General features: G+C 35.4%; 3 protein-coding genes across 3 annotated transcripts in view; 2 read left to right on the top strand and 1 right to left on the bottom strand.

Moving 5' to 3' along the window:
- The window catches only part of LOC142351711 (neuropeptides B/W receptor type 2-like), a 9,625-nt gene extending 7,839 nt beyond the window's left edge, over positions 1 to 1,786 (bottom strand). The window contains exons 1-2 of the mRNA XM_075403855.1: positions 759 to 1,786; positions 83 to 371 (exon numbers count right to left, since the gene is read on the bottom strand). Coding sequence (XP_075259970.1) covers positions 83 to 371; positions 759 to 1,200 — 731 coding nt within the window. The 5' untranslated portion in view covers positions 1,201 to 1,786. The remainder of the gene's footprint in view (positions 1 to 82; positions 372 to 758) is intronic.
- A 12,685-nt stretch (positions 1,787 to 14,471) lies between these two features.
- On the top strand, positions 14,472 to 39,010 carry LOC142351812 (CREB-binding protein-like). The gene is made up of 17 exons (XM_075404013.1): positions 14,472 to 15,001; positions 15,351 to 15,562; positions 15,957 to 16,358; positions 18,252 to 18,524; positions 19,045 to 20,698; positions 21,114 to 21,232; positions 21,860 to 22,294; positions 22,590 to 22,937; positions 23,164 to 23,321; positions 26,302 to 26,421; positions 26,642 to 26,841; positions 27,600 to 27,747; positions 28,181 to 28,318; positions 33,880 to 34,159; positions 34,672 to 34,887; positions 35,296 to 37,060; positions 37,396 to 39,010. Exons 1-17 carry the CDS (start codon positions 14,668 to 14,670, stop codon positions 37,986 to 37,988), a joined length of 7,395 nt encoding a protein of 2,464 aa, XP_075260128.1. The 5' UTR covers positions 14,472 to 14,667; the 3' UTR covers positions 37,989 to 39,010.
- A 27,114-nt stretch (positions 39,011 to 66,124) lies between these two features.
- Positions 66,125 to 70,443, top strand: LOC142352145 (uncharacterized). The gene is made up of 4 exons (XM_075404536.1): positions 66,125 to 67,059; positions 67,591 to 67,791; positions 68,216 to 68,545; positions 69,805 to 70,443. Exons 1-4 carry the CDS (start codon positions 66,399 to 66,401, stop codon positions 70,080 to 70,082), a joined length of 1,470 nt encoding a protein of 489 aa, XP_075260651.1. The 5' UTR covers positions 66,125 to 66,398; the 3' UTR covers positions 70,083 to 70,443.
- The last annotated feature ends 1,646 nt before the right edge of the window (positions 70,444 to 72,089 follow it).

The raw sequence follows: 72,089 nt of genomic DNA, 5'->3' as shown, positions 1-72,089 counted from the left end.
ATTTGAAGATTTATGACCTGTTGCTTCTTCTGAAGGATCGGCAATGAAGTAAACGTACATAAGGAAAAGATAAAGTGGAAACCAACAAATAGCGAATATAATTGTACATATGATGACAATAATGCATGTTCGTTTTCGCTTTTCGAGATCAGTTGTTGCGTTTTTGCGATGCACACGTGGCTGATATTGGTCGGTGGTGTTTTTGTTTCGGTTTATGTGACCAAGTATAGAGTAATTTGCAGCTGATATGATGAGTAGTGGAATTACGAATCCAAGTAGGAACGCGTACACTGTGAACAGTTTGTAATTCACGGCAGATTCGGCATCTTCGCTTTCGAGGAAGTAGCACTGTTCGCCTTCTGATTCGAGATCTGAAAAAGCATGAATCAGAAATTTTTTGTCCAGGCAAAGAAAACACGCTGATTTAATTTCAGAGCCTAAATTTTACAGAATCAAAGCGAACAACATAGAATAGTAAATCAAAGCTGAATAACGCAACCTTTTTAAATTTAGTTATCAGAAACCAACAAAAAAAATTCATTCTTCCATTGATTGATACTGATGAAAACTGTTCGTCGCGAGAAGTAACTTTCATTTTTTTCTCGATGCTGGGCCAAATTAATAAATTCGGTTAGAAAATGAAAAGTAGAAAAAGAATGCATACATACGGGCATCTTCAAGAATGATAAAGCCTATTTTACTGGAATTTGTGCTTGCTAAAGTCCCTTCCGAAAAAGTTCTTTCGTCTCCCGCCTTACCTTCATTACCGAATGATTGACTGAAGAACCAAAGAGGACAACAAAGTAAACATGCCAGCATCCAAGTTGCAGCCGAGAGCATCCAGGCGTACCTTTTTGTACGAAACTGGATTCGACTCAAAGGCCTCGACAAACTTAGATAACGGTCAACTGACATTACAGTTAAAAGAAAAACACTTGAAAATTGGTTCATAGAATCGAGTGTTATCAGTGATTGACATGCGATTTCACCGAAAGGCCAATTTTGTAGGTAATACTCGATAATGATAAAAGGTAGCAAGGATAAAAAGAGAACGTCGGCAAGAGCTTGATTGAAAAAGAAGATATTCGCGATTTTTCTAAGTTGGCTTTTCCGTAGAAGGCTGAGTAAAATCGCGGCGTTTAGCGTGATGCCAATTAACGGTACAGAAAGTACGGCCGGAGCCAGAGCTGGTGATGGCATTTTGATTTTGTAATTGTTCAATGATGCTATTTTTTAATTCTAAATGGGCAAAACTCAGACGCTGCTGTTTATTACTTTTCCATTCGCCCTTAATGGATAGACTTATGGTAACGCTAAATTCAAATGTACAAGGAGCAGGAATCAAAATTTAAATGGAAAAATGTGATTGGTTAAATATTGCTTGGCTGGTGTATAGATCTTTTAGCTAAGCTTGTCTGTAGCCATAGGAAATGGAAGTATTGCTCAATGACAATTATTTTTCTCCTCAGAGCAATAAATTTTGTACCAAATGTGAACTTGAAACTATCCTGTGTTCTCTCTCGAAAAGAGGCCAAAATTAGAATTAATATGTCTGATTCAATTATTCGACCATACAATACAAATTGATTGTTGGTAGAGTTTGTGTTGGTACAGTCTAGAATTGAAAATGGGTCTGAAAAGAAATGCCGAATATGTCTCAAATTCTGTTTATATTATAAGACGGCGGGAGGAATTTGCATAAATCAGTTCGGAACTGCCAGATAAGATGTAAAATTGTGGTTATCGATTTGTAATTTGATCTGAGGCTGTAGCTAAACATGACGTAAGCTGGCATAACTTAAAGCATGCCTTACAGCGAGAGTAACGGCGGCTTTTACGGTCCGCAATTTCGATTGATGTCTGCTTGCGAATAGGAAGAGAGAGTTATAGCACTCATGTTTTTTTTTTTTTTGGGGGGGGGGGGTGTTGATATCGTAATGTAGTGACTGACTTATTGATTATTACTAATTAATTATGCCTGGATATATAATAGCAACTGAAGCTCGTTTCGCTCTGAAAAAAATCCAAATCAATTGTTCTCAATTTCAATTCTGTTCTTGATTTTTGGTTTTCAAAATTTAATTTTTGGGGGGTAGAGTCCGCTTAACTATTTTTTTTCGAGCTATGCCTTGGAAGTTCAAAAGAGCGCCTTTTTTCAGTTCTGGTTTTTACTCTTGTTTGTAAATAATTTTGTTTCTACTTCTTACTGGACATTTTGTATGATATCCACGAGCTATTTTTTTTGTCATGGGTCTTGGTTTCTGCGTGATCTAATTTGCCCGGGTTCTTGCTACTATCAAAAGCCAACGCAGAACTTCGCCAAAATAGTTTTATACTCATTTTGCGGTCTTGCCCCCAGCTTAAAAAGGAAATATTTTCTAGGCTACGTCAAGTGAAGGATTGGTCATACGTTAGTTATGCTCATTCTGGTGAATGATTTGGGTTTGTGGTTTTGTTACGTTTGATTAGATTCCTCAGCACACACTAAAACGTCCATTCTCAAACAACTAATTCTGCAGTAGGAAATAATTTGTGGGAACTGTTTGCTTTATTATACCGATTCGCAAGCGGAGATCTTTGCAAAAATTTGGTGACGTTATGTCTTGAATTTTTGATGAAGCTGATTTTTAACTCAAATTATTCTCAATAATTGTCTTATAATTTCTCTGATAATTGTCAAAAAGAAGGCTCGCTTGTTCTGTGCGTGGCACAGAATGTTCCCACATTCGCATTTCAAAGCATAACATATATGAAATGAATACACTGAAATTGACAATTCAGAAACGGTTGTTTTAGCACCAGACATTGTTTTTATCAAGCTGCTATGAAAAATAGCTGGTTAAACGCAATCTTCATGAGTATAAATGAAACTGAGTGCTCAAAAACTGTCTCTTTTCAATACGATTTGTTATCATTAATAGGACTATGAATAGGAGAACTAGAATTAAACAATATCAACTATTTATTTTCAAAACAATTAATTTCAAAGTCAAAAAGGTTATCAGAATCATAAAAAGTGATCGTCAATTGAAGCTTAGCACTAATAGAATAAACTTTTTAATTACAGTCGTTACTTTTTAATAATATTCGTGAAGAAATCTGATATTAAAAGGGGATAACACTAAAAGCAGCAGTAAAGGCACGGTTAGTCAACAGAAAATCGCGAAAATGTGATTTCTCTTTCGTTTCAGAAATAGTTGTTCGCGCCCTGAAGCTTAGTTTTTTTCCCGTGCCGCCCCCTTGTGATTACCCGTTCTAGTGCTCTCGAAAAAACTGCTAAGTGTAAAGAATGAAATTTTGACCAAAGTTTTGGCTAATTTGCTTGATCAAAAATTGCCTATTAAAAAATTAGGCTGAATTGCCTGAAATTGTGGGTAGAGAATAGTGAAAAAAATTTCCCGAAAAAGCAAAATTCCTAAAACTTCTGTGTTGAAATTCTAGACGCAGAGAATTTAAAATTAATACCACATATGTTAGCCCCAGATGCCCTCGAATTTAAAAAGTTAAAAATTGTCAGAAAGAATGTTGAGCTAGCATAATGTTCTCACATTTTTTCAATAAATGAGAACATTAAATTACTTTGACCTTGATTTTTTTCCGTGAAGATCAACTTTGCTCTCATCATAATTGAAAAAGAATGGTTAAATTTCAAGGTAGGTTTAGCTTTTTTTCACAACACCTTGAGGCTGCTAAGCACTCTGGGTAGAAATTTTAACAAATCATTAATAGAGAGATCTCAAGAAATTTTTTCACTGTTTATCAAGACTTGAACTAAGATCTAAAACGAATTGAACATTTAATGAAAAATTAAGTTAACCTAGGTGAACTTGTTTTTGATACCACTTAAGTTGTAGCAATTATTCAGGTCTTGTTGCAATTTTCCGTGTTCCTAATGTAACTTCAATAAGATACTGGATAAACCCAAATAATTGCATTCAAAAGCGGACCTTTTGTGGAATCCTTTTTCAGATTGCTAAATGTAACAACGTACCAAATAATTCTTCGAATGCAAAAGCTAATAAACTTTTTGAGTGCTCTTCAATTTATTTGATTCAAATGAAGGTGAAATTAGCCTTACTGACGATTTGTAGTCGACACTAAGTAAGGATCAATTCAGTGTTTTTTCGAGTACGATTTATACGGTGCGAAAAAAAAGGTGATGCATAAGATTTTGGTCAAGTGCTTTCGTTCTCGTGGTTCACACTAGAATGAAAGTGTGGTTCTCTGAACAATATATGTGGCTCTCGTTCGATGAGGCATAAACTTGTTTTGGCTAATAGCGGAATGAGTTTGGCGTGGCTGATTTTTTAAGGCTCTTTGTGGACCTGTGTCTATATAACACGGAGGTTCAAGGCGCTAAGATCCGAAGGCCAAAACTGCAACCTGCTGGAAATCACAATGTAGAAATTTTTCTATGCATAGCTAGAAGTTAAAGCGCCAAAACAGTTTCGGCTTTTTGAAATGCGTATTTCAACCAGGGTTAAGTGACTTGTGAGACTGTATTCACAATACTGGCTAAAATATTGAACTGCTAAACTTTTTCACTAACGCTGCAGTTCTCAGTGACTTCAATCTCAGTAACTTAACCTATTCTTTAAAAGATGGACAGAAAGCGTGCTTGCATATGGTTGACTATATGGTTGCATATGGAGGTTAAGGCAATCGCCTTGTCCTTTTTCTGTTTGTAAGCACTTTCACAAGTTTTTTGAAGCCCATTGATGACCTGTCATATCTTAGTTGTGTGTTTGTGTTGAGTGGATAACATGTTCTTAGATTCTGAAGTTTAATTTAATTTAATTTCCGCTGTTCTCATTTTTCATTTTAGCGATAATTACATTGGCGGCAAAAAGTCGCGTATTGTTTTGCTGTGTATGTTGTTCATATATGTGAAAAAGCGTAAATAGCCAAGTTTCTTGATTTTCTTATAAGAGTGAAGCTTGAACTTGTTTTAGTTTTCAATCTATCAATTGACATTTGCGGTAAAAATTTGTACTGACAAGAGGGAACAATAAGCAGACACAAATAGTCTTGTTTTAGACAATAGAGAACTTGTTAATTAAGGCAGGCTCTACCAACACAATTGGTAGCTGTCGAGTCTATTTTGCAGACTACCGACGGTTCTTTTGTCTTGTGGCTTAACTTAAAAATAAGCTTAGTGATGTCTGTGCTGTCGGAAATTAAGTAATGTACAGTTTGACAAAGCGCTAGCTGAGATGTGAGAGAAGGAAAATTGACATTGGCTTTTCTTATCTGCTTAGCCCCGGGCAGAAACCCCCGTTGACAATAGGATAACTGGGAACAGGGATAGGGAGAGATATTCTGTGTTGTTAAGACAGAATTAGGCAATTAGTAGGTGACCTTGAGCATTAATTGTTTCCTTTTCTGTTTCGGACTCAGCTGAACGAATAAGACTGAATATAGGATATATGTTAGGGTGATTTAGGATATATTTTAGTGTGTGGCATAGAGGGTTGTTTTATATACCCCTTCATTATATAGAGGGTTGATAAAGAACTCGGGTGGCTTACTAAGGATATTTGAATTATTTCAAAGTGCCTCATGGCATTCTTTATGCATTTGTAATTCCATCAATATTTTTGACGACGTTGGCCGCTTTGACAGCTTTGATAGTGAATTATAGATGAAAAGTTACTCGTTTTAAATTTTTAATTTGATTCTGTTTGTGAACTGTTTTTTTGGTGCTTAGATTTACGGTAGTTTCTATGTGAAATCATTTTCAAAGATACGTTGAAAGAAGTACTCAGCTGACTTCTGTGTCATAGTAATTATGTCGGTGATTTTGTGATTTGCGAGGGTATTTTGTTCTTATTTTCCCCCTCAAATGACGCAACCATTAAAATCATAAATGACAATAGATTTACAAGGATGGTCAATCTGCGTGAGAGCCGTTTTTGTAATCATTATTTTGGTTTAAGCACTTCCATAGCTTTGTGCTTTTATGACTTTCACTGTGTTAGACCTTTTTTCCTATTTTGTTTCCGCTTAAACATCCTTCTGTAATGAGAATAGTGGTTTTATTTTGTATTTTCTTCGATATCACTTAAATTGTCTTAAATGTCAATGGAAGTTGCTCTGCAGTTTTATTAGGTTTAGATTTGGGTCGAAAGCTATTTGCCTTCTTTGTAGTCTAAGTTTTCAGGGCTCTTTACTTTTTCAAGAAATAGCCCCTGTTATTTAAAAAATTGATAAATAACAAACTGCGATAATTTGTTATTTTTTAATTGCTCTCGAACAAAGTTTGAAGCAATTGTTGTAAAAGTGTGCTTATTTTTTATGCAAAATTGTCGCCTGACCATGTTTGTGCTTTTCTGGAACATTCTCCGCTTTCAAATGACTCAATAACGTTCGAATTCTTAATTTTTGCGTGATCTCAATTACTCTCATTCCGCAATATAGTTTGTTGCTAAGAGAAAACCGATTGTGAGCGACGGAGTATCTAAGCCGTTATAGCTTAAGATTAAAAGCTAAATTCAGACTGCCATCATGGACATTGTGGATTCCAATACTATGGGGTTGCATTTTGCTCATATAAAAGTTTGAGCTACACTCTCTCTAGTTCAAATTGCCTCCGGCCTTTCGTTTGAGAGCAGTTTATCTGACATTAGTCAGTTTGTTTTATTTTATCGTTTTAAGTTTTGTTTTTCATTTGCTCTGTATTCATTTATAATTGATCTCAAAAGTCCTGTGCTTGACAGGTTTTTGGTCTTAAGCATTCGACTTTTCGTCCTTAGAAACGTGATAAACAACTAGCGACCGGGCATTAAGTGGACGAGCAGCTATCTTACTAGTCTCTAAGTATGTGATTGACTGAAACTTTTTTAAAGACAAATTTAATGGGGTGAAGGGCGGTGTGAGCAATTCACACGACGTTACTCGGTTATATCATTAATTACTCTGGTAAAAATTGGAAACAAGTCTTGTAGTCGTGTCTTGGTTCATACAAAATATTTACGTAGCGATTTTTTTCTAGAGCGTTCTTTCGCTAGCTGAAGTTATCTGAAGCTTCTTTTTACACTTGAATCATTGAAGCTTGCTTTCTTCATGACTTTAAGCAACTGCACTAAATTGTTAATTTGTGTTTATAGTTTGTGTGAACCTATGCAAACGAGAGCCGATTGTTTCGGTGTTTATATCGCCTTTCGCTTTAATTTTCGTTGTGAAACCTACTTATTTTGGTGATAACTCAGAGCCGAGCGAAGCTTACAGCTAATAGATTAGTGGTTTTACAGCGCAATTGGCTGCCTTTTTGTATTCATAAATTCAGTTTGTGATTTTCGTCATTTTTGCACTTGACAATTTGCTATTTTAATTTTGACATTTTTGATATGCTAAATATTATTGAAACTACGGCCTGATTAGTCCGAAGAGTGAGGAAATTAAGTTCTCGCTAGTTTTTTTAAACAATTTCTGCAGTTATGGGGAAATTTCTTTATATCAGTAAACTCGTTTAATTTTTGGAGATAATTTTTGCTATTATATCCTTTGATGTCAGTAAGATCTGTTTAAGTGACTATTGGAAAATGTGTAGCAATTGACCATTAACACCCTTGTTTTCCGAAACTCCAACAATAACGACTTGATTTTGATGTTATTACGCTCTATATATTCTTTTTGCTGTCTGTGTTTTGTCATTAGATGGTAGATCAGTTTTCAAGAAGCAGTCCGATAGAATTTCTGAAAATAAAACCCTGTAGTTTTATGTTGCTTCAAATTTGGATTTCTCAGCAGATGCTTTAGCGTTTCAAGTGATGTTACAGTGCTTTACTTTACGAGTTTTTTTTTTGCTAAACTACTGTCTTGTGTTTTTCATATTTAAAAAAAATTAAATACAAATACATCTATAATTTGTTGCTGACTTTCGAGACTTTTCTCAATATGGCGTCGTTACTTAGAGTAATGGCTGCAAAATGTTTGCAGAATTACAACTTTTCTCAGTTCATTTTTTTTGTTCTGTGGGTTCTATTAATACCGTTTTTCAGATTCTTTATTCTGCATGGCGCCATCTGTTGCACTCATTGACACAAGTTTTGTGGTCAATTGCGTGATAAATAGCAGCAGAACGATAGCCTTCTCTTGGCCTTCTCTTAATTATTGGCCTTCTCTTAATTATTGGCCTTCTTGTTTTTGCAAATCAAAGAGATTGAATTGTATCAGGGCGCTAAGATGTTTACAAATTTTCAAGAATTTTGAATTCAAATTGAAGCGATGAATTTGGTCACATCGAAACAGGAAGTGGAGCGAAAAAGGGAGTGGTTTTTCGGCGTGAAATTTTTTTGCTCTGATTTTTAGGTAGAGTGAGATAACGGTATATGAACAAAAATTGGCTTTCTTGCTGGTGGTTTTTTTTTGTTCACATGAGGCATTTTCGCTTCGATTTTTGCAGTTTTGCAATTTTTTTGGATAGAATTTTATCTAAATGATTTTCCCAATCCAATCATAGTCCATTCTAGGTCTAGTGTTTTGTTTGGTCAATGAGAATTCTTTGAATTGTAGGCCAGAACTTGTGCTTTTTTTTATCGTCGCCAAGATTTTTGTTACGACCATGACATCACAATCACTTCAAATTTGCTTTTTGAATTGCGTTCGTGATGTCATTGTTCACTTTTATTTTTAAGTTTTTGGGTCATACGTGTCTTACCTCACTCTGACAAATGTCTTCCTCACTCTTAAATTGACTTTACTTCACTTTAATTCAAGGTGATAATATCAAGTGAGTGCGTTTCACTCTAATTGAAGGGTATATGAGAGAAGCTGATAGAAGCAGCAATAAATTAAATAGATTCTTAATCAAGATATAACTTCTCATCAATTAAAAAATGAAGTTTCCTTATTAGTCCGTTTCCTTTACTATCTTTTTGAAACTGCAAATCTACGAAGCTATTGCGGCTATATTCTGGCAATCTGCCAGCTGTTTATTTTCCTTCGATCACGCATGACCTACACCTCGCTCACAGCATGAGCTGTTGACACGCTCTACACCTTTAAGGTCGAAGCGGAATAAAATCAAATTAAAATTTTCATTGAGAGTACAATTTGTTGAGACACGTTAATAGGCACAGTTTCCTTACAGTTCTGTTTAATATGATGTCTGCTTATTTTAAGGCACCTAATAAATTTTTATGAATATTGATTGATCACGTGCTCTGCAGAGTATTGGATTTGACGCCGCTGGCCGCTTCGTACCTTCCTCAAATTAATCGCGTAAATTGACTTTTTTGAACCATGGCATTTTTCTCAATTTGCATATTGAAGCATTTCTTAGAAGGTGCTCTAAATAATTGTTCCATAATTCCCTCGGCATGACATTTAAGGATGAGCGAGTTCAAGTGTGGCGATTTTTAAAGGTTTCTTTTGTTTAATTTGACGAATGAGAAATACATTTTTCATTAGGTCTGGTCTGGTGTGACACGTTAAAACCAAACAGCAAATGCGAGATATTTGTTGTGAATATTGCTTTCTGAAAAATGTATTATTTCCTTAGGGTAGAATTTAATTAATATAAACTGCCTTTTGATAAAAGCTAGATAGATTGCGTCAAGTTTTATGCTAAAGCTCCGCCTGAAATAATTCTTGAAAATGACAAAAGTTGAATGTAATCAGGAAAGAAAGAGTAGACATAATGATTGGTTTTTGATTGCCATCTGGGAGTTCTATCCGGTAGTAATTTCAACATCTGATGTAATTAAATTTCTTCTCAAACATTCAGTTGTCACCATCTTGAATCGGAAAAGAAGAAAGCCTCAATTGACGGTTTGAACCTTTCTCGAAACTCCCCCTTAAACTTGAACTCGCCTGTTAAGTTGCAAGATCCTCCTATATGATTTGGGTTATTAAATTTGGCGCTGGTAGAAACGGCCAAAATTACACAAACGCGTCAGTAAGAATGAATTTTATATTAAAAAGTCAGACAATACGCGAGTGTTTTAGGAAAGGCTGTTTGAAATTCCATCTGTTCATTATTCTTTTGAAATTTGGCCTTGTACCTTTCCAGTTTTGTCTAAGTTTACACCTTCTCATTGTCATGCTATGAATATTCCAATTATGGAAATGGTAGCTTTTGCATTTAAGGTGTTGTTCTAGTGTCATGGTGTAAGATCAAAGCTAAAAAGACGAGCCTATGCATTGCCCAGACTAGTTTTCTGAGCAGTTTTGTGTTGATTACTGTCTCCAAAAGACATCAAATTGATTAATAACCGACTGAAAATGTGTAAAAATTCGCCTCCAGACTCCCTTGTTAGGGTCGGTTGAGCAATCTTAATTTAGACTGTTTTATAGCAAAATTGTGCTTTGAAATTTTCATTTTTCACGGCTTGATTTCTTCAGATCTGTCGGGAAATTAGATCAGACAATAAGTTAAATTTTGTTTTTACCTCAATGAGTGGTAAACCTTACCCAAATGTACGATTGATCAGTCATTTATGATCTCAATATAAGCACCATTAACTAGCGACCCCTGCTCTCTCTATGGGGGATATTTCCTCTAGTCTGTACAATTAATTAATTTGAGTATCGAATTCTCTTAACTCCATGGATTATAATATTTGGTATCTAGTCAAAATAGCCTTGCAAAATATTGTTTTAGTATGCCTTTATGGTATCAATGTCCCTGTTTTTAATAAGAAAGGAGTGTCGAATGTCTGTGACTGTTTAGATTTTCTCGAGAAATCCTTTAATCGCATAGTGCGCGCAAAAGACTGGGGGAAATTCTTTGACTACGCTAGAGCTTTGTAAAACAGAAACGAGACACCTTTTAGAATGTCAGAGCGAATGCGAAATTTTTTAGCTAATAATAAAAAACGAGGATTGGATATGTGCGTGTGCCCATAATATCCAACTGGTCAGACAAAAACTAAAAATTTGATAAAACTTTTTATACCCATTTCCAACCTCAGTTGAACATACCTTTGCCTCTGGTTGAATAAATGCTTACCACTGAAGTCAGACTAGTTGTTGCATTCAGTTTTCCAAAAACTAGATTTGCAAAATAATTTTCTGCTTTGTAAATAGATTTCTGACTCTGCTAACGTCTTATAAGTTTAGAATTTGCAATAATTGTTTTAGAACACGCTAAATGAATTGAAGCTCAAATTACTTGAAATGTAACAAGTTGACTAACCAAAATCTTGCTAGTACAAAAAATTTTTACGAACTGTCATTGATAAGTTTTTAATTCTTTGTTCATTTCTCCTTTACATTTTCTTTACGAACCAAGCAATCAGAGCTAGAAACTGTGCCGTTAATTGATAGTAGCAAAACAAGAGATAAGGATCATACATCAGTAAAATGCAATGTCAAACACTTGCATAGAAAGTGACAGAACATCATCCGGACAATAGTTTCTATTTTACTTTCCTAAAAAGCCATAAAATTTTTAATTGCTCTCGAATGAAGTTTGAAGCAATTGTTGTAAACATGGGTCACTTTTTATACAACAATTTTGATTGACTGTTTTGACCTCTTTGACTTCTTCAATGAATTTTTTACGCTTTAGTTCTGCTTCATTTTGGGTGATCTAAATCGTTCTTGTTTTGAAATAAAGTTCGTTGCTGATATACAGGCGATTGTAGGTGAAAGGAAATCAAATCATACAATCAGTTAAGATTTCGACTATCAGCCTGGAGTTGCGGCCCTATCGGGGCGTTTTTTTTCGCACCCATGCAACATCTCTCAGATACGTCCCCTCTAAACTAAATTGCCCCATTTGTTGTTCGAGAGAAATTCACGCAAAGTTCGTCTGTTTATGTTTAGTTGCTCTTTTAAGTGAAATTCTCGTAAACAATTGTGTGTGTTTTTTGTATTAAAAATTTTTGTTTTCTTCTAGAACCTTCTTTTGATTTAATTTTCGAGTGAATTTTTCATGCTTGTGACTTTTTGATTTCTTGTGATTTGAATTGCGCGCATTCAGAAATTAAGTCTGTTGCTAAAAATAAAACTGATTGTGAGCTATGACCGCACATAGCCAATGAAGCGCAGAGGTTAATGTCACTCGCTCATCCGAGGGGTCGCGAGGTCAAACCCCTCGCCAGTAAGAGGTTTATGCACCATAAAAGTTTGTCTAACGTATGCCCCTTATAAATTGTTTGTCTCACCAGTAGTTCGAGAGCAATTCGTCCGTCGATTTGTTTCAACCTAATTTTTGGACTTGTTTAGGACGTGATAGTGGTATGCTAGTTATTTTTTAATAGCCGTCAAAGCGATTTATAGATTAATGACTGCAGGTTTGAAAGAACAGAATAGAGGCAAAAAAAATAGGCTTCCCAAGCTTCCAGCGTGCTAAGCATTCAAGTTTGCAAAATTTTCCGTATATAATGATTGATAACTCTGATAGGTAGCTTTATGGAAGAAACTTCTGACAGAAAGAGAGGATTTTTTATCTAATTGGTGAAACGTTGGTCGATGTTTTTCTGCGTATTATGGCGGATTGCGCTTGTTTCCTGATTTTTTGGAACATGTGTTTCTCTCAATAGTACATATCTCTTTGTTTTGCCGCAGAATTTGAATTTTGGTGCTCTGTGGTGAAGATTCAGCTTTTGTTGAGAGGTGGTTGATAGGGGTCAAAACATTTTGATTTGTTTTCAAAAAGGCGTCTTCAATGTATTGAAGAGCACAATACTTGCTGATGCGTCGACCAATACTCTTGAATAAAGAAATTTTATTTCAGAGAGGATTTCAGTTCTGCAGCTTGTTTATCCGTCAATTAAAGTTGAGTCTATAGCTGAAATGAAGTAGAAAACGGAGGCTTTAAGTACTGGTTTTTTTAAACAATAAAATGAATAACATTGGGCGTGTGTACGCACATGAGAGGATGAATATAGGGGGATAGTTTTTAAATTGGGAATGAAATGGGATGTAAGTGGGGGCAGGCGGGCACGAGAAGAGGCGGAGAGGAGTGCTATGAGATTAACGTGCATTGGGAGACAGGAGTTGAAGGGTGAGGGGCTGAGAGGGGAGATAGATTACTCCCAAGGGCATGCCAGCTTTCTTTTTATGCCAAATTGGTCCAACGTGAGAAGCTGGCGCAAAAAGTCACTGACTGCGGCAGCGGTGGCCAAAATCGATTTAGATCCACCCCAGGCTTAAATAACTCAGCCCAGCATAATTAGCACCTTAAATAAGTCTCAAGATAATCTTAACCGTTGGGTGTAGTTAGCTACCCGGGTATGAGTATGCGTGTAAGTGGAACTTAGTGTGTATTAATGCACGTGCAGTGGGGAGGGAATGTTTCTAGTCTGTGTTAAAGTGTAAAAACGCCAGGAAGGAATGAAGATTTTTGTATAATTCGTCGTCTTTGGAGCTTGCGACATTTTTTCATCTGATTTGATTTGCTAACAAGCCAGTTGCACAGTTGGTGGAAGAAATTGGATATTTTTACAAATTAACCCCCCTCTAAATCCACTATTTCAATTCGGATATGAACTACATTCGCTTCGATTGTCACCGCTTAATGCTATATTTTTGTAGAATTAATTTATGAGCGGGGACCTCACGGTGGGAGTTTTGAGCGTTGGGCTCAAGGAAACAATGCTATGTGCGTTCTAGTGTGCTTTATGACTTTCCTAAGGGGAGCATACAGAAAATAGTTGAAGCAAGGTGGAAATGCAAAGTGTAAAATTATGAAATTTCAAGTGACGTTAAAAGTGGTAGACTTTCGACTTGAAGATAGTTACTAATTGTTTCTAGAAGAATACGTACTAAACAAACTTGAGATGTTGGGCTATTTTGTAGCACTTGTTGATTTGGGTGCCATGCCAAGTCTAAATAAAATAGCAACTGTTTCCACTTAGAATTGTCGACCCTTTGAGACTGTTGGTGTTTGTAGCCCTCAATATTTACCCTTAGTCCTCTCTCAGGATCTCAGTGGTCTGTTCATAATCTATCTGGCGCAATCTGGCAGCGTTGCTCTAAATTTGTAGCTACTTCCGGATTATAGCCAGTGAGGGTTGAAAGTTGGAATGCCCCGTTTGCGGTCCACCTTCTTTTCATACCCCCATTTAAAACTAATCCCAGCCACCTGCTATTTATGTCACGTGTAGGAATTGTAAGGAATAGCTCAATGGGTTCTAATCCTTGACAGGACTTGTGCTATTTGTCTCACAGTGAAGCAGACAGTTAGGATTTTAGTTATTGTAATCGGCCTTTACTTCTCGGTTTAAAAATTCAAAACACCTTTTGATTTAAGTATTTGGCAGGACAATAAATGAAAATGTTTGCTTAAAAATGGATTTTCTATCATAAATGAGTCTGGCTTTGAGTTTAAACTTAGCCGTGAACTAATAAATTACAATTAAGTCTACCTGTGAAAATATTTTATATTGACTGTCGCTATTTGAGAATAAACCCGACGCAAATTCTCGAACAAATTGGACGCTAATTTCGTGCTCATATAGCAAGAAACAAGCAATAATTAAATTGTTCCACTTATAAGTAATCCTGTTTATCGTTTCAGGTGAATTTGAGCTCCAAATTGAGCGCAATAGTGATGATTGACGAAATCAAATAAACGTCAGAAACTGACGTATGCAGAAAGTACTACATGAAACTAAATTTCAGTGGGCAAACTTTTTCGTGTTGCCTGCTTAAATTTTGGAAGTGTTGCAGCAATATCTAATTTGTAGAAAGTAAGTTGTCCTAGAGGAGCAATCCACAATGTCAGCGTCACCCGCGACGCCGTCCAATGTCGACAACATCGGACCTCCCGCCGCCAAACGCCCCAAACCTCAAACCACCCCTCCAAGTTCAATGCAGAGATCCCAAAGCTCCCCTGCAATGAAATCATCGCCTGGTGCTGCCATGATGCAGCCGGGAGGTGTAGCGGGCGCTGGACTTCGAGGAGCGCCCGCGTCCGTAACTGGGGGTGGGGTGGTACCATCGGTTGTAGGTGGTGGGGGTGGTCATTCGGGCCAGCGTCAACCCTCACCCGTTGCCGGATTTCTCTGTGGATCTAACACTTCCCTTAACGACTTGCCAGAAACTAATTCAGGTAAACGGAATTGTTAGTTCTTAAATTGGAATTACGTTGAGTATTTGACGTATATGTAAGCTGCAACATTGCATACTTGGTCTTCACAGGGACATTATATGTACAAGGTTGCTCGTATTAAGGAATTTGAGCTCAGATTAGTTCAAAAATAAATGAAGAGACCAGATTCCAGCTAAGCTGAACTAAAGCCACAAAATGATTGCTAGTCGGCAATACGTCCAGTAATATCATTCAACTCCTTGGGCAAGTCTGAACAAGTTCAAAAAGGACGTAGTAATTTCAGTTTAAAAACCTGGACGAGATATAAACTTTTAGAGTACCTTTGTACATAGTTTACTGTTCTGATTAGATCTGATAGATGACCTGTGCAGTGCGCTTCCGCCTGATGTCTTTTCCCAAACATCTGCAAACTCCCCCGCCCAACAACAGCAGCAGCTCAGTTCCTCCGCTGGACCCGGAGGAGGGGGAAGTATGGGAGGCAGACCCAACAATGGAATCGAGACCCAACACCCCAACCTCACGGGACTTCTGACCAACTCGAATATGAATGAATCCCAACAGGTAGGTTCAAACAGAGTTTTAGAGACCAAGCTTCTCTCAAACTTAATGTATATCTGTATGTGTAAAGAATAAACGTTTTTTTGTGGGGGGACTAAATGCCTAGCCTAGCCATTTGAACACCCTAGCCTAAAATCAATTTCGACTGATTTCGGTAAATTTCACGTGTAATTTTACGACAGATATTATAGCAACGACAGTCAACACTAAAATAGGTTAATTTTAATTCTTTATTGGAGCGAAGAGTGGCGAGAAAGTAAATAAAAATACTGAAAATTGGCTGGTGTTCACAAAACTTATAAACGTCGATAACTCAAAAAAAAGAAAAGCTTGGAAAAATATTGGTCATTGAGTTAGACTTTGAACAGACATCCATTTATGCTGACTGGTTTTTCAGGATTTCAACGGATCGATGGCATTCAATGGAGCGAACCAAATGATGGCTCAGACGTCGAATAATCAACAACAGATGTTTCAACAACAGCAGCAACAGACCTACCAACAAACCCAACAGTACTCCAACTCAAATGGCCCATCACTCACTCAGAACTTGCCACAGGGACCAAACAGCTCACAGGGACACAGCGCGGGTAACAATGGGTCAGGGGGCAACAACACCAACCCCTTTGGTCATCAGATCATTATAAGTAGTCAGCAGACATCGGGTGCCAGTAATGTGATCACCATTAACCCCGGAGTCATGAGCCGGTCTAATTCGATCACTGGCAGCATACAAACTGCAGAAAACATGCACGGACAGGCGTCCACAACATTCTATCAACAACCGCATTTTGGAAAGGTACATTTACTTTATTATTTCCCGTCCATAATTATCATCATAACTGTTGACCATAAAGCTTTTCCATAATTCCTACAAATGCGTTCCAGAGCTAGGTAAGACAAAAAAACTAGCAGTTCTTCGAGAAATTAAATAATTGATTGCAGTTAATAAGATTGAGCGAAACATATGGATTAGTGATTCTCCGATGTTTCATTTACAACCAGAGAGCTAAATTATATCTTTGTCTTTGTTTTTGACTTATGAATTAATCAAAAAAATAATAAATGGCGTGATTATGGCAATTTACCCAATTCCATTTTACCCAATGCCATTTTACCCAATGCCATTTTACCCAATGCCATTTTACCCTATGATAACTTACCCAATGCTCTTTGATCTTTTCGTTCAATTATCCGGTGTTCGTTTTGACAGTTTCATTCAGTCAAGTCCCACGCGCCATTCAATTATATAGTCGGCTAAATTGTTGTTCTGGTAATTTTATCAATAGGGTAAACTAAAGTTAGCATTGGTTGAAATGGCAGGTTGGTTATAATGGAATTGGGTAAATTGGTATTGGGTATTTTGGCATTGGTTAAAATGGAATGGGATAAATTGTCCGGACACGCTACTTGATAATTATTGAGGCTGTATTTATTGATGGTGGTCTTCGCTAGTTCTACAAAACATCATAGTGGTGTGATCAACAGTTGTCATTCTTTTAACTGATCATTTGGGGGTTAAATCAATATTTAATTGATCAATTAATTTTCTGCCAAGTACTCGACTTATGTCAAGCGTAATTCTATATTGACAGGTATTCGCGAGGTAGTAAAGTTTAATAGTAAAATGGCTAGACACCTGCTCAACATGGTCGCTTGTGTTATAATGGAATAAATATTACAAATAAACATACACTTTGGATTGACTAGACGTTGTAAATTTATCCAACTGACTTCGGAAGTATTTGAAGTTGTCTCAACAAGTTTCAATGAATTAAGCCGATTGAGTGTGATTTTGCTTGCCCTTGAAATTTATTCTTAAGATTAGAAAAGTGTTAAAATCTCAAAATTAATGTCTGAAATTATAAATCTTTGTGTTGTCTCGTTTTTACAATTAGCATCGGATCATAAATGACATGCGTAAAACGAATCAATTTAGGTCAACAATGATTTTCAATCAGGTCGATTTTTTTCTGCTCAATCTCGAAAATTAGACTGCTGTTGAAAGTACGGACATCGATTTTTGCTTCTATCGACTTCTATAAATTTTATTCTACATTTTTCAAGATTCAAAAAGTATTTTAGCTGTAAATTTAGCTGACAGAATTTCAATATTTTCAAGGCTGCTGGTTATTTTTTTAGACGTTCAAGTTTTTGTTAGTTTCTAAGTAAACAACAGTAAGTAAACAATAGGGTTTTGATTGTTGAATGATGTTTGATGTTTTCTTTTCGCAAGCAAATTCATGAAATCATGTTTTATGTTGTAAGTTATGTTGCGCCACATGTTGCAACATTATGATTGTGCTATATCAACATAATAATTTTCCGTAAAAAGTCTACATAAATAATACATTTTTGAGAGCTTTCCTTCTGACCCCTTCTCTTGTTTTTTCTTGTTCCTCGAGGCTTTATCTCTACTCCTTTACCGTTATCCATTTTACCATGAACGTGAGCTCCAGTGCAAACTATGCTAAGCTTATCTTAAGCACAATCTACATTAAGTCGTACTTTCATCCTAACATACCAAATGGCAAAAGTCTGTCGGATTTTTTTTTTAAATGTAAATTCAATTTTTCTGAAAATTTGAAAGAATCATAACTAGGTGCAATTGGTTAAATAATTTTACAGTCAGCAGTAAATGTTTTACTTTTATTACAATTATCGGCGATTTAATATTTTTGGTGTGTTCTAGATCGAGCAAGGAGGAAGTGGGATTCCAGAGGTTATACATGTCCAGTCTGCCTCTGGAGCCCCGACAGCTGTCAGCTTGGCAGCCCAGAGTGGAAACAGTGGCAATGGGGGAGGAGCCATGCAGATCAACATGAACCTGACCCAGAACATAAACACTGGAACTACCATCATCAACATGACCCCACCCGCAGCTGCAACTGGAGCACCTCCCCACACCGCAGCCCCCCAACCCCAACATCACCCCAAATTACTACCGCCTGGTGTTTCTCCACAGGTTAAAATTATTTCGATGTAATTTTTGGGATGCTCTAAAATTGATCGGTTGTTTCAAAATTTTAAAAAGTGCGACAGTTCGAACCCTCTTCATTTAATAAATATACTGTCATGTAATTGTTTCATCATGTATTAAACTACCACCATTGCTTAATTTTGTGGCTTTTAGAATTCTTATAAAAGCAGTGCAAAAGATTGATATTTTTTCAAATTGGTTGATTTTTTTAGAGTAAAAATAAATCAATCTAATTTAAAATCGCAAAAGATTTTATTGCAAAATCGCTTTGGTTTTTTTTGTTCAAAACTCCCCCGTAGCAAAAGGATTTTTATATTACGAAATCTTGTGTCATAACTGCATGTTGAAAGATGAGCGTTACTTGCAAGAATCTTGCAAGATAACTGTAACATCTCATAGTGCAACACTTTTCCGCTTCTATATTGACCAGTCAAAAGCAGCGAGCTTAATAGTTCTTGGTTCTATCGAGCCAGGGTTTCATATCGTACAAATGAATATTTTTCAGAGTGTCCAGCCGCAGCCTAATCAGCAACAACCACAGCAACAGACCCAACAAATGCCACCATCACATTACGTCACTCACCAACAGTCTTCACCGAGATTGCCACAGTACGTCACAAACAGCACCAACAACCCAAACACCAACACTATGAATCCAAGCACCGCATCACCACAATTACATCAAACAACACCTTCGAACCCAATGGCCAATGCAAATGGAATGCCATCAGCCGGAAGTACCAACTCTGTTGACAACGATAAGCGAAAGCTTATTCAGCAACAGTTAATTCTGCTGTTACATGCACATAAATGTAATAAACAGGACCCTAAAACAGGTGGAGCAGACGGGCAAGTTTGCAAATTGCCTCATTGCGGAACCATGAAAAACGTGTTACAACATCTATACGTATGTCAAGATGGAAAAGCTTGCAGAGTTGCGCACTGTTCGTCTTCCAGGCAAATTATCCAGCACTGGAAAAACTGCAATCGACCCGAATGTCCAGTATGTTACCCCTTGAAATCACATGATTCCAGCCAGAACAACCCAAAGAAATCACCGGGAGGAAGTTTGATGGGACTCCCAGGAACCAGTGCGCCTGGAGAGCTCCAGGGTAATATGCTCCCGATGCCAAGTCAGTCAATGATTGGTGATAACTCTGGTCAGATGCCACCTCAGCAGCAACAAGCACAACAACAACAGCAGCAACAAATGCATAATCAAAGACATATACAGAATAACAACACGATGGTCCAAAATAACCCGCAAAATATGGGAAATGCAATGATGCCGCAAGCGGTGCCTCAAGGTCAGATCAGACCCAACAATCAAGCCATGTTTGCACCCAACGGTCCACGTGTAGTGACAGAATCCACTCAAATGGGCAATCATCAAATGATGACGTCACCGAGTGTTAATCAGAATTACACTGGTCAGAATGTGAATTCGAACAACATCAATCCCCAGAACCCAGTACCACAGCAACAGCAAAATAATATGCAATTTATGGACGGAAGACAACAAATGAAAGTACGAGCTGCTGGTAATATGGTGAACCCCGGCCAGCAGAGAGGAGGTCTGTTGGTTCCTGGTCAACCGATGGTAACGAATCCCGGACAACCTATAGCATCAAATGCTCAGGCTTTTCTGAACGTTGAAAACATGGGCAATGGAGGCGAGTCCCTGAATTCAAATCAGTTCGGCAACGTTAACCAAACCATGAATACTGGCAACAATTCTGCAATGACTGCAAGTAACGCTGGATCCGTTGTCAACGTCGGAGGAACCGGGGGTCCGGGTAACATGGCAAACGTTTCAGGTGCAGAGCACAACCAGTATTTGATGGCGGTTCTGCGAAAAGAGGGAGTTGAACGCCCCTCGGCTCATAAAGAGTGGCATGAACAAGTCAAGGAAAACGTGAGGTGTTTACTTGTTTACAAATTGGTGGAAACAATTTTCCCAAATCCAGACCAAGTTATGAAAGACAAGCGATTGGATAATTTGATCGCTTACGCTAAGAGGGTCGAAGTTGAGATGTACGATACGGCAGAAAACAAGGAAGACTACTTTCTCCGGCTGGCCCAGAAAATTTACAGAATCCAGAAAGAAATTGAGGATAAACGCCAACAGAAAAGAAACCAAATGAACCCAAATCAATTGAGTAAGTTATTGAGATAAAAATTTTACTCTACGATTTCTAATTATTGACGAATTGCTTGCTTTTTTTAAACTGAAAATCATTTCAGGCCTTAATTTCAAACATAGTTAGATTTTCTAGACAGAATTTGGTTAATTTTCAACAATAAATAGCAAGCATCAATTGGCGTATGAGCATTAAATATGAACGAAGGAATAATTAGGGCAGGTGAGCTTGGTAATAGTAGAAATACTTAAATATTAATGGGTAGTGAAGAGGGAATCGAGTTTAAATTGCCGATATTGAAATCGCGGACTAAGATTCAAAGTTTTTGGAAATTGATTGTGGATCATTTTGTGCGTTCTATTGGTTTTTGCAATGAAAATGTTCTATTGGTTTTTGCAATGAAATTCGCAATGAAAATGTTACTTATTTTCAGACACACCACAAATGCAACAGCCGCAGCAACAACAACAATCTCAGCAGCAACCTCCCCCAATGAATGGTGACCAACAACTCATGCAAGTGGCAACCAGCAATGCCAACTGGATACAAAGGGTAAGATGCTTGACGGAAACTAGTTCCACTTGCAAACCCGGTTTTGTTGCGTTAAAATGTCAGCGAATTCAGGGCGAGATTATATAATCGTCATTCACATTCAAATTTTGGCATGTTTTTTTTCGAATTACAAGGACAAACTATACTTATGGAAACTCAGATTAAAGAAGATGGAGCATATCTGTATTATTTTACAAACCTTTAAAGTGAATTGAACTGATTTTGACTAATAGCTCTCTTCAGTTATGAACACCAGATAAGGCAAATTTCTTGATGATGAGTTGATGCAATTACAATGAATATGCATATCAATTGATAGATGCAAAAAGGTGGTAACTAAATAGTGCCGAAACCAGTGCTCATCGCTGAGCTCGTACCTGATAAAGCAGGGATAACTTCAGTTGTTTAGGCTATCCAGCATAGCTGCTCAACATAAGTTAATTGCTCCAATTCAGTGTTTTTTTTCTTATCTGGCTAGTCTGGAGAACAAAAACAGATTGCAAGAAAGGTCCACTTCACGTGTGGAGAAATGAAATGGGTGTGCTGATATTTGATTAATTAAACTGTTGATTTGATTACCATAGTTATGACAACCAAGTTTATTGAAAAATTTGCTCTGTTTTGCAGAATGAACCAAGTGGACTAATCAAAACTGAACCACAAATGGGACAAATAAAGGCAGAGCCGAAGAGTGTTCAAATGATGGAAACCAACCCTGCACAAAACATGCGACAACAATTTCCCAATTCTCTCGATGATATCATGAACAGACCCACAAACACTCCTGATTCCCATGTAGATAATACTGCACTGATTCAAATGACTACCAGTAATACAATGGTGACAGCTTCACAACAACCTCAGGTTGTGAATTCTTCGTCACGTATGTCGGCGGGTCCTGGTAGTACGACGTCTTCAATTGTGGATAAGGTCAAACCGGAACCGATGTCGCCAGTCGGTGCTGGTTGCGGGGTGTCTAGCTGCGAACAAAACATCAATACTTCTACAACAGCTGTGTGTAAAACGGAGTCGCAGGCACCAACTATTAAGAAAGAAGTCAAAGTTAGTGACTCTTTATACTGAATGATAATTAACGGTAATCAATGTCTGGCAGGTACTCCATTTTTAATTTCTTGGTGGAAGATGCGCATTTAGTATGAAAGCTATAATTTTTTTTGCGAGAGTTCAACTGTTGTAGTGTGAAAAGATCAATTAAGCAGTGATTTCTTTTTCTTTGCAAAAGCACTTTTTCCTTTTGAAATGTTTTTAGCCAATACTGTTGAACAGATGGTCGATTGGTGCTATTTGAGCTTTTGAACATTTTAAGTTTTTTTTTAACTCGGTTGCTGTTTTGTAGCAGGAGGTCAAATCAGAACCGCAAGCGCCGGTGGAGCCAGGAAAACCTCGCAACCCAAAGACCTTTACCAAAGAGGAGCTTCGAAGTGCTCTGTGGCCGGCATTTCAAAAACTTTTTATGGCCGAAGACGCCTTTGCCTTCAAACAACCGGTGGATCCGATTCTCCTTGGTATCCCAGACTACTTCTCCATAATCAAACACCCCATGGACCTCTCCACCATTAGGAAACACCTGGAAGAGGGAAAGTACCAGAATCCGTGGGAGTTCATTGACGAAGTCCAGCTTATGTTCAACAATGCCTGGCTATACAACAGGAAGAACACGCGTGTTTACAAATCATGCACAAAGGTTAGTTATATGTTAAGGAATATTTTTGAAATTGTTGTACGCGTCGAACATTCGTCAGTGCTCATTTACTCATTTTAGCGCACTACTTGATGTGTCAGATTTTGTCTACGAGTAATTTTATTTAAGATTTTCTCTGAGAAAGAAAAGCTCTTGCGGAATGATTCCCAATTTCAAGCTTATTTTTTCTTATTTTAATCGGCATTAAGCGTAATGTTATGTTTTTTAGCTGAGTGAGATTTTCGACTCAAGTATAGACCACATAATGGAAGAGTTGGGCTACTGTTGTGGTCACACTTATGTCTTCCTGCCCCAGATGCTCTATTGCTACAGTAAGAACAGCTGTCCAATCCCAAGAGACGCCAAGTACTATCAATGGATTAACAGGTACGTTGTTGTTAATAGCCGCCGTCACAAAAGTTGAAGGTCTTTTGCGAGACAAAATTACTTCTTATGACCATTTTATGAGCTATATTTTTTGGTACTACAAACACAAACACGCAAAATAATGCTAATTTTTGCATTTTTCAAGTTTTGAAAATTTTGTCATTTTTCGAGTTTTTCCAGCCCTAGGGGCCAAAGAATCTCCCTTAAGGTTTGATGATGAGGCACTGCTTAGTTTCTAGTAACAATTGCATGGTTTTTATAGCTGCGAAGCTGTAAGCTGAGCGAAGCTATATTGCGGTGCTCTTGGTTTTTTTTGTTTCGTCGTCTGACGCTCTTTTTTCGTTTTACATTTGTTCACACAGCAAAGCTGAAAAAGTCAAATTTTCTGAATGACTTCTTCCTCTCACTAACGGCATTTGCGCGCGTGACGTCATTTCTCACTCGCTTTAGCAAAAAGGTTTTAATTTATTTGCGTGATTAGATTTTGATCATACGTGACTTACCTCACTCAATAAAATGACTTTTGCACTTTAAAACTTAAGTTTAATTTGAATTTGTTTAAGGTCAAAGGAACTCATTTGTGCAGTAAAGGTCCCTAATAAGAGGCTTCTGTGGAATGAATTTTAACAAGCGTTATTAATTTATCGGTGAATGTTTTTTACCTAGTTTTTTGAGCGGCGTCAATTTTTTTCAATTTAGATCTGTATCTGTTTCTATCTCTATTATATGGCACGCAGGTCTATTCTTTCGCAGCTATTCCGGTAATCTGCCGGCTATGTTAATCCATTTAATGTCTTCGAATTTTAGCATCTTTTTGATAAATTCTGAAATTTTTTTAAGTTTTCCTAAAATTTTTGTTCATTCTCAATTGTCAGAAAACCTATTCCACTGGCTGATAAAAATTTACTGCATTGTTGTTACTGAAGCAGGCTGCAATAGATTTGAGCTCCCACTAGTTGTTCGGAGCAATTCTTACGACGTTAGTCGGTATTGTTTAAGTTTATGACTTTAGGTTTAAAGCCAAAACTTTTTTTATTCCGTCTTTTCAACGAATTTCTACATTTTTCGACACTTAAAATTTATTATAAGAAATGATTCACTGCTTGATTCGGATCTTTTCCGTTTGTGCCCCGCCAGTACGTTATGCACCCCCCAGTTACAAAGCACGTGCCATTACAAAGTAAATCACCGTGTAAAAATATTGCCCGTGCGTCTGTGCTGTGCAAATAATATGCACCCACTAAGCATTAGTGCCTATTTTTCCATTGCTACACTTTTCCATTGCTACACTTTGAATCCTATTGTAAATGTAAACAACTCACGTGCAATCATATTGGTCGTATTGACGTGTAGTCATATTGATGCTATTAAAAGTGAAATATGGAATTTTTTTTGTTAATTGATTGCCAAAAGCCGTACAAAAATGGTATCAGCGTTTTTTGCATTAATTGGCACTGAGTTCTTGTGGCACTTTTTTTTCTCGAATCCAACATCGTAGTTGTTTGTCGTTTAAATTCAATTTTTTGGTAGTTGTAGACTTTTACGTACTTAACTTTCGAATTTTGCGTCATCTAATTTGGGTTCATTCTCAATTTTATGTTCCTGAACGCAGTTTACTACGAATATGTCAATTGAAAAGTGCAACAAAATCATTTTTTGAAACTTTAATTCTGAATGGTTGTTAAAATAACTTCTAATAACGTCATTTGATGCCACTTTGTTGAACTTATCCTCCCAACACTTGCCTTACAAGCCGACTCCCCGCCCCCATACAACTGCATTAGGACGCAGTACAATCCAACACGCGCCAGTCATTCGAGAGCAATTCGTCTGACGGTTTTTAAAGAATTTTGAATGCGGGTTACAGGATATATACGAATTTTGTTGCTGATTATTATGGGCTATCGCAAATCACTGTTAATATTTTTTACAGTTTTAATCAGCGAATTCGATCTCAGAACAGCTGTTTGGAGTGTGTAGAAGATAATAATTATCTGATCTTAAAGGTAACAGTGAAACTGAATAAACACTTTGATTTCTTTGAACTTGGAAGGCGGCGTCAAAATGAAGGTTATGAATGAGTGCTGCAAACGTAATACTCAACACAATACGTGATATTTAAAACATTCTGTGAAATGATAACTTGGAGGCTATAAAATTATTGCTGTTGCAGTTTCGTTGAATTATATTGATTTAGTATAGCTCTGACAGCTTTATGATTGGGCTGGAATCTTAGGGAAAGCTCTACCTCAATGTATCCATTTTATCTGATGCTAAGGTGGTGTGCGTGTGCTCAAATATGTTATCTATTATTGCTTTAATTTGTCGCGGAAAATGAAATTATACTTTAGGTTATTAAAATGAGATGGCGGTGATGATATCTGATGGGTAAGATAAGATGCAAAATCGAATAGAATATGCTTAGTCGATTTAACCATTTACCAAATTTTCCTACCCCTTCAACCTCGGAGAAACAGCTGGGACTAGCCTGTGCAACTACATGCATTATAAGGGTGAAAGGTTAAACTTTTAAGATAATCTGCGCTTCCTTTTTCTTGTGTCTTATCCAATTTTTGATTACCGCTTTGATGGTAGTAGTAATGAAAATGACTAAAACTTCAACGGAGGGTTACGGGAAATGCTCCTTTCAAACTTTTTGTGGCCTATTGGTCGAGAAATTTATAGCCAACGTTATAACTTTTTAAACTTATACTGCATAAGATAATATTCGGCGTTAAAAATTTTTCTATGATTTCCAGGAATTCATTTAAGATCTTTGAATGACTACGAAGAAATCATACAAATCATATATATGACCCAGTGTGATAACTTGGAATCTTATGTCCTAGTACGAAATCAAACGAAGTTTTTTAATGGGTGACTCAGGAACCTTTGAGATTACCCGCATGTATGCACGCTCATTGGACAAACTTAAATGTGTGAACAAGGCTAAAAGTGTTGTTGTTGTTGTTTCCTTTAGATCACCGAGGCCTGGGCTGATAAGCGAGAAGTACATCTACTGCTCTAAATGTTTCCAAGACGGAGATCCTGCCAAAATGACCGTGACAGATGAACCCATGGTGCCCAAAGCATATTCAATGTAAGACACTATATCTTAGCATCCTTTTCTTATAACTCCTTATCTCATCAACTATCTATATTGATTGTTACCCTCTTTCAAAAAATTTCATTGCATAAGAAGACTGAGAACAATCAGTTGGATTATGTTCCAACTAATGATTGCACCAATTTATAGATGTGAACAAAACGTAATCCAATTTGGATGACAAATCATGCTTCATCATTTCTCGTTCTTTCAGACAAGTTGAGAAAAATTGGTTCGATGAGCTGGTTAACAACAAAGTGGAGCCAGAGCCATTTGTGGAGTGCATTGATTGTGGCAGGAAATGGCACCAGATATGTGCACTGTACCACGAGAATATCTGGACCTCATTCACGTGTGAACCCTGTCTCAGGGCACAGGGAACAAAGAGGAGGGACAACAGATTCATTGCTCAGAGTTAGTACACACTTGCATAGGAAGTGTTGTAATGAACATTGTAACAACCCCCCCCCCCCACCGGGCAATTATTTCATTTGCCTTAATCTGAACGAACTATGATGCGTGGCTACTTGTTGCTTCTCAGAAAATTTCCAATTACAGGCACCCAAAAACCTCCCTACCCTACTGACCCCGACGTAGATTGAATACAAGCTGAAGATTAACGTATTTACAAACCACCCCCCAAATTATCGTAATCAGGGCTAAATTTGGGGACAGGGTATAGTGCTTGTAAAACCGAATTATGATTGTGAGAAAAAAAATTTACGTTAACCTGCGTCCACAGATTTGAAGCCTTCAAAGAAATTCGTGTAACTAAATGTCAAAAACAAAAAGTCAGACACGGTTGAGTTGCGCAACAGAACTTATGTAATTCTTGCTCCACTCCAAATTTTTTGCTGTATTCGTGCTTAACTTTATGCTGTAAAAAGATGTTGCTAAAATTGTTGGATAATTAACTGTTGCCGATAAAGCTCACGCTCTGTTAAGTTTGGGGTTAAAAAAGTTTCCTCAATAAAATTATTTTAATGACGTCACATGACCGATTTTGGCTTTTAATAGGTCAAACAATTGAGAGCGCCAAAAAGCATATTTCATGTAAGAAGTTTGATACAAAAAAGAGGAAAATATATATTTGAGTGAATTAAGTACGCTTGTTTTTACGCTCAGCAAACAAACGAGATATTGTTTCTTTCATGTTTGGTTTTATATTTCAGAGCTACCTGGTAATAAATTGTCCAATTTCTTGGAGCAGCGAATCAACAAGTTCACAAAGGCGAGGGAACCTAATTGTGGACATATCACAATTCGAGTGCTTTCTAGCTCTGAGAAGTCACTCGACGCCAAAATGGGCCTCCGATCAAAGTAAGATATCGTCCTTGGGTATTTGCGATACTAAAAACCATTGAATATCTTTTTATTTTCATCAAAAGATGCTTTGTGTACATGTATGCGTTATCAAAATGAAGCCAGGCATGATAACAACTGCTTCGAACTCCCTTGGGCGTCTAAAGTGATCATTAATTTTCGAGTCCTTGCTGAAAAATTGGTCAGATATTTTCTGTCAGGTATATTCTGCAATTGAAACCACAATCCCTTTTTCTTTGAAGATGAAAAGGTTTCTGTTACAACTAAAGCTAAAACGTCTAATGGTGGTTTCAAATTTTTTGAACTTGTTCTTGATATTTCTAAGATATCTATGAAATCATGAACGAACTAATTATAGATTCTTTCCTGTACCGCAATTATCTTACTGGGAAGTCATTTCAGTTTTTTTTTATTTTGAATTGTGTTTCAGACACACCGAATTCCCAGCGAACTTCCCCTACAAATCAAAAGCCATTTTCGCCTTTGAAACGATCGACGGCACTGACATCTGTTTCTACGGAATGCACGTACAGGAATACGGCACAGATTGTATGCCGCCTAATAAACGGTAATCACCCATTTCAACCATGTCATTTGATATTTGGGATCTTTCTGGGACCCTTCTGCTAACCCCAACTTAGTGGGCGCCATATAATGAATTTCTATGTAATAATTGATAATTTGCAAGGAAGAACACAATACAGAGCCCCACAACGCTGAGCCGTGTGGGGGGGGGGGGGCACTAAGCAAAGCAATAACGGAAAAGATCCAATCAATATTTGATCTGTTCCGTAGTAATTTTTTCCCGAACAATTTTGGGTAAGATTTAATGACTGCTCTTTGCTGGTTATGTTCAACAACATGACTGCTAGGACTAGTCAGTAGAATCATTATAGACTGATAGGTGATACGGTATTTTGAGGAAATCCTTCAGCCTGTTTAATTAACGTTTAATAGGACTGGTCGCCTGAGGTTCCGCCAACTGGAAATGTTTCCAATTTAATGATGGTTACTGCCAGACGGGCTGGCTGTCTGTGCGACGGCAAAGATTTTACAGTCTCTGGCAGAAATTATCAAAGCGTCTTCTCAAAATGAGAAACGGAAAACCATTAGAGAGTACGAGACTTATACTATGCTGTAAATTTTTAATTGAAGCGCAGGCGAAATCAGTGATTTATCAGTGAATTGTGGCTATTTTGCCGACCGACTTCTATTAATCTATAGAACAAAGCACAGTAATAGGTTGTATACCATATATTAAGATCGACTGATGAAGACTTACACAATGAACAAAAAGTAATTTTTAATCAATAAATAAGGTTTGAGCAAAGCATTGTTAAAATTTCTGATAGGTTGACTCTCTTATTCTGGAGCTATTATGCTGGTCTTTTCAATGCAAACTTTAGCTTTGTCGACCAAGTTTTCCCTCTGACTTTTTTATTTTTTCCTCAGAAACGAGATAAATTTTTGGTTGACCGTTTTGAGTGACTTTTTGCTATTTGCGTAAATTTCTCCAAAATTTTAACCAGCCGAACTCAATTGACGGCAATTTACTACTTGAGGTCAAATAAAAAATTCGCTGAAATTGGCATTACGCTGAAAACGTAATTTGGCCTTTTTTGGCCGATTTGATCAAATTGTGGAAAAATGTGACAATACCTCGTCACATTTGTCCACGATTTATGTCACTATTTTCCACGATCTTTTCCATTCAATTAGCCTGAAGCCAGAGGTCTCAATTTTATTGATAATGATCTAAGACGTAGTTCAGATACTAAATCTTGTTAATTATAATTCGCGAAGCTGTAAGCTGAGCGTAGCTATATTGGGATGCTCGAGGTTCTTTTGTTTCGTCGTCTGACGCTCTTTTTGTATTTGTTCCGGAACATTTACTTTTTCATACCTGATTTCTGTCCTTATTTGCTCTTATGTCAGTTTTTTAAACTCTTCTGTATCAGTTTCTATTTTTTTATAGTTATTCCGAGAATCTGCCGGCTATGTTTAACGCGCAATGAATACGTTCAAACCAAAGATTTGCCTTTTTAATCTGCATTTGTTATAATGAAGAACTTTTGTCTAATTAAAAATCAATTGGGCTTTCTCGGATTTCTGCTAAATCGGCACTTTGATAGCAGTTTTTGTTCGACAATAGCTTAAAAACTCATATCGTGGACAAATGATACCGATATTTCCATTTTTCCAATTTTGAACTAAATTTGCCTCGCTGCAACTCTTCTACTCGCATGAAACCCCCGACAATATCAAGAAAGCGAGCTGGTTTTTGTGTACTGTGTGGCGTAATGAGTGTCATTTTTAAAATGACCTCTAATGACGTCAAATTTTTAATAGATTAGAGCTCCCACTAGTCTTGTTGGTGCAACCCGAAGTTAGAATAGTGTTAGTTTAGAAGAAGGGGCTGTCAATCTTCTTTCTCGCTTTTTAAAATTGCAATGGAGGACAAGAAGTCATTGCTGGCTATTTCCTGTCATCTGGCTATTTTGAATAATCAAACAAATATTTGGTTCGTAACTACCTTATAACAACCTTAAATTTTTGCAGCATGACAATGCGAGCATCCCTAAGCCCCAACTGGCTACTACCGAAATCGAACGCTCGCTGGTCGTTTGAGAGCTGTTCGCTGGACGTTATTCGATTTTGTTCTATTTTTTGTTAAATGATTAAATTTCCAAGATAAGTTAAGTGGACTTCTTATCCACAGAATAACCTCTGGCTATGAGCGCTTTAGATGTCCGATATTTTTTCGTGATATCCTTTTTTTCACAATTAGCTGTTTTGCTCTAATCATCAAGCAATCTTTTGTTTGTTTGTTTTTCTGTTCATCAAATGTTTTATGAGTTCAGTCAAGGCGCCTAGCAAACGCTTTTAATACTAATAATTGTATTTGGTATCTCACTTCTGATCGTTTCTATTCAATCGTTAAAATGAAATCATTCCAAATGACGGCTAGAGAAGGTGAGGTCGAATATCGTTAAACAATGCTTCATCTGACGTATATGCCTCCCGTTTTTACTTTGTGACGTTATTCCTGTTCTTATTAGCGCACTTACTGGAGATAATTACCGTGAAATAAGAAATGCAAAGAACACTTCAATCCGTAATGTTCAGATAATTGTGCTCTTAGAGTATCTGTTTTCTAGACAGGTAAATTGATATAATAACCAAGCACCAAACATACTTGAAGCAAACAATGATGTATACAAATCATGACATCATTTATTGTATTAATATATAAACAATAAAATCAGATCACCAAATTAATTAGTTCAATAAATATGCTTTTCCTCCTAATTTGAAAAATGTGCTGTTTAACTTAACAAAAATATAAAACTTATTTTGCTGATCGTGATCGTGATCGTGAATCTTAAGCTTTACTTCGTCAATTTTCGTTTATTGAAGGCCAGAATTTAATCTGCGACGTAATCTTTACATTAATTGCTCTCGAACGATGTTTGAAGCAATTACTGTAGTCGCGTTTTTTTTACAAATTTTTTGGTTGTTATGTTCTATACCAGATCAATTTTTCGCTAGCTTAATCTTTTTTTCGTTTGACTTAATGATTTTTACGCGATCGAAACTGCTGTCATTTGGAATGAAAGCCCGTGTGCCAAAGCTTGCTTTCTCGATTTGTACGCAGTAATTAGCACGGAAGTATAATCATGCGACGGTAGTATAATCATGCCTATAATGCGTCAATGTAGTCTTGCATACCCAGTTCAATGAATTTTTTTAATGCAATGTTTTCTACTATCAATTTCTTATTTTTTTTTTGTTTTTCGTCTTCAAAAATGGGATAAACTGGTGACGCCCGGGACATTGAGTGACTAAATAGTTCTCTTAGAGCTTTACTGGGCTCTAAGTATGCGATTGACCAAAACTGTTGAAGAGACATAAATTAACGTTTAATTGCTCTTGAACGCAGTTCATAGCAATTATTGTAAACGTGTCTTTTCATGCAAAATTTTCGCTTGAAAATTTTGACTTTTCGAATGACTTTTATGTCCGTGACTTTTTGCGTTTCGCGTGACCTAAAATTCTCTCTCAATCACAATTTCAAGCAGCTGAACTCAATTGGCGGCAATTTATTATTAAAAGTCAAGTGAAAAGTGCGCCGAAACTGGTTCCATTTTTTGCTTTAAATATTAATTGTGGTATATCTTAACCTCTGTTATTATTTGAAGCCCACTAATGAACTTCTTAGTCCCATTTAGGCTCCCCCCACCCGACTGAAGCAGGCTGCAATTGATCAGAGCTCCCACTAGTCGTTCGAGAGCAATTCTTCCGACGTTTAGTCGGTTATGTTTTACATATTATTTCTGAGTTTGACCACCCTCACTGTACCCACCCTCCCCCGACCGTCCCATTTTGCACACCTCAACTATGTAGGCGTAAATTTGAAGGCTGCTACAAATCCCCCTCTCCCGACTAAAGAATTGAGCTACAATAGAACAGAGGCCAAGCCCAGCTCTTGAATAACTTTGAGAGGGTTACTGATAACAACCGTGTGGTAATGTTCTTAATCAACTTTTTTTTCGATTACAAAAGTTGCATAACTGTATCACACTGTTACCGTGATTAGACTACGAGTATATCACCCTATTATCGCCACTGTTTATATTGTAACAGTGGTGATAAATGAGTGAGATGAACTCGTAGTCGAATGAGAAAACAGATTTCGTAGTCTTAATTGGGCTTTAACCGTAAAGTTACGAAACTGTCGTTATCGCAAAGAGATTTGATTAAATCTACTTCGCAGCTGTTCTGGAAATCTCTTGGCTATATTTATAGCTGCGAAGCTGTAAGGTGAGCGTAGCTATATTGCGGTGCTCTTGGTTTTTTAGTAGTTTCGTAGTCGGACGCTCTTTTTTCGTTTAACATTTGTTCACACAGCAAAGCTGAAAAAGTCAAATTTTCTGAATGACTTCTTCCTCTCACTAACGGCATTTGCGCGCGTGACGTCATCTCTCACTCGTTTTAGCAAAAGTTTTTAGGTCATTTGCGTGATTAGATTTTGATCATACGTGACTTACCTCACTCAATAAAATGACTTTTGCAATTTAAAACTTAAGTTTAATTTGAATTAGTTTAAGGTCAAAGGAACTCATATGTGCAGTAAAGGTCCCTAATAAAAGGCTTCTGCGGAATGAATTCCAACAAGCTTAATTAATTTATCGCTGAATCTTTTTTACCTAATTTTTTGAGCGGCGTCGATTTTTTTTTCAATTTAGATCTGTTTCTATCTCTATTATATGGCACGCAGGTCTGTTCTTTCGCAGCTATTCCGGCAATCTACCGGCTATGTTTATAAAAGTAGAAATCAGATAACAATTGAGGGGTACTTTAATTTTTAAAATTTTGCTTTTTGCGTTCGATTTGTTTCTGAGATATTCCGCTGATTTCTGAGATATTGAACTGCCTGGTGAAAGACCTCGCCAGCCTATTGCAACTAAGGGCTTCAATAGATTCGTCTCACAATACTCAAAAAATTTTGATGCTCAATCACTTCTCAATTCTTACATGCAGCGCATATATTCTATAACAACCTCATAGGGCATATTTATAAAACAAAGAAAGTCGATTTGAGAAGTAGATCAGGACATCGTGCGGAGTCAGTTAGTAAATGAGTGAGGTATCCATAAAATGGTTCTGGTTGTCGCTTTTGGTTCTCGGTTTGCGTTTTGCACTCCTTGAACTTGTTTTAGAAATGTCACATAAGAGCAATTTTCAGCTGTGGGTGCCCAATGTATTACGTTTCACAATTAATTTTTCTTTGTATACGTTTACATTTTGAATTTATATTGCATTTCATGGCAGATTTATTAAAGTAAATGACGTCAAATGAGATAATCCATGAATACTTGGAGCTAATGATTGCTGAAAGTATCAAGTACTTTACAGTGCTTACAATTTTCCCGATTTTGAAGTGAACGGGGCTTAAATAAATGCTTTTTTTCTTAAAAAGCCTTCAATTACAAAAGACTTAAATCATCGATTATTAAAATATTTTTATGAAATTTGAAATGAGATCCTATTCCTTCTCCATGAACGCTTCGCGTAATAATTTCTGATCGGTTCAGAAACTAAATTTGGATTTGGTATTGTTTCTTTTAGACATGTATACCTCTCATACCTGGACAGCGTGCACTACTTCCAACCAAAGACCCTCCGAACTGCAGTGTACCACGAGATCCTCATCAACTACCTGGACTACTGCAAACAGCTGGGATACTCCCACGCACACATCTGGGCATGTCCTCCTGGGGAAGGGGATGATTACATCTTCCACTGTCACCCACCCGATCAGAAGATCCCGAAGCCCAAGAGACTTCAAGACTGGTATAAAAAGATGATGGACAAGGCTATACAGGACAGGGTCATCACAGACTACAAGGTACACTTTTACTATCTTTACTATAGACTGAATTGTTTCCTTTCCCACCGTGAATAATATTTTTTCATAATCATGTGTGTTGCACGTTGGACGGAAATTTATCCGCTCGTAAACATTTTTTTTTTATTCTTGGCCGTGCGCGAACAAACTGATAAGCTTTTTTCACTTATAATTGTTTTTGGCCATTAAATCGCTGCATACCATTATAAACGGTCCAATATGTCAATTATAATTAGTTATTTATGCAAACGGACAGGAGACAGTTCTCGTTAGACTGTTTACAAATGACGTAAACAGCAGTTTGCAATTAAATTCAAAGGAATAGTGCGCCTAATTAGTTTTCAAATTTTTCAAATCAATTTATTGGAGCGAGTAAGCTACAAACTCAATCCCCCTGCGGCTGGTAGTTTGATACCAATTCGCTCGACTTAGCCATTTTTTTAAAGAAAAAACTGCAGCTCAATTAAACATGCTCTGGGTACTTTATCTAACAATTATCGTTTCTGTCGCAGGATATAATGAAGTCGGTGGAAGACACTGCTGGAGGCTCAGCTAGCTTCTCAACTGTGGATCTGCCCTATTTCGAGGGAGACTTCTGGCCCAACACGATTGAAGATCTCGTCTCTCAGATGGACGAGGAGGAGAAAACTCGCAAGAAGCAACAGGCAGACCTCCATCAACATATGAACAGTGACGAATTCAGCGATGGATACATGGACGACTCTGAAGTATGTTGCTCTCTCTACGCTCAGTATTAACCAGAGTATTGTATACTGATTGCATGACATTGTTTATAAGGCCTTCATGTTTAAGAGTCTGTTTAATAATAGCATGCTTTATTATTCGAATTTCAGGCACTGTCTTCAAGCTAAGAAAATGAAATGGAATAAAAGCTCGTTTGCAGCATCTGACCTCAAAAACGCACATTTCTAAATAGAAAATCACGCAGATTACGATGTGAACACCTGTTTAGCGTAATATTGAATTCAATGTTTTCAGTCTTTTTGTATCAGCCGTTGTTAATAGCAATGCATTTAGAGGTCTTTCGGCTAATTTAGGTTGGCTACGTAAAGATTAAAATTTCAAATTTTTGTGAATTTGCTAGATATTTGAATATGCAATTGCTGATCTTTCAGTATGGCTACGGTGTTTCGAACTCCTCGGGTGGAGACAAGAAAGCTCTAAAAGCCAACAAAAAGAGTAAGAGCAAGAAAGGACAGACTAAATCTAAGAAGGGAAGCAGCCCTGCGGCGGACCTTTCCGACCGTGTCCTCTCGACCATGGAAAAGCACAGGGAAAACTTTTTCACCATCACAATCACCCCCAACCCAATTGTTCAGACGATCGAGGACCCTGATCCTTTGGTACAATGCGAGTTAATGGACGGGCGAGATTCATTTCTTCAAATGGCCAGAGAAAAATTCTGGGAATTCTCGTCGCTAAGGAGAACAAAATACTCTTCGATGTCCTTTCTGTACGAGTTGCACGTTCATCTTAATGACCGCATGCAATACAATTGCAACAATTGCAAACAGGTTGCCGAGATCAGGTACCATTGCAACACCTGTGAGGACTTCGACCTTTGTCAGAACTGTCACGGCAAAGTCACCCATGAACACGAATTGGTGCGCAGGACACCCGAAAGTGACGCTGAAGGTCAGAACAGCAAGGGATCAGCGGAGGTCAACAAGAAACAGGCATTTATGGAGACTTTGAAGAACCTTCCTCATGCTGTTACATGCAGAGATGCCAATTGCCGTGTTAGAAATTGTGTGCGTATGAGAATGATTGTTCAACATGCCAAAAACTGCATGCATAAAGATCAAAGAAATACCTGCAGCAACTGCAAGCAATTCTTCCAGATCTGTTGCTACCACGCGAAGCATTGCAACGCTCCTAAGTGCGTGGTGCCTTATTGTCACAATATCCGAATGAAGTTGAGAAGACAGAGCGATGTTTTGTGGCAACGAAGGAGGGCGGCGATGGTCGGTGGGGCTTCTGCTATGGGTACTGCGTCAGCTACCCAGAGCACCACTTCAGCAATGCCTTCAGCAACTTCAGCTAACATGGCTTCGACCAATAACAATAACCCACCTCAGCAATCGTATCAAAATGAGCAACATCAACAACAGCAGATGCAACAGACATCGAACTCTATACAACATCAGCAGCAACAGCAAAATATTCCCCAGAAAATTGCAACCAAACCTGGATTCTCCAACATGCAAAGTCCACAAATGAGCAATCAGCAAATGCAAGGACCGAATATTCAGCAGAACCCGCAACACGTTGCCCAGCAACAGAGCATGCAGAGTACTCAAATGGGAGCAAATCAATCACCCGCCGTGGCAAATACAGCCCAATATCAGCAAATGCCCCCTCAAACTATGCAGGGGCAACAACAGACTATGCAGCCACAGCAGCAGCAACATCCGATGATCAATTCTGCACAGGCAACTGTTGGGACTGTTCAGAACCAACCCCAAAATGTCAATCAAATGGGTGGCATGTATACGACAAATCAGCAGCAACCACAACCTCCCCAACAGCAACAGCAAGCTATGATGGTTTCCCAACAACAAGTTGTAAACACAGACATGAACCCAATGCACAAACAAGTGGCCGTAAGCTCTACCTTCGGAACCATCCAGCGAGCTCCTAACATGGTGCCATCAGGCATGCAAATGCAACCACAACAGCAACAGCCAATGTTGCGACATCCAAATCAACCAGCTCAGTTCCAGAATAGGGCCGCGTATGTCACCACTCAACAGGTCCAAAATCCCTCCCAGGTGATTCCGGCAGGTGCAAATGGTCAACCAAGACAGTGGCAACAGCAGCAACCTCAAACTGGAGGACCGATGTATGTTGTCAGAGGCACTGGAATGCAACAAATGCAAGGTTTGTCTTTTATAATCATCTCACTCAAAAAAATTGTAGCATGAGCATCTCTTTAGTTCATGCCCTTGCCTTCTAATTTATGTAATTTATACAGTCATTAGAGCGATCCTTAAAACGTTAGTGGGTTATTTAGTTGATGTTTCATAATCACAATGGCGCATTAATACATAAATGGTAATGTCAATTGGTGCTGTATTTGGTTTTTTCTCCACATATAAGACTTGGGATGGTGGTTTACAAAGTAGATGAGATTAAAAGTGCCGTTGTTTCATTTGACAAGGAAACTAATACCTCAATTTGTTACAGGATGTTACTGGAAATGATTTTTTTTATAGGAAAACCGTATGTTATGACACCAATTCCTCGAGCTGTCAATCCTCAAATGCAACAACAGCCTCCTATGATGCAATCTACAGTCCAATCAGGAATGATGCAAGGACCACAGGGAACCATGAGAGGTGCAAGCCCCATGATGTTGATCAAGCAAGGAGGTGGGGCACCGGCAGTCATGGGACCATCCGGACCTAACCAGATGATGGGAGGTGCCAGGAACCCAACATGGCAAGGGCAACCCGCAACTGTAAGACCGACAATTCAACAATTCCCACAGCAAAATACAAACACAATGTACGGACCACCGACGGTTCAACAGCGCAGATTCAACGATTCGACGCCTCCGATGATGCAACAGCAAGTTGGTGGTAATCCAATCATGATGCAACAAATGAGGCCTATGACAGCCAACAACTCACCTGGAACGAACATGCAAACGGGTCCGAGAACAGCAATGATGGCACCATCGGGTGCGCCTCATCCTGGACAACAAATGGCACCCATGCAAACCCAGGATCCCAAAAACGCCCAAGGTCAGCAACCACCCCAGATGCAAACAGCGGACGAATTGTCAAGGTTTTCGGACATCCTATGAACGGTGACCTGAGCAATACGAAAAGCCTTCGAGCTTAAACTCTCTACCAAACACTACCACGTTTCTATCTACATAATCCATATATAGTTTGTACAATTTATCCTGTCCAGTGTTCAAATTGGAATACACCCGAGCCAGCAAGCAGTCGAAAAAGCTGACAGGCCCAGATTTCAGCCCAAGAATTGTCGACTGATATTAGACGAAAATTGTGGCTGATTAATTGTCTGTCCGCCTTGCAATGGCTCCATCTCTTGTACAAAGAAAAATGATTTAAAAACTTGAAAAACTCGTGATTATTCTAATTTTTAATGTGCCCCTATAAAAAGTTGTTTAGCAAATATAATTTTAGCTTTTACTTGTTTCTTTATTGCTGTAATGAAATTGTATTACCTATATCAAAAACAGCTCATAAAACCTCATTTCAGTTGAATTTGCCGAGTTGTTTATTGTTTTTCGCCGACATTATTCTTGTTATATCTCGATAATTGAGCATTTATTTCAATGGATTAAGATGTCTCTACTCAAGTTATACATTAACCAAAGCGATGGAAAACAAGCTGTTAGTGATTATTTAAAATAACGATCTGTTCCTAAAAAGTTTATATTTTGCTTCTCTTTTCTTCTTTTGCGATTAACTTGGCTACATACATACATACACATACGTACATATTTGTGAGTGAATTAAATTTATTGTGAAAAGATGTTAATATTTTCCATGATAACAATTTATTTGCTGTTCGATATTTGATTTTTTCTACTCTGTTCAAATGTCTCGAAGACTCAATCTGTATAATGTGCTTTGGATCCAATTTGTTCAATCATTTTCCTAGCACTTAAGGAGAAACCAAACCAGTCTGCTGTTATGTGAATATTAGCTGAGAATGGGGCAATTTTGCTGTCGGTCTGTTGCTCTAGCTCTCTTCAAATGTCGGGCGGGCGGGCGACCATAGTTAGTTGAGTCACTGGTCTTATTTAAATTGATGAAACTTTTTTCATCACCCCCTCCATCCTCCCTCCCTCCCTGGCCTTGTCCTACCAGATGTCTCGCATCTGGACATCTGGAGTTGATATTTTCACCCTTCAAATGGTTTGTGTTCATTTAATATGTGGTCCCAGTTTAGCCTTATTAGGATTTATATAAATCACCAGTGCGAAAGGACCGCATACCAGTTTGTTCCTAGTATTACAAAAATTGTTCAATGGGGGGGGGGGAGGGAGGGTAGGGGAGGCACCAGGGGGTAGGAGAGAGTTCCAAACTGATGTAGAATGTGGATTATAATAATCGATTGCTCCATTTTCCACTCATTGTGACAAGTTATGATTAGTGTGACTGTTTAAATCTTCTATTTCAAAACATTTTACATTTACCTCTTTTTATCAATATCGTCCACATTAGTTCATGAGAGATCAAGGTCAAGGGTTTTTTTTCCTGAGCAGCAAGTAAACAGCTTTAGCACACGCATCGATAATCTAATTTTTAGTGTACTCATTTATTTCACAGGTTAATACGCCGTGTAGATACAAATGTGTCAGAGAAATATTGCTCTCAAAAATTTAAGACCAATTTTAATGGAGTAAGCGATTAACGATTCGCGTCATCTAAACATACAAAATAATGGTCAATTGTGACACAATGAGGAATAGTTCAAGTTTGGACTGATGTTCAGGTCAAAACCGTTGTACCGAAAATTTTTGTCCCCGTTATGTCACAGGTTATGAAAGTTTGTCCTATTTGACCTCATATTCCGAAGCAGGGAATTTTGTACTAGTCCGCACGGAGCGGGCATATGGCCTATTTAGGAAAATTATTCTAATGGTTGTAGCTGACTTGATTTTTGCAATTAAGGATTCGTGCAATTTCGCAGAAAGAACCCCCCCCCCCCCCCCCCCCCGGCCGCTAAAACCAACGAACGTGAAATTAGTTTTTATCGGGCGAAATATTTCGCCGAAACAAAATAAATCCAAATTTTCGGGATTTTCCCATTTTAATATGCGGGTTGACCCAATTTTAATATTTGAATAACCAATTAACAAGATCTCAGCTAAGCTGACAAAAATGTTCGAGAAGTAAACGGCTGAAGAATTCAGTGATAAGGGTTTTTTTGCGAATATTAAGTGGCCTCCGCTGTGTTTCCAAATGAAAACCAGGTTCAAATCAAAAATTTGAAAGTCCTGAATTGTTCCAATTACATCTTAATGGATGGAAGGAATGTCCTCAGGTTGTCTTTTTTTCTTCTTTGGTCAATCCGAACATATCGTAAAAATCTTTTAACAAATACCGATTAATTTATCGGGAGAGCGCAACGTGCGAAGAGCAGAGTGCTATCAATCAAGAAATAAAGCGAAATGTTTGAATTTTTCCAAAGCTCTGGCCGCTTTTAAACGCATCAAAATGAAAGCAAATTATGTGAGAAGTACCTATAAAATAAAATGATGGAAAATCATTCGTAATGGCTATCCGCAGTTCTGCAAATGTCAGAATGGTGCATTAATGGGTAGTTGCTGCTCGATTTTTTTGGTATGTGCTGGTGTTACTCTCCACACGACCTGTACGTGGGTGCAAACACCTTCATAACGCTGTTTCAGGGGGAAGGGGTTTGCGCCCACGAAGAGACTGGTAAGTAACACCAGCATACGCCAAAAAATCAAGCAACAACTACCGATTAATTTCACAGTCTTAAATTTGCAGTGCTTCAATGAATGTAATTGTTTGTCCAATCGAAATTAACGAAGCGACCATGCCTCTCATCTTTCGTATTCGGTTGGTCGCCGGATCCGGTCTAATTGTTAGATCAGTAATCAAAAAAATTATTCAGGGATAGGTTATTTAAATTAAAAGGACAAACAAGATTTCAAATTTGATGTATGATTATGGCGACATTTGTGCTGATAACGAACGTTTATGTTCCAATGTTTTTTGTTTTCTTTTTGTTCTATTTGATGTATACGGCGCCATTTTTAATACTGCCAAAAGCATTTCTTTTGCTGGAGTTTTTGAATAATGACTTGACCTGAAAAAAAACTTCATTGAATTATTGAATTATTCAAATAGTCAGCTATATATCACGTTGTCGGTTATAAGTGTAATAAAATTTATTTTCTCTGTTTTCATGATGCAGGTGCTCATTACTGAAAGTCTAGAAATGTGCCGCCAAGCAAGCAAGAGCAGAGCCATTATAACGCTTCTATGTAATAAGGAATAAATAAAAATGGGATAAAACTTGGCATCATGTTGTTAATTCATCAACTTACTTATTAGTTTTCATATAAAATAGATCGATAAGAAAATTTTATATCTCTAACTGTACTATGCATAAATAACTGAGCGTGCCTGCCAAAATTTGCGCCAATTATATTTGCGACAAATGAACCACTTTGCGTTTCTAAACGTGAGGTTTGGTAGCAGCTCAATCAGTGAAATTTTATTTGTTTTTAAATTCACCTATTTTTCTTTAAGTATTCACTTTAAAACTTTCTTTTCAAATTTTATAATTTAAAAGTGGTTAAAATGTTACTGTTATTAGCACGAACAATTAAAGTTTTTTCACTCAAATTTACTAAGAATTTTATTTTTCTGGCAAAGTTTCGTTTTCTGCTTGCCAATTTTTTAAATAATTTCATAAAATCATGCCTAATTTTTTAACGGACAGTGCAATTCTAAATCAAAAGCAATTTTAATGATATTTAATCTCAACCGAATCTACTTTGATCAACCAGGGCACTTTTTAAAACATTTTGGAAGCATTTTATTGTTTTTTAAGTTTGAGGTGAGGTTCTCGGACTTTTTGTCTGCCCCAAATTTGTTACTTTTTTGTCATTTTCTCGCAACATAAACATTAAATTGAAACTCAAATTATTTAAATGCTGCCTTGTTATTTGTTTCACCATTAGTAACATTAAATTTTTGTTTCTACGAAGCTCCATCAGCTCGCAGTAGACTGAGCAATTCTTCAATGAACAAAATGCCGACAGTTAAATTTCAAAAAATTTGCAAGATGTTTTCCAAAAATGTATATATGAAAATTTATTTGTCTGTTTCAAAATCATACGCTTAAGTTTCACTTAATTAGGAAATCAAATAGTCGAACAGAGTTTTTGAAAACATTTCCAAAAACTTATAGCTATCGTCATTTTGGTCATTGAAGAGTTGCTTAATCTACTGTGAGCTGATGAAGCTTCGTTGAAACAAAAATTTAATGAGAAAAAAATAACAAGGTAATTTTCTAAAATTCTGAGTTTCAAATTAATGTTTTTCCTTCGAAAAAAGGCAAAAATCAACAACTTTGGAAACAGATGAAAAGCCCGAAAACTTACTTCAAACTTAAGGAACAATAGAAGCTTTCAAAAAAATTTTAAAGGTGCCCCGATTTATCGAAGTAGAATCTGTGAAGATTAATCATTACAATTGGTTTTGATTTAGACGACGTTAAAAATTATGGCATGATTTTATAAAAATTATTATGAGGGTGGCAAAGAAAAAACGGAATTTATCCCAGAGAAAAACAAGTCTCAGTAAATCTGAGTGAAAAAAACTTTAATTGTTCATACTAAAACAGTAAAATATTAACCACTTATAAATGAAACAGGTTCTTCAATAAATTTCAAGGTGAATACTTAAAAAATAATTAATTTTATAAAAGACTAGTTTTCACTGATTGAGCTGCTACATTTGTCTGTTTTCTTCTTGTTCTATTTGACCTATACGGCGCCCTCTATAATACTGCCGAAACTTTTCTCTTGCTGCAATTTTTGAATATAGTGGTCTGAAAGTTTACTTCATTGAATCATTGAATCGTTCATATAGTCAGCTATATATCACATTGACAGTTATAAATAGTAGATAATTTATTAAATTCATTTCTCTGTTATTGTGATGCAGGTACTCATAACCGAAAGGCTAAAAATGTGCCATCAAATGTTTTCCATCAATCAAGAGTAGAGCAATTATAACGCTTCTAATTAATAGGGAAAAAATAAAAGTTGAGTAAAATTTTGCATCATCCATAGACGCTGTGAATGTTTTGCCTCGCTATTTATTTCGAGATCTCTCATAAAGAAAAAGATAAATCTCTTTAGAATCCATTTCGCATCGAACATAAACGTTTTAATTCACCAAAATGCTTATTAAACTGTCGTAGTTTTTGTTGTCCCCAATTATTTTATTTGGTGCAATAAAATTATTATACGATGTACTTAATTAACGTTGTATCTAATCTTGAAGGACGTATTCCAAAGTCATCTTACTTTCACTGTCTACCGCTTTTTTGTCACATATTATGTCTGTCTGTTGCCCTAATTCCCGCACTGGGAATTGTTTGTTCACATTCGTTATGACTTCTGTGCTGCTAACTTATTATAAATCTCATTCTCTTAGTTTTGCACCTCGAATACAGTTGCTCAATTTAACTTATTTCTTGTCAGTCGTATTTACTATATGAGTAAAATAGACAAGTGTCAGATAGGCGATTTGCTAAGCGAATCCAAATACTAAACTGTGTTAAGTGCACTCGCCGCACAAGTACACTCAACAGAAATCCTAATAGTGATTCGCATTGCAAAATCAAGTGCACAATATTGATTGTGTTCGACATGACGCAGTCAGCAACGCAAATGCAAACTCCACTTGGCATCGAATCCTTCTGGAAAAAACCGAGTGCAGACCCTCCGTTGAAGTGGGAGAAATGGCAGATGCAGACGAAACTGGCTCTTCTTGCGAAAGTGAACATTGCATTGGATATTCGGCTCGAACCAAAGCCCGAGAATGTTCAACTACCTTTAGAACCGATCTACGAGAGTACAATAACAAGTTCTTCAGCCCAATCAGAACGAGAACGGTTAGCTAGAAATGCACTATTTAATTTGAACTGGGAGAATCGATGTCAAAAGCGGATGGAGATAGGAATCATGTGTGGAGACACGCCATGGACACAAGCGGACCGCAAGACAGTATCTATGCTATATCTCAGTTTGGGCACCGAAGGAAGACGCATCATATGTAGCAGAAACCCGCATCTCAAGATGGACATATTGACAACGGTGGAAATTTGGCAAATCATGGAAACTACGTTCATTCGTCAGCGAAACATTACCTGTGATAGGTACATGCTCCTTACCACAAAGCAGTCAAAAGGGGAATCTATTGAACTTTTCTTTGGCAAATTGAAGGAAGTGTCCGAGAATTGCGATTTTGGAAATCAAGAAGATACACTGATCAGAGATCTATTCATTGCCAATATGCAAGATCCCGAAATTCAACAAGAAATACTCAGAGAAACTCTTGAACCGCCACAAGCTCTACGCATGGCCATTAATATGGAACTCGGACAACGGAATCAGTTACAGATTTCGAACACACAACCCGCTTTGCATGTGAATGCAATAACTCCACAACTAGCGTTTCGCCAATCAAATCAACGTCAAAAAATTTCAGCCCCTATCCGACAAACGAATCAATTATGCCGAAATTGTGGCCGCACTTGGTCAGCAAATCCCAAGGGCAAATGTATTGCTAAAGGCAAGACGTGCAATAATTGTGGTTTACAGAATCACTTTTAACGTGTATGTTGTAAACCGAAGTCTCCATCCACTAAACCAACTCGTCCCAATGTTAAATCAATTGAGGAAAATTCATCTGAACAGTCTGTCAATGCAATCAAAAATTCCAATTATAAGCCTCAATGTGAATCACACTATGATAGTTCGGATAATAACATTGTAATTAGCATTGTTAGTACCACAGTGCAAATCGAAACCTAAAATACAATCCTACAGATTGGAAAAACTAAAAGAGGATTTCTCATTGACACCGGGAGCGTGTGTAGCATTTTGAACGAATCACTCGCTACTGAAGTAATCAACAATTCTACTCTTGCACGATGGCTAACAGCAACACCTGCACAAGAACTCAAGACCTTTGCTAATGAAACAATACCCGTCATTGGAATGATGCAAGCGCTGATAGAAAGTAATGGTTGGCGGATCGAAGACGCCGAAATTGTGGTCGTTAGAGACGGATTGAAACCACTAAATGGCAGAGATTTTGAATTTCTTGGAATTTCAAACTCTCCAACTCTTTGTTCGGATGAAGGTAGTATGGTCAACACTATCACACCTCAATGCCCATTCAAAACACGCATAGCCAATCAAGTTCCTCAAATTATGTCACGCATTGGCAGATCAAAAGTTCACATAGTTCAACCTAAATTTCCCAAAAATTTTCAGCCTAATCGTCAAAAGGGTAGAAGAGTACCCATTATTTTACAAGAACGAGTTAACAACGAAATTGAAAAACTTCTTGAAGAAGAACACATAGAAAAACAAAACAATTGCTCCGATCAATATTTTATTTCTCCAAAAGTCATTACAGTTAAAAGAGATCAAACAATCATATTAGCTTTAGACTCAAAAATTCTAAATAAATCCATACATAAAAACAAGTACCAAATGCCGAACATTGAAACATTGATAAACTCCATATCACAAATATTAACTGATTACAAAACAGAACCAGCTGATAAAATTTATTTCTCTACTATAGATCTCAAGTATGCGCATAGTCAACTGAACCTCCATGCTGACACAGCCAAACAATTTAATTTCAATATTATAAGCAGCGATATGACAGGCACATATCGATTTAAAACAGGTTTTTACGGACTTACAGACATGCCTGCCGTGTTTCAGAAGGCGATGGAATATACATTAATTGGCCTTAAGAATACATTTTGTTTCCTTGACGATATTTTTTTTGTAAGTAAAGGTTCAGAAGGAGATCAATTTAATAGATTGTCTTAAAAAAATGGATGCGGATAATCTACGTATCAATCTTCCCAAATGTCATTTTGCGAAACAAGAGATTTCATGGTTGGGGTATCATATTGCTCCATCAGGAACATCACCTCTGGAATCTAAAACTTCTGCAATTCCTTCATTGCAACCACCCAATACCTTTAAAAAATTACGCTCCTTCCTTGGATCGGTTCACTATATTAGTAAATTTATTCCCAATCTAGCACACCTTTGCTATCCTCTAAGACCCCTTCGTCGTAAATCTACAAAACACATCTGGACTGACGAACACACCATACATTTTAATGCTACGGAAACACGAATCGCGAATCACACAGAAAACACTCATTATACACTCATTATCAACTCGAAACACGTATAAAATGTGATGCTTCTCGCTCTGGCCTTGGAGCAGCATTAGAACAATTGACAGCTAATGGTTGGAAACCAATTTCATTCGCATCTAGATTTTTGAATAGTAATGAAGAACGCTACAGCATCAAAGAAATTGATCTCCTTGGAGTGGTCTGGTCCATAGAGTATTTTAAAAATTATCTTTATTGCAAAGAATTTTCTATCATAACTGATCATCGAGCCCTTCTTTCAATTTTAAAATAACATAGATCCAATAAATCATATAACTGTCACTTATCACGATGGGTCGATCGGCTTTCAGTCTACCTATTTAAAATAGAACATTTGCCAGGCGCAAAGATGGGACTTGTTGATTATATATCCCGAAACCCTTATCAACCAGCAAAAAGTATTTCTAAATTTGATGATGAATTTTTAGTTGCAACATTATCCCGCATACAAACTGACGCAAATATACTTCAACAATAAAAACATATTTCGGCTGTTGAACTTAATAATTTTTACCTAGATAATACATCTGACATACAAACATCTAGCACTCAACATAACATCCTAATCAAGTATTGAATATAAATTCCGTTAAGCCTAAGTTGATAACAAAAGACATTATGTCACTCGCTCCGCAAAGTATTAGTTCAGATTTACCCATAAAACGTAATCATAGTTTTATTAGTGATCACGCAACGCGCGTACGCATAACTCAAAATAATTCAACACACACTACGCGAATGCATCATTCACATCTAATCTACTCTTATAATATTAATTCCGATAGTGGACACGCAATGAGCATACGCTTAACTCAAACTAATTCAACACTCGCCAAGCAAAAGCCTAATCAAAATTTCATTCACATTAATTGTGCAACTCAAAATCAATTAACACCTGCTCAGCAATTTAACACTTTCAAATCAAATCAAAACTCCGAATCATCATATTTCTGATTGTGATTTCGATCCGCGGGTACGCTTTACTATTGATAAATTAACACTCGCCGGGCATAATCTCCTCTTATTCATCCAGTCGTTTATTTCACATAACTCAAATGCCTTATTTTCAACTCACACTAGTAAACACCAATTGAAATCTCAACTCTCATCGCATAGTACAAATACTATAAATACTGCGCTACCAATTCAGCCTCAAATAGCACTATTTGAGACGCAAAATACCGGAAAGTCGTCCTCCGCTTACCAAAACCAGCATCAATTCACTGAATTAAGCTTGTTTAACTTGTCAATCACAAATGATCCTCAAATTTCTTCCTTAATTAGCACTCAAAGGTCACATACCTTAAATATTTCACGTGCTCAATTGACAAACAACAAAAAGTCGCTTTTTGCCCAAACTCTCTCTGAAATTCAGTTGTCTTCTCACTCATGTAATTTAATTGAAAATTCATCAAACTCATCAAAAGTGAGCCAACAAGTGTCCGCAATGAAAAGCGAATCAACCTCTACTCATTCTACCCGAAGTTCGCCTCGTGTTTCCTTCACGGATAATGCAACCCCAAATACGCCTCGCCAATCACCCACTCATTCAAATATCAGCACCCCACTCACTGATAGCCCTCAAGTCCTCTCCTTTGACAAGGTGATTGGGAAAGTATTCGACAAAAGCCTAATCGCCTCCCTAACGAGCAAAGATGCAGTGCTCAAAGAAGTCAGAAACTACATCTTCCGCTCTGACAAGGAATGTTTGAAAGAATTAAACCCCTACCTACATAGCTACTGGCGGGACTTAAATGTAAGCGGTGGTTGCGTTTGCATGGACGAGAAGGTGGCCATTTCAATTGCCTGAAAGGATGCGCTCATCGAGGACCTCCATGCCAGTCACCCGGGTAGCTGGGGATAGTATGTATTGCCCAGCATTGTTGGTGGCCATATATGAGTAGAGACCTTTTGGTCCGAGCAATTGAGTGCAGACCTTGCATTGCAATCGGTAAAAGTTTAAAATCTACAATTCCCGCAAAGAAATTTCAAGCACATAAACCATGTATAGTCCCGAACCAAGAGATACAAATATATTTTGCAGGACCTATTGATAATGAAAAAGATCATGAAATTTATGTTTTAACATGTATTGATAGATTTTCCAAATAACCCTCTGCTGAAATTTTTGATAACGCAAATGCTTCTAATGTAATTAAATGTTTGGATAACTATATACCCATTCTCGAAGTTTCTCGTTCATTTCGAATAGATAAAGCTCGTTGTCTGACAGGAAATCAATTAAAAAATAATTGCACTAAAAAAATTATCAATATAATCCCAGCTCCAGCAAACAATCACCGAGCTATAGGTTTAGTAGAACGATTAATTAGTACAATTAAACAGCGCCCTGCATGTATAAAAGAACCAAATAAAGAATTAAATTCATTCACCATTAAAGCAGCACTAAAATCAATACTCTACCAGCTCCACATATGTAAACAAAAATTACTGAGATTTCGCCTTTCGAATCATTCGAATCACACTTTGGGCGACAAGCCAATACTCCGCTGAGCAATATTAGTACTAAATCACATTTTTTAAATTTAAGTTATGAGACTTCACACGAATTCAGAAGGGCGATCGTAAGATGAAACACCGCAAAGGTGATACGGCAAGCGTTGTCTCATCTAACAGATCCAATATTTCTTGCGCAATGCGAGTAAGGATGCCAAAAGTGCCACCCAATCTCCAACCAACAGAGACCCCATCGCAATCAGAGACAAACTCCGGCCAACAAATTATAGCCTCTGAGATAATTATTGCGCCTCCAACAACGAATCAATGAACAAAACTAACTTGACCTTCTACTTTGGCACCTGCAGAAGCATTGCACCAAGTCCTCTCACGTTCAACTAAGAGGACACGAAAAAGCCCTAAATACTATGGATCTGAAAATGACGATTCAGCTGGTGAATCGACAAATTCCTGCCCGCCTAACTTCATACAGCCTCGCAGGAAACGTCGTGCAGGTGACGTCGGATCCTCGCAGCCTTCGGTGATCCAAACGGTTGTGGATACTGCGGCTCAAGTACAGCCAATTTCAAATACATTTCCCTCGCCAGTCATAGGTGAACTTTCTCCAACTGACCGTCGCATTCGCCCAAAAAATCAGAGCCCACCAGAAGAATTCATAATTGACGAAGAGGATATGTAGACTTAAATTTTCCATACAATTTTATTTATGACTAGCTATGATAGCCAGTGAATATATTGTTGATAGCTACTTAACCGGTGAATAAGTATTAGTAAATATTTTTTTTTCAAATTTCTAGATTATGCTATTTTAATTTTCACTAAAAAGGGAGAAATGTTCTACATAATCATTTAATTTGGTGCAGAAAAATTAATATACGATGTACTTAATTAGCGTTGTACCTAATCTTGACGGACGTATTCCAAAGTCATCTTACTTTCACTGTCTACCAGCTTTTTTTCACATATTATGTCTGTTGCCCTAATTCCCGCACTGGGAATTGTTTAGTCACATTCCTTATGACTTCTGTTTTGCTAACTTATTTTAAATCTCATTCTCTTAGTTTAACTTATTTCTGGTCAGTCGTATTTACTATTCGTGTAAAATAAACAGGTGTCAGATAGGCGATTTGCTACGCGAATCTAAATACGAAACTGTGTTAAGTGCACTCGCCGCACAAGTACATTCAACAGAAATTCTAATAGTGATTCGCATTGCAAAATCAAGTACACAATATTGATCGTGTACGACAGTTTTAATAGAAAATAGACCGATAAGAAATATTTTTAACATTATCTGTTCTATGCATAAATAACTGAGCGTGTCTATCAAAGTTTGAGCAAAAATATTAATGACAAACAACCAATTTGCATTTCTAAGCGTGAAGTTTTGTAGCAGCCAAATCAATGATCTTTTTTAATTTCACAAATTTTTCTTTAAGTTTTCACTTTTAATTTTTTGACTTTTTTACTTAGAAGGGGTTAATATTTTACTGTTTTTAGCATGAAGAATTTATGTTTTTCACTCAAATTTACAAGTTTCTGTTTTCTGCTTGCCACTTTTTTAAACAATTTTATAAAATCATGCCAAAGTTTTAAACGATGTGTGCAAATATAAATCAAAACTAATTTTAATGATTTTCAATCTCCACAGATTCTACTTTGATCAATCAGGGAAATTTTTAGAAATTTTTTGCAAGAATTTTTTTGTTCCTTAATTTTGAGTTAAGTTTCTCGGGCTTTTTATCTGTTTCCCATTTTGTTAACTTTTTCCCTTTTTTCGCAGGATAAATTTTGACTTGATACTCAAATTACTAAAAACCTACCTTGTTATTTGTTTTATCATTAGTAACACTAAACTTTGTTTCAACGAAGCTCCATCAGCGCGCAGTACACTGAGAAACTCTTCAATGACCAAAAAAGCGATAGTTAAATTTCAAAAAGCTTGCAAGATATTTTCCAAAATCGTATTTATGAAAAATTAATTATCTATTTCAAAAATCCTTTGTTTAACTCTTCACTGATTTGAAGAAGCAAATCACGTGTTAGAATTTTTGAAAAAATTTTCGAAAACTGATAACGAATGTTTATGTTCCATTTTTCTGTTTTCTTCTTGTTATGTTTGACCTATACGGCGCCTTACTTATCACTGACGAAAGCATTTTTTTCGCTGCAATTTTTGAACATTGACTGGATTTGAAAAATATATTACATTGAGTTATTGAATTGTTCTTATATATCACACTGACAGCTATTAGTATTATATAATTTGTTTAATTTATTTTCTCTGTTATTGTGATGCAGTTACTCATAACCTAATGGCTAGAAATGTGCCATCGAATGTTTTCCAGCAACCAAGAGTAGAGATTATATTGCTTCTAATTCATTAGGAATAAATTAAAGTTGGATAAAATTCTGCATCATATTATTAATTCGTCAATTTACTTAATAGTTTTCATATAAAATATACCGAAAAGAAAATTTTTTATCGCTAACTGTATTATGCATAAAAACTGAGCGTGCTTACCAAAATTTGCGCCAATTATATTCACTTTTATTATTTTGACATTTTTTAAAATTAGAAGTGGTTAATATTTTACTGTTTTTAGCACGAAGAATTGATGTTTTTCAGTCAAATTTACTTGGACTGTTTTTCTCTGGAAAAGTTTCTGTAATCTGCTTGCCACTTTTTTAAACAATTTGATAAAATCATGCCAGAGTTTTTAACGTTGTGTGCAAATCTAAATCAAAACAAATTTTAATGATATTCAATCACCACAGATACTACTTTGATCATCAGGGCACTTTTTAAATATTTTTGCAAGATTTTTATTGTTCCTAAATTTTGAGTTAAGTTTCTCGAGCTTTTTATCTGTTTCCCATTTTGTTAACTTTTTTCCTTTTTTCGCAGATTAAATTTTGACTTGATACTCAAATTACTAAAAACCTGACTTGTTATTTGTTTTATCATTAGTAACACTAAACTTTGTTTCAATGAAGCTCCATCAGCGCGCAGTACACTGAGAGACTCTTCAATGACCAAAATGGCGATAGTTAAATTTCAAAAAGCTTGCAAGATGTTCTCCAAAATTGTATTTATGAAAATTTTTTTTATCTATTTCAAAATTAATTGCTTAACTTTTCATTAATTTAAAGAAGCAAATCATCAAACAGAATGTTGGAAAATATTTTCGAAAAATAATAACGAATGTTTATGTTCCATTTTTCTGTTTTCTTCTTGTTCTGTTTGACATATACGGCGCCATCTTTAATACTGCCGGAAGCATTTCTTTTGCTGCATTTTTTGAATATTGACTTGATCTGAAAAATGTATTTCATTGAATTATTGAATTGTTATTAGTCAGCTAAATATCACATTGACAGTTTTAATTTTCGAGTAATTTATTTCGTTTTTTCTCCATTATTGTGATGCAGGTACTCATAACCGAAAGGCTAAAAATCTGGCATTGAATTTTTTCCAGCAACCAAAAGTAGAGCAATTAAAACGCTTCTACGTAATAAGGAATAGAAAAAAGTTGAATAAAACTTTTTGTCATGCATAGATACTGTGTTTCTTTTTCCTAGCTATTTATTTTCCAATCTTTCACAAAGAAGAAAAGTAACTTTAGAATCCGTTTTGCATTGAACATAAACAATTTAATTTACCAACTTAGTTACTGAACTGTTTTAGTTTTCACAGAAAATGGACCGATAAGAAATCTTTTTAATCTTATCTGTCCTATGCATAAATAACTGAGCGTGTCTATCAAAAATTGAGCCAGTTATCTTTGCGACAAATGAACCATTTTGGGGTTTCAAACGTGAGGTTTTGTAGCAGCTAATTCAGTGAAATTTTATTTTTTTAAAATTCACCTATTTTTCACTTAGTACTTTTCTACTTACTACTTTTCACCTAGTATTCACTTTAAAACTTTCTTTTCAAGTTTTATAATTTAAAAGTGGTGAAAATGTTACCGTTATTAGCATGAATAATTAATGTTTTTTCACTCAAATTTACTGAGACTTTTTTTTCTCTGGTAAAAATTCCGTTTTCTGCTAGACAATTTTTTAAACAATTTCACAAAACCAAGCCTAATTTTTTAACTTAGTAAGCAATTCTGATTGAAAAATAATTTTAATGATATTTAATCTCCACCGAATCCACTTCGATCAATCAGGGCAATTTAAAAAAATTTTGGAAGCATTTTTTTTTATTCTTAAGTTTGAGGTGAGTTTCTCGGGCTTTCTATCTGCCCCCAAAGTTGTTACTTTTTGTCATTTTCTCGCAACATTAACATTAAATTGAAACTCAAATTAATAAAGTGCTGCCTTTTTATTTGTTTTATCATTAGTAACACTACATTTTTGCTTCTACGAAGCTTCATCAGCTCGCAGTAGACTAAGAAACTCTTCAATGACCAAAACGACGATAGATAAATTTCAAAAAAGAATGCAAGATATTTTCCAAAATCTTCTGATGCAAAAATAATTGTCTATTTCAAAAATCATTTGTTTAACTTTTCACTAATTTAAAGAAGCAAATCATCAAACAGAATTTTTGAAAACATTTTTGAAAACTGATAACGAATGGTTATGTTCCATTTTTCTCTCTTCTTCTTGTTTTATTTGACCTATACGGCGCCATACTTAACACTGACGAAAGCTTTTCTTTTGCTGCAGTTTTTGAACATTGACTGGATTTGAAAAATTTTTTACATTGAGTTATTGAATTGTTCGTATAGTCAGATATATCACACTGACAAATATTAGTATTATATAATTTATTTAATTTAATTTCTCTGTTATTGTGATGCAGGTACTCATAACTGATTGGCTAGAAATGTGCCATCGAATGTTTTCCAGCAATCAAGAGTAGAGATTATATCGCTTCTAATTTATTAGGAATAAATTAAAGTTGGAAAAAATTTTGCGTCATGTTATTAAGTCGTCAATTTACTTAATAGTTTTCATATAAAATAGACCGATAAGAAATTTTTTTATCGCTAACTGTATTATGCATAAAAACTGAGCGTGCCTACCAAAATTTGCGCCAAGTACATTCACTTTTAAAATTTTGACATTTTTTTAAATTAGAAGTGGTTATTATTTCACTGTTTTTAGCATGAAGAATTGATGTTTTTCACTCAACTTTACTTGGATTGTTTTTCTCTGGGAAAGTTTCCGTTTTCTGCTTGCCACTTTTTTAAACAATTTTATAAAATCATGCCAGAGTTTTTAACGTTGTGTGCAAATGTGAATCAAAACTAATTATAATGGTATTCAATCTCCACAGATTCTACTTTGATCAATCAGGGCACCTTTTAAAAATTTTCGCCAGAATTTTATTGTTCCTTAATTTTGAGTTAGGTTTCTCGGGCTTTTTATCTGTTTTCCATTTTGTTAACTTTTTCCTTTTTTCGCAGGAAAAATTTTGACTCGATACTCAAATTACTAAAAACCTACCTTGTTATTTGTTTTATCATTAGTAACAATAAACTTTGTTTCAACGAAGCTCCATCAGCGCGCAGTACATTGAGAAACTCTTCAATGACCAAGGTTTTTTTAAACGTTTTTTAACGTAGTGTGCAATTCTGACTGAAAATCAATTTTAATGATATTTAATCTCCACCGAATCCACTTTGATCAATCAGGGCAATTTTATAATGTTTTGGAAGCATTTTTTTATTCTTTAGTTTGAGGTGATTTTCTCGGGCTTTTTATATGCCCCCAAATTTGTTACTTTTTGCCATTTTCTTGCAAGATAAACATTAAATTGAAACTCAAATTATTAAAATGCTGCCTTTTTATTTGTTTTATCATTAGTAATACTAAATTTTTGTTTCTACGAAGCTCCATCAGCTCGCAGTAGACTAAGAAACTCTTCAATGACCAAAATGACGATAGGTAAATTTTAAAAAAATTGCAAGATATTTTCCAAAATCTTCTTATGAAAAATTAATTATTTATTTCAAAAATCATTTGTTTAACTTTTCACTAATTTAAAGAAGCAAATCATCAAACAGAATTTTTGAAAACATTTTCGAAAACTGATAACGGATGTTTATGTTCCATTTTTCTGTTTTCTTCTTGTTCTGTTTGACCTATACGGCGCCTTACTTAACACTGACGAAAGCATTTTTTTTGCTGCAATTTTTGAACATTGACTGGATTTGGAAAATATATTACATTGAGTTATTGAATTGTTCTTATAGTCAGATATATATCACACTGACAGCTATTAGTATTATATAATTATTTAATTTATTTTCTCTGTTTTTGTGATGCAGGTACTCATAACTGAATGGCTGGAAATGTGCCATCGAATGTTTTCCAGCAATCAAGATTAGAGATTATATCGCTTCTAATTTTTTAGAAATAAATTAAAGTTGGAAAAAATTTTGCGTCAATTATATTCACTTTTAATATTTTGACAATATTTTTAATTAGAAGTGTTAATATTTTACTGTTTTTAGCACGAAGAATTGATGTTTTTCAGTCAAATTTACTTGGACTGTTTTTCTCTGGGAAAGTTTCTGTTTTCTGCTTGCCACTTTTTTAAACAATTTTATAAAATCATGCCGGAGTTTTTAACGTTGTGTGCAAATCTAAATCAAAACTAATTTTAATGATATTGAACCTCCACAGATTCTACTTTGATCAATCCGGGCACTTTTTAAATATTTTTGCAAGAATTTTTTTGTTCCTTAATTTTGAGTTAAGTTTCTCGGGCTTTTTATCTGTTTCCCATTTTGTAAACTTTTTTTCCTTTTTTTGCAGGATAAATTTTGACTTGATACTCAAAGTACTAAAAACCTACCTTGTTAATTGTTTTATCATTAGTAACACCAAACTTTGTTTCAACGAAGCTCCATCAGCGCGCAGTACACTGAGAAACTCTTCAATGACCAAGATGGTGATAGTTAAATTTCAAAAAGCTTGCAAGATATTTTCCAAAACCGTATTTATGAATAATTAATTATCTATTTCAAAAATCATTTTTTTAACTTTTCAGTTATTTGAAGAAGCAAATCATCAGTTAGAATTTTTGAATTTTTTTTCGAAAACTGATAACGAATGTTTATATTCCATTTTTCTGTTTTCTTGTTCTGTATGACCTATTTGGCGCCATCTTTCATATTGCCGAAAGCATTTCTTCTTGCTGCAATTTTTGAAGTTTGACTTGATCTAAAAAATGTAATTCATTGAATTATTGAAATGATAATAGTCAGTTAAATATCACATCGACAGTTTTAAGTTTCAGATAATTTATTTATTTTATTTTCTCTGTTATTTTGCTGCATGTACTCATAACCGAAAGGCTAAAAATGTGCCTTCGAATACTTTCCAGCCATCAAAAGTAGAGCAATTATAACGCTTCTAAGTAATTAGGAATAAATAAAAGTTGGATAAAACTTTGCATCATGCATAGATGCTGTGTTTGTTTTTCTCCGCTAGTTATTTTGCAATCTCTACAAAAAAAATCTGTTTGGAATCCGTTTCGCATTGAACATAAACGTTTTAATTCACCAAATTGCTTATTGAACTATTATAATTCTCTTACAAAACAGACCGATAAGAAAAGATTTTTACTTTCTCTGTATTATGCATGAGTAACTGAGCGTGTCTATCATTGAAAAAGAATTTTTTTTGAAAGGTTAAACTTTTATATTGCTAGCATTGGCGGAAACTTGTTTCCATTCAACTGCGCTCTGTTGTTAATTTAGATAAATTATCGGTAAGGGTTGTTTGAAGCATTAATTAATTAGGCTAATTTTTACAAGTTTTCCATGTCATTTTCTTGAAAAACTGAAGTTATTGTTTTATGTGAACCTTTATAAACATTATTTTTTAAAAATTTACTTTGCCATTCAGATACTTTGTTTGCTATGTTTTTCACGGCGGCTGGGTTTTCAATGACGGCGTTTTTATAATGTATAGTTTAATAGAATGTTTTTTGCCTCCAAACTAATTACCTTTGCTGTTGACATTTCAAAATGTCAAAACAAGCTATTAAAGAAATTTATTCAAATGTTTTTTTTTCATTATTGCTTTTTCAACATCCAAATGCGAGTGTTTCATTGGCTCCTATTGTCAACATATTCTTTTTGATGGTCCAATTATATATTGACGACAGAGGCGGCAGTTGATTGAAAATAACTTTCGAAACATAACGTCGTCAATCCTACAAATTCAGTGCAATCTGCGTTTGCGAAAATGAGTGACAGTCTTTTGTTCTAAAAAATCTAAAAAATGTAATTCATTGAATTATTGAAATGATAATAGTCAGTTAAATATCACATCGACAGTTTTAAGTTTCAGATAATTTATTTATTTTATTTTCTCTGTTATTTTGCTGCATGTACTCATAACCGAAAGGCTAAAAATGTGCCTTCGAATACTTTCCAGCCATCAAAAGTAGAGCAATTATAACGCTTCTAAGTAATTAGGAATAAATAAAAGTTGGATAAAACTTTGCATCATGCGTAGATGCTGTGTTTGTTTTTCTCCGCTAGTTATTTTGCAATCTCTACAAAAAAAATCTGTTTGGAATCCGTTTCGCATTGAACATAAACGTTTTAATTCACCAAATCGCTTATTGAACTATTATAATTCTCTTACAAAACAGACCGATAAGAAAAGATTTTTACTTTCTCTGTATTATGCATGAGTAACTGATTGTGTCTATCATTGAAAAAGAATTTTTTTGAAAGGTTAAACTTTTATATTGCTAGCATTGGCGGAAACTTGTTTCCATTCAACTGCGCTCTGTTGTTAATTTAGATAAATTATCGGTAAGGGTTGTTTGAAGCATTAATTAATTAGGCTAATTTTTACAAGTTTTCCATTTCATTTTCTTGAAAAACTGAAGTTATTGTTTTATGTGAACCTTTATAAACATTATTTTTTAAAAATTTACTTTGCCATTCAGATACTTTGTTTGCTATGTTTTTCACGGCGGCTGGGTTTTCAATGACGGCGTTTTTATGTTGTATAGTTTAATAGAATGTTTTTTGCCTCCAAACTAATTACCTTTGCTGTTGACATTTCAAAATGTCAAAACAAGCTATTAAAGAAATTTATTCAAATGTTTTTTTTCATTATTGCTTTTTCAACATCCAAATGCGAGTGTTTCATTGGCTCCTATTGTCAACATATTCTTTTTGATGGTCCAATTATATATTGACGACAGAGGCGGCAGTTGATTGAAAATAACTTTCGAAACATAACGTCGTCAATCCTACAAATTCAGTGCAATCTGCGTTTGCGAAAATGAGTGACAGTCTTTTGTTACTCCATTTCGCTTGGTGTAAAATTGATTAAAAATTGGACAACAGTCACGAGACGAGCTGCGGACAACGCAGCAAAATTCCATCACTGATTTTAAAAAACTGCATTTTTAATTCTCAAATGCGCGCAATTTGTGAGCGGGGAAATTGTCATCAATGTCCGCAATTTTTAGATTGATTTTTTTCATTTCATCTTTATCCTGCGCTCTAATTTATATAAGATTTATGCAGCGATTAATTTGTAAATTACAAAATCAAGGACAAACACTTGTCAGCTTTGTCCACATTTTAGTGCATTGAACTAAGTGACAAGCATTTTAATGGCGTCGAACAATAATTGAAGCAAAGTTAGATTTTAAAATACGATGCGCCATTCTAGCTAAAAAAAAATAGCTTTTTGATTGCGTTAATAAAATCGCGCAGTGCTTTTTTTCTTTATCATGAAAAACCTAATTCGAAGCATTTATTTCTTATTTATATTTCTGTTCATATTTTTTTGATTCTGCTCAGTTCATGATTAGTATTTGTTTTACTTGTCTGTTTTTCATTAATTCTCATAAATTGAACTTCAATTTTAAGGCAATCATTGATTAAATTGATACTAAAAAGCATGATTAATTTGAAAATATTCATGCTGTTTTATCTAGTCTGAATTCCCAGATGGGTTTTCTCAGATCCAGCTGACCAAAAATGAAACATGTGGGTATAAATAATTACAGTTGATATTGGTTTAACAGAAAATTTTTCTAAGTTTTTCAGTCGTTGTTTTTCATTTCCTGTTCATCACTCATTGGTATTAGTTAGCTCTCCGCTCATTAGTCGGTTTAGTTGTTATTTCTTTGTTAGTGTTCTTCCATCTATCAGCTTATGCATTTAGAATATATACCGACTCCTTAGGGACGACAGTTTGCCTTCCTTATTAAACAAAGTTTAAAGCAATTAAAAGCATTTAAATCGAATAAGCTGGTTTCTAAGTATAAGCCGCAGATAATAGAAACTCGGAAATTAGGAGTCTAGGTACAATAAAGTTGCGAATAAACAAGACGCGGATAATAGTGACATTAAAATTGCGGGCAATATCGACCCTGACTATAGTGACAAAGACATTAAAAGCTGCGGAAATTAGTGACGTTGAAACCGCAGAAAATGATTGCCTTAGATTGGATAATTGGGACGTAAATTCGTGAATAAAAGTAACTAAAATCTGTCCATTTTTCTCGCGCCATCAAATTCCGCAATCGCGGGCATTTGTGACGATTGGATTCAAATTTGAGCAAAATTAAACTAGTTCCCCTTGCTGGTAGTGTTGTCCGCGAAAAACTTAAAGCCCTATCTTGAAACATGGGAGAGTGGACGAAGTTGACTTCAGCATGCAAAATTGCTTGTCAAAATATAAGATTGGCGGCTTAATGAACGATCAAGAAAAGCCTATTCAGTATAAACAAGAAAATTAAGGCTTCATATAACAGAAACTATTTTGGTGGAGGTTAATCACTCTTGGTGGAGTTTAAAACCTAAGAAACCTGAGACCAGATTTTGAGCAATTTGATATAGTTATAAAACAGTGAACAAACAAACTGTTAATAGTTTATTGGATCAGATTTTTTTATCAGTCCTTCTTTAGCTATAAACGGGATAAAGATAAATTTGGATTAAACAGGTTTTATGTTGTTTCTATTGTATCAAAATTATCTATGCAAATCTTTGGTTGGTTGTTCTACATTGTTTACACTAGCGAATAGTCCTGCCAAAAATGAGCACTGAAAAAAGGTTCCTTTGTGGCCGCACATTTTTCTCAAAAGGGACAATCATTCTATAGTTTATAAAATCAGAAAGATTCTGCATTATTTGACTATATTTGGAAATTTCTGGCATAGGTAATTTTGCAGTTCAATAGTAACAAAGCAAAAATAAATTGAACTAAATTTAATTGAATAAAGTTGTTAGAAAGTTCAATTGAAAAAATTTTCAATGAGGTATAGTTCCTAGAAAAAAACCAATTATTTAATTGCCTGACTTTTGAAATGCCAACTTTTAACCAAAAATTATGTATTTAATGTTTTGTTGCAATCTTCGGAAAATGGTTTTTTAATCTCGAAAAATATCACACTTTCAGAACTTTCAACTGCCTGGACATATTTGGAAAGACAGCTTATCAATGTTTCAACAACGATCTTTTGATACTAAACAGAAGTAAAAAATTTTTGAAAGAAAAATTGCGGGACATAGAAACGCAAGACATGCAGGCGACCTTTCAGACGTCACAATTTCGAAGTTTGACACTACTTGTCTCCAATGATCTCGGCGAAGAGGAGACTATCGCGTCGAAATTGATAATGGATATGATTCTAACATCAGGAACCAAAAAGCTTCACATCACTATGAAAACTACACCGTTTTTCAGTTCGAGAGGAGAACTTTGAAACTTGCCATGAGCTTGCAAAGAGAATGAAACTAAAATTTAACTCAGCTTAAGATGATTGTTTTAGGTTAAATTAGAAATTAAAAAGAAAATTAAGGATAAACGAAAACAAATGCAGTTGGTTTTTAATTAACAATTAAGGCATTTGGTCCAAATTTTGTCAGGCCACATATTTTTCTAACGTAATTTTTCCACCTCTCATCTGATCCGTTCAATTTTTAGCTATCGACTGCGAAATACTGATATTCTGATATATATATATATATATATATATATATATATATATATATATATATACGAAGTTTTCTACGAAGTTTGGGTTGGCGTTCACCTTAAGCTAATTTCAGGATGTTGTTAAAGTTTTTTCTCAAAAACTAAAAAAATAATTTTGAGAAGATTTTAGAAAATTTTGAAAACAAAGCAACAGTTAAAAAAAAAAGGGCGAAATATTTGAACATGCTTTTCCAGTCCCACAAGAATAATTAGTCGAGAGTTAGTTCTCTTTAAAACAATCAAATGCAATTGTGACTGAGAACCAGTGGCAAAGAATACAATTTTTGAGTTTTTAATTGTGAATAAAAAAATTCTCCGCATTGATACAAATTTTTTTATTTCAAAAAACTAGGCATAGTTTTTTTTGTAAAAGGCTTCAAATTCTGGGCTCCGGATAAGTATATAGGGGCGGTAGCAAGTGACACTAAACAATTTCGAAATAATCTATTTCGAAGAAATCAAGCAGTTTTGTCAAATATTGTCAAGAATGATCAACAAACAGCTAAAGTATGATTAATCAGCTCCGATATATTTGTATTTCTCGCTAAAGTAACTGTAAATTGACCGAAAACTTGAATATTTCCGAGGATTGAGGGGACTAATAAATTATGGAACTACTCCAATTAATTAAATACATATTGACGAAAAATTTACTAATGATTTTCTTTGAAAAAAGTTTCAAACCACTCAATGATGAAGAAAAAATTGCAAAAAAAACAAAACGTAAACGGTGCGTTGGGACTAGGTGTTGAGGACCGGATGTTCACGTTTTTCAAATTGTTTTTAATTTAGAATTGAATTTTATTCTCCAAAAGTTAGTATGGTACACTTCCATCTTTTCAAATTGCAAAAAAGTGTTGTGAACGTAATGAAGAAAAAAACAACCTTGCGTAAAAAAAATGTTTTAGTAATGATGTCATGTTTAGCAACACTCGCTCGGATGCTGTATATAACAAGGGAGATAGATAGTGTGCATTCGCACATAATGTTTCGTCCCCGCTCATTCACAATTTCGGCTTAAATGTTTACCAAATGAGGAAGAGACAGAGAACTCTTATTTCAAGAAATCTCACATAATGAACAAAATTAATTGGTCTGTGAATTTTTAAAATAATGATTCCAGCCTAAATAACTTAGCAAAGTAAAAAATTCCACATTGGTGGGACCATGAGAACTGCCACTGTTAAAACTATGCGACACGACAAGAAAATTGAATATTAACAACAAACATTTACATCCAAAACTCAATGTCTGTTTTTTTTCTCTTGAAAAATTATATAAAAATGAAGTTAAAATACGGTGAAACAAAAAAAATTTAACTAAATAAATTAGTTGGTACTTCACCAGAAAAAATATGAGAACAATCCATGATGAAACTCAAAAAAAAGTAGACTAAAACGACCAAAAACGGCAAAGTTAAGAAAAAACGTCAAGGTTTTTTTTTTGAAAACAATTAATTGCATATAATGAAAACAATTAAATGTCATTTGAATTTTTTAAAAATTTTGCTTTATTAGGTACCTCATTATGAAGAAATTTAGCCCTGTTATTATCCAGAATATGTCCTAAATCTACAAAAACAAACGACAAAATCAGATGAGAAAGACAAAATTTCAAATAATTTTCGCAAGAAAACGTTGTTGAAGCCGTTTAAGTCATAATCTTAACGAGAATCATAATCAGAAAATAATATCAATTGCGCACCAATTGAACACCAATAATGAGTTATGTGACCTCTGACAAATGAGACCAAGTAGAAGAAGAAGAAAATTTTTTTATTTCGAAAACAATTAATTTCGATATAATAGAAAATTTAGCTATTAACTGAATTCATCAATAAGGTTCATTAAATTATCCAAAAAAATCAATGAATGTCATTCTATCGTTATTCAGAAATTGTCCTACGCCAACAAAAAGAAGCACAAGTACACAAAAAGCCAATTTTAAGTCAAACTTTTTCGAAAAAGTGTGTTGAAACCGATAAAACATCAAACAAGGCACAAAAACATTAGATATGTTCAATTTCGGCTTTTTGAAACAACAACAATTTGATTTGCGAAATGCAGCTAAGGAGATTATGTAACAGGTAAACGAAAAAAATCATGCAAAATAAGAAAAGGTCAATCATCTATATATTTATATATATATATATATAAATATATATGTATATGCATATATATATATATATATATATATATATATATATATATATATATATATGTTTATATATATATATATTTATATTTTTATTTATATATATATATATATATATATATATTTAAAACATTTGATTTTAAGATCATGAAAACCTTCAGCTAACATCTGAAATCACTAAAAAATGACCCTTTTCTTCCATAGGCAACCGTTATGGCCTGCGATTATCCAGAAACTTTTGTACGATTACAAAAAAAAACAAAGGCAAAAATAAGAAACTAAATAATTATATTGCGAAAAATTGGTTTAAAAGCCATTAAAGCAGTAACAAATGCACTAAAGCATTCGATTTGTTCAATTGTGCCTTCTGCAATCATCACTAATTTGACGTGAGAACTGTAATTAATGGGACTAGATATGGTAAATATAAAAATTAAGTCTTTTCATTTTGTCGTCTATAATCAAAAGAATTGATTTTAAAATCAAGAAAATCTTTTGTTATGAAATATATTCAGTAAACAACTTCCATTCTCGCTCCATGCGAGCCGTTAAGAAATGCAGTTTTCCAGAAGTTCAATTAGGACAACAAAAAGTACGACAAATAAAGAAAAAAACTACAAAAATCATTAAGTTCTGCTAGAAGACGGTGTCAAAGCAGTTAAAACCAAAATCTATTCACTAAAAACTGATGGGCTCAACAGTGCCCTCGTTTTAAAAAGCCAATAATGTGATATCTGACCTCTCAATTTTGTGACCAGACAAAAAAAGAACAGCAAATTTGAGAAAATGTCCAAAAAACAAGTTTTCTTGTGAAATTTTGTAGTATCAAAGCAGAAAAAAAATACCTAACATGTAAAACCGTAAATAATAATCAGATTTGATTTCATTTATAAGGGGATTTGACCTGTTTTCTTTAATGTTAAGCTACAAAATGATCAAAATTAGAAAAAAAACCGCAAAACTGAATAATCCATTGTTTATTTTGAAAATACTTAGTATTAAAAATCAAAACAAACAAAATTTTTCGGACAAAAATGCAGATAGTTTTCATTGAAACTGCGTGGGAAGCCAATTGGACCTGTCCTTATTACGCTTTTTTTGAAATGTTCTTTTCTGTAATAAAAGTACAAAAAATTAAAAATCAAAAACATTTAAAAACAGTCGACTGATTATAATCCGAATTTTTCGGGTTTTCAAAAAAGAGCCATCACATCAAAACTGGCCGTACAATGGCCACATATTCGTTAGGAACACGCAATTGTTCCCAGTATTGTGGAAACGGATATTTTGACTATAAAAGGTCAATATATCATATGTCATTTTGCGTAATTAATGAGTTAAATTAACATTCAAGAACACTCTGAAAAATTACAAAACTGCTTGTTTGCATTGGTCTTAACACAGATTGTGTCAGCAGTTTTACGCATATTAATCCAGTCAATATTAACAAAGTGGACTAAAACGCCTATTTTGAACCATTCTTGATTTTGAAAATGCTAAAATTTGAAGAACTTAGCAGCAATTATAGCCAAAAATTGAATCAAGTAGTTCAACAAAACTCTTTTGTTTTTAGAGATAAAAGCAACATACTTTTTTTTGCAAATTTTAACTTGTTTTTTGGCAAAATTAGCAGAAATTTGCGTAAAAAGACGGAAAAAGTGAACAGTAACAACGAAAAGCAGTCAAATGTTGACAAAACTTCAAACTCCGTAGAAAAAAAACGAAATTAAAAAAATCATTTTAGTTATATTTTTTTACGCTGGACGGGCTTTATAATGATAGCACTCACAACCTTATACGATGAATATATCAACCGGCCAGAATTGACTGAACAAAAAAAACCGTTTGTGTATATAGTTCCTCCCCCCACTAAAGTGGGTCGGAACAATAAAATAGGTTCTTAATACCCTTTTCAGATTAGCTAATAGGAGTTAACTCAAAAGGTGATGCTACTTTAATGTTTGTAATTTTCACTCAAGTAGGTATTCATTTTTCCGTCTAATCGACGGGATGATGATTTGCGTCCAATTTGAGAATTTGATCTACACTTTTTAAAATGTATGATATTTTTACTGAAATAATTATCCGGTGTCAGGACAATAGCGATGGAAATTTTGTCGCATTGCCCATCCCTCCCTCGCACACACACACACACACACACACACGCACACACACACACACACACACACACACGCACACACACACACACACACACACACACACACACACACACACACACACACACGCACGCACGAGTGTTTTTGTGATCTCCACTTACAAGTTATGCGTTGTTATAGAGCACGCTGCTATGTAAAAAAACCCAAATTATGATTTCGAGTAATTTATACCTCAGCAAGAGTGAATTAAATCTAATTGTATTTAAGCCTTTAATCTCAAGCTATTTACAATCATCAGATTTTATCTCCTCTCATTGTTGGTATGTAGAGAAAACCTTGAGTGACCTGGGACTGTCAAAGAGTCGTGACTCAGCGGCTGCAGCTCATGGGACTTGATATGAAACCATTTTTGAAGTCCACAAAATTCGAATTAATTAATTGGATTTATTCAGTGGATATTATTGTGGATTAATTGAAATCATTAATCGGATTAGGCAATGATTAACAGCTGCTTTTAACTGGTTATCGGAAATAATATACCGCCTCCTATTTATTATAACTTTAATAACCACTGCATGATTTTTTTTTATCATTTATGACCAGTTCTAGCAATTAAAATTTGATTTCCAGCTATTCTGGCAAAATTTTGGGCTGTTATGACCCGCAGTGAAACAGAAATTAAGTTGATTAATTATATTATTTTAGCAGTTAATAATTTCGTTACGAATAGGTTGAAAGTTTAGGTTCCGTAAGTATCGACGTCACGGGAAGTTAATAACTAGTTACCTTTAGTTGTAATAAGTTAATTAAAGGAGCAATTTATAAAAATTACAAACATAACCAGACGTGAAATAAAATGATCGCTGTTTTACTAGCTGTCTAGATCGCTGGATTTAATCAGAAGTTTGAAAACCTCATTTTATAATTTTTACACCTTTTGGTTGCTGACTTTTTAAACCGTCTATACAGAAAACTTTGAAAAATAGACTCAAATTAAAACAATGTAGTTTAATTCTAGACGGTTTTTGAATTTAAAGTTTCTGGTATAAAATCGTGTTTGATCTTTTGAGGTAATTGAAGTAGTAAATTAAATTTACTAGTCTGAGCAGATTAATAAATTGAATTAAACTGTCTGACAAAATGGCGGACAAGATTTAATACGAAAATAGTAAATTTTTCACGTTTCTCTGTTTCATTTTTCGCATTTTAACCATAATTTTGTTCTCAGCTAACCTGACTAACTAGTAATAGTTTTGGTCTAGATCCAGAAATTCAGTCGAGTTACTATTTGGTTTTATTATTTTTATCCAGCTACAAAAGCAATTTTATTTAATCATCACTAGAGCAAATAAAAGACAGTAGTAAAATAAACAGTATACTCAAAACTCTCGTCAGCACTCTTTATAATTTATCACCTGAGCTAAAACTGCATCTATATTCTGAAAAAAATCTCAAGCTATAACTAAAAACGAGCCTTTCATTTTTGCTTCTATTATAACCAGTTTAGTACAAAAATTATTACAAACGTGATGGGACCGCCACGTATCTTACCACAATCAAGATTACTATCTACTAATACCAATTTTGGTTATAACTACAAAAGTCATAACTCATCTTGTTATGAAAAATCGGCTCCTTTGTGTTCAAAAACTGAAGTTTTAAGCGATCATAGCATAAAACGAGTAACATTTTTACAATGTAAGAAGCCGATCGAGCGAACAACTTTTCAAACATTGAGAAAGTATAAAAATAAACAAACAACAGCTCAAAAACTGACCAATTTTGTTTGCCATACAAAATTATCTTCGAAACTGAACGATATCTTAGACTCAGAAACTCTGGGCTCACTTGATGTGAAAACCCCTCAAAACCCCCCAAAGGGGGACGCGCGTGAACAAAACCCGACGAATAATTCGACAGGCCATACATTATTGAGGACAACGGCCCCAGATAGCCGAAATTGTGAATTAGCCGAAAGCTTTTCGGCCACCGGGACCTTAACTGTAGAAGATCGGAGTTCGGTCGCGTTTGTTCGTGAATTTCTCGATGGAATTAGATTGCTGAAATACGTGAACAAATTTGAGTTCAACGGGATTTTGACTGATCTCGATCTGCAATTGTTAGAAGAAAATGATCTTGAAATGATCGGAATTCAATCTAAACAGGATCGGGAATTGATCTTGAAATCAGGTTTGTAGATTTTTTTCTTTTCTAATTGTTATGCTGCAAATATTGTCAAATGCAAATGTTTAATAAATGTTTAGACAAAAAATTCGCTTTGTGTTATGGTCTTACTAATTGCTCGAAATCTAAAGCTGGTAAAAAAGATTTTCTATGGCTGATGAACATAAAAGTTTGAAATAAATTTAACTCTTACATTTGCATCTATATTTTTTTTTGCAACAGTAATCAAATTTCGTCAAATACGAAGTACAAAACATTAAATTTTTGGACAAATTAAGCAAATATACTACATAACTGGTAATATCAAATGATAATACATAATTCTGAAGTATTTTAATAGCACGTACGGCATTTGAAAACAAGATCAGATTTTAAATCTCATACCTGACTTCTTATTTTCTGATCACACTTTGAATCTAAAACAGACATCTTTTCCCGAAATTTTTTCTCCTAACACGAACTCATTCTCTGCACCCTTTAGATATTTAAGTGACTTTCAAATCATCTGTAATTTAATCGAGATCTCAATTTTTGCAGTATCCCAATTTCTCTCCTCGGAAAGAGTTGCGCTGTTCAAATGGCTACAGATGTACCAGTTAGGAGAGTTATGGAACCAACTCTGGAGTCTGGGAATCCAAAGTTTGTCCCAGTTGTTCGAAGCCAGTAGTAGTTCCAGAGATCAGCTGGAGAGTCTTGGAGTTAGAACGTATGGCGCCCAGAAGAGATTCAAGCTATGCTGTTAGTTAGATTTACTTCAAATTTTAACCAGGTTATGGGTTGAAAATTGAGTGGGGGAAAAGCATGACCGGAATTTGGCCGGTGTACTTAAGAAATTCGAGTCGAAGCTGTAACATTTTTCTGTAAAATCGGATTGATCGGAGTTCGTGCATGACGCGGGTTTTTAACCATATTTCAAAATGTGAAGTTCGTTAGCATCTACACCTGAGTTTGTTTGCGTCAATTTGAGCATTCAATTGTGTCTAACGAATTTTCGATAAATGGTTTTTATAACAGCAATCACAAATTCTCAGAATAAGAACTTGAAGTGTAGACTGAAATCATTTTCTTAACAAATTCTGTTCAAAATTCCATCTTAAGAAACTTTAACAAACTTATATAATAATGTTTTTGCAACTCTTTTGCTATTTCGAATTTATTTCAGGTCAAAGTCTCGAATCGTACCTGTCGTCATCTCACGCCAAAACCAACGATTCCTCTCAAAGCCAGACCAATTTGACCCAGATTCCACCCAATTCTCATCAACCTACAGATCCAAAAGACCCTATGACTGGTGGTTCAAACCCCTCTTCTGTTCCCGATTCGACATCGGAGGGAAGTTCCAGTTCGAGCAAGCTGCGGGTGTCTGAAAAGACAGTTGCCGTTGGGTATTGGGCTAAGCCCCAGTCCCTCAAGGGTGCAACTAGTGACTTTCTGTGCGTACAGGCGGCTCTGAGGGGGACTTCTGACGTCACTTCGCCAGCTTATCAATTAGGTAAGATTTAGTGAAACGGTGGGGGGGGGGGGGGGGGGTTATAACGGATAAATTCTGATTTTTTGTGGACAAGCACCAACATTTGAATTTCATTTTTTATTAGAAATAACTGATACGCAATTTTACATTTAGATAATTTTAGTGAAAATTAGCATTTTTTATTTCTTTTGTAACTTTTAAATGAAACTTTTTGTGAACTCACATTTTATTAATTTTTCAACGATTTAAGATTTCAAATGCTTTTAATTATACGTTTTGTTTATTAATTCATGATTATTCATTGTTCTTTTATCGCATTTTTAATCACATTTTTTATTATTTTGAGTCAATCTTAAAACAACTTGAAAATTTTAACTTTTAAACTATATGCTCGAAAAAGTTATCACATTTCTCAAATATAAACGCTGAAAGAACTTTTTAATCTGAACTTTTTAATCTTTATCAGACAGGTACACTATACCTTTTTCACTTTCTAAAATTCAACTAAAATGATGTGATTTATCACGTTTTGTTTTTTCTCGAATGCGTTTTTTCGCGTTTAGTCTTTTCTATATCTCATTAAATATTGAAAACACGGCGATGGCAACGACCAGCTTGATATGCAAAAACGCGCACACTTTTTATCCCCCCTTAACAAAGGTGTGCACGTGTAAAAGCGTGCGAGCTCTAACTCTGTTTAATTAAAGCTAGATCGAGAGAGAGCAAACAGAACACGTTTAAAACTGTTTTCTAAATTAAACAACAACGCAAAACAAGACAACAATGCTGTTGTAAAAACAAACAGTTGAGGAGAGGTGAGATTTGTTCAGATTTTTTTTTCAAAAACAAAGTCACTTTTAAACTAAAATCTGATTTCTCACAGCAGGTAGGTTGCTAAAAAAGTTAAATAATAAAAATGTTTTTGCCAAAAAGATTTTTTTGGTTTTTCCTGTAATTCTTGTTTGTCATTTTTAAAAATAGTATCCCAAATTTTCTATGTTTATCTTCTTAACATGTTGAAATAACGTATCGATATTGCATTTTTCTACATAAGAATTTATTCAGCCTTCTGGTTTCCACAGGTAGGAGTTACGAAAAACTTACTTAAAATCCTGCAGAGCAAAAATTCCCAGCAAAAAGATCCAACACGATGAAAATTATATCAGTTTGTTTCACTTTTTCCCCTGTTTCCAAGACTCTAAATAGTTTTTGATGTTTTTGAAACCAAACGCAAGGGGTAAAAAAATTATAGTTTCTGACAATTTTCGATTTTCATTTAGAATTTATGGTGGACAGTGGGTCGGATGTTGTAACATGCAGACCAGAAGTCCTGCAGAAACTGGGTGTCAAACTGCTGGGTCGGATAGAGAGCCGGGGAATCCACGCCACTGTTGAGAAAGAGATCTACAGGGGGTACCTGCAGTTGGGGGGACAGGTGGTTCCAGTGGAAGTGATGCCGGAGAGCTATGAGTCAATTGGGAACCAAGTGATGAAACATTTCAAACATTATATCACCAATAATAACCATTTCTGGCTCACCAATCAACAACAACAATAATAACAATAAAAACAACAACAACGGAAAACGACAACAACAATGAAAACAACAACGAAAACAACAGTGGAATCGATGATAACAGCGACAAGTACTAACTTTTTGTTCAATTCCACCTGCCATTGGTAAAAAAATCCACCATTCGTGGTAGAAAATGCCACCCTAAAACTGAAAACTTCGTTTTCTCATAGAGAATTGTTCTTTATGACAAATTTAGCAGCTGGTCTGTTGAAGTTTTGAGCTCAAGTTGAAAATCAAACTTAAGATGTCAAAATCATCATTTTTATGACCATGTAATATTTTATTACTGTGCTCTATCGAGAAAAAATTTGAACTGCCGGTACTTATGCTAAGAAATACTGAAAAATTTAACTGAAAACTTTATTTCATTCACTGAAATTAGAATTTTAATCAAATATTATTCCTTCATTTGATGGTTTTTTTTTAAAGTACCGGTCGTTTAATTATTGACTTATATAGATTGTGACTTTCATCGTGCAATAGATACAGCTAAAACTTACAAAAATATTTTCATCGAACCGACTACCGATAAAAATTGTTTCGTTTTCTTTGACAAAACCAAGCTAATAACAAATAACGTACCTATCATGTACGCTTTTTACAAATTGTGTATTAGACCAAAAAGATCGCCTTGTATTGTATTCTCAACGGTGCTTAGAAATTTAAATATACCTCAATTTTTCATCTTATTTTCCTTAAAAAACCATTTCAATAACCCACTTTTTCTGTCGTAATAGTCATAAACTTGGAAAATAATTAAGATCAAATTAAAGGAAGAAAATGTTTAAAAACAATATTTTTATGTTATGTTGGTTTTGAGGCATTAAAAGTTGAAAATTCAAAGATGTCGGTTAGATGGTGGCTTTTTGTGGGTTGTGGGTGGGAGTGGGAGGGGGAGTTAGGGGGGTATTGAAATGGTTTTTTCCCCGCTTCTATAAATCATTCCTCTCTCATAATGAAGACCTGTGTACAAGATTTCTCACTTTTTGTATATAGATCTGAGACTGGCGGAAAACAGCATTTAAAAGTGTTGTTTATCACACTATACTGTTAGAAAATGCTGTCGTTGGTTCAAAAAACCCAAAATATAAACCCTTTAACATATCATATCATTACATAACAAAGATGTAATCATTGCATAACTCGCATCACTTCATTACGTAATGCGTAGTCATCTGTAGTCTTTATCATCATTTGTATTGTTCAAATACCTTTTGCATCATAATTGCACGAGAAAATGTGATTAACCGTGCAGTAATGTAAAGTATTTCACGTCGCTATAACTACTTAACCAGAATTTGGTCACAATTAATGGCACAATTTTCATCAGCTGAGTATGATCAAAGGTGCTAGGAATATTGGCCGACAGCGTATTAAGCCGACTAGGAAAATTAAGAAATTTAGCCCACAGTTTCTTTAAGATTGGTCGACACATATAATTGGTTAACTATCATTAATTCGTCCAGCAATTACCATTGATGTACTGTTGGGTTTTCGACTGATTTTCTCATTTTTGGTTGTCGGCTAAACCCCCTATCGGCCAATTCGGCGATCGCTATGATCAAAATACACTCAGAAAATATAATATACTTCTACAAGTTGCTCTCATATACAATTTTCACGTGTATACAGGATATTTTAAAGGTGCATACAAAGTCTTAAATTCCCAAATATTAGCCAATTATTTCTCATTTGTGATGGTTTTGAGTAATACTCATCACTTCATTGCTAGGTAAATACCTGTGTGCTAATTAAACTCGTTTTAAACTAGTGTAATTACAACACTAAGTAAATAGTAGTACAATTGGTGCTAGAATACGTTATAAATTTCACAAATTGCTTACTCATCAAAAATTTAACAAAAATGTATTAATTCTTACGCCCTCTACTTAAATTGCTCATTAAAATTCTAAATTTTTAAAGAGGTGCGATAAATTTCATGTTTTTCCTTTGTGTAATTAATGTAATGATAGCAATTGTTCCCATAGA

This window comes from Convolutriloba macropyga, chromosome 13, assembly GCF_964194025.1.
Source record: "Convolutriloba macropyga chromosome 13, txConMacr16.3, whole genome shotgun sequence".
In the NCBI taxonomy this organism is placed as follows: domain Eukaryota; kingdom Metazoa; phylum Xenacoelomorpha; order Acoela; family Convolutidae; genus Convolutriloba; species Convolutriloba macropyga.
The sequence above is the reverse complement of the archived record's forward strand: the minus strand, read 5'-3'. Positions and strand labels throughout refer to the sequence as shown.

Excerpts from the sequence above, each read along its gene's own strand:
- LOC142351812 (XM_075404013.1), top strand. The coding sequence starts at position 14,668 with ATGTCAGCGTCACCCGCGACGCCGTCCAATGTCGACAACATCGGACCT. Across the intron at positions 15,563-15,956 it reads ATATGAATGAATCCCAACAG|GATTTCAACGGATCGATGGC; the intron begins GTAGGTTCAAAC and ends CTGGTTTTTCAG. Across the intron at positions 37,061-37,395 it reads TGGAATGCAACAAATGCAAG|GAAAACCGTATGTTATGACA; the intron begins GTTTGTCTTTTA and ends TTTTTTTTATAG.
- LOC142352145 (XM_075404536.1), top strand. The coding sequence starts at position 66,399 with ATGGGACCGCCACGTATCTTACCACAATCAAGATTACTATCTACTAAT. Across the intron at positions 67,060-67,590 it reads GGAATTGATCTTGAAATCAG|TATCCCAATTTCTCTCCTCG; the intron begins GTTTGTAGATTT and ends CAATTTTTGCAG. Across the intron at positions 67,792-68,215 it reads GAAGAGATTCAAGCTATGCT|GTCAAAGTCTCGAATCGTAC; the intron begins GTTAGTTAGATT and ends AATTTATTTCAG.